The 72,089-nt window shown below is 37.2% G+C and overlaps 1 long non-coding RNA gene across 1 annotated transcript; it reads left to right on the top strand.

The window, feature by feature from the left end:
• The first annotated feature begins 19,612 nt into the window (after positions 1–19,612).
• On the top strand, positions 19,613–32,994 carry LOC116665276. The gene is made up of 3 exons (XR_004321811.1): positions 19,613–19,624; positions 21,076–21,081; positions 32,813–32,994. It is a non-coding gene; the product is annotated as an uncharacterized LOC116665276 (long non-coding RNA).
• The last annotated feature ends 39,095 nt before the right edge of the window (positions 32,995–72,089 follow it).

Here is a 72,089-nt window from a genome sequence, read left to right as displayed (position 1 = left end):
GAATCACTAGGTATGATTCTTCAGTATACCTCAAATTTCCTGCATATTCCCCCTTAAAACATTTAATTCATACCACCTACAGCATGAAAAGATGAACATATATGAAACAACGATTTTAGATCTTTGATGTTTTTCTGGGCATATCAAACGTGCAAACTCTGTTTTACCGACCCAAATAATTGGCTTGGCATTTCAGTTTCTCATGGTGACTGAGGAAATTTTCAGTCCAACTGTTTTTCAAGGATGTTTCTCATTATTGGAGGAAACATTGTATCTTGAATTGATCAGTTTGACTGCTTATTTCTGCCTAAGAATGTTCATATGTTTAAAGCAGAATAGAGTATGTTTATAAGAATATGTAAATATTGTTAACATTTTAACTAGAAAATACCTGTTTGGCAAAGTCAGATACTGAAAGCCACATCATAAGGTCAGAGGGGAGAAAGTAAATATTTGGGGGAATGGAGAAAAATATCATGCTGAAAATCTTCAATTTTAAAATTTGACTTTATTCACTGAACATAGTAACTAAATACAAAATTAAAGTACAAGATGTAGAGGAAGAGGACAAAATAGATGTCACTAATTTAATGAGTGATGAGCAATCTAATTTCAGGAACCTCTTTAGAGCATCTCCTCAATGTGGTCCTTCCTTTGTGTCAGTCCAGCACTTTGGTACCGGCCATGGTATTTACGGTCTCGCCAACCATGGGAAGAGAAACAGTGGGTTTTCTTAGTGAGAAAAAATGGCTGTTGAAGCAAAGGGGCCATGGAATAAAGAACTGCATAGCTTGTCTCGCGATCCAAATACTGCTACCTGGCCCTAGTCCCATCGTGAAATCGCAGGGTACATGTACATATGCATGTGTGTGCACGTGTGTGTATGGATTATTGGGCTTGCAGAAATGGATTATAAGTGAGTTCAGAGTGAGGCCAGGGGGATTAGGAAAGGCTTTGTTCTAGGTAAAAAAGGAGCTCTTTGAAATAAGTATTTAGTGAAAGTCTATGTTACGAGAATAGTATACAGAGAAATTCTATATTATTTGGGCTAAATATGGAATTATTAATTTAATTGGCAAAGGGAACATGTCAAAGGTATACTAGGAAAAGCTTCACTTTGTAATTTGAAAATTGACGCGAAAGAATTTTACTCCATAGCAAATGTATTCAAAAGCCTGATTATTATAGTCATGTACAGTATATTTTCTGTAGTTTCTGAAATTTCAGCTGAAATAATTTTCTTCCTTCAGTGATGCAGAAACAAATTACATGTTTAATTGTTGTTATAAGACATTTACTAATTTTAAGATATTTAATTATAAAAAGTTAAAGTGAAAGAATTTGGCTCAAATAAATTCTTACTTCCTGCAGCAAAGATACATGTAACCCCCAAACTACTGCTTTCATAGCAGTGAGGAAAAAAGATGAAATTGTAAACTATAAAAATTCTAAATCAATGTAATATGACATTCTTTCTGCCTTTTTTTGTTTTCTTTTTCCTTTCTAGCTAGTCATTCTCAGGCCCTTTCAATTATTTTTCCATGAGCTCATGGTCTTTCCCACACCTAATTCCTTAAATAATGGTGTTCTGAAGCTTTCACTCAGGACTCTTTCCTTTTAAATCACATCCCACATCCTTGCTTTATATCCCTATGGACCGCCATTCACATTGACTTCCAGTCTTTCCTCGGTAGTTCATATTTCCTTTATCAACTTCAGGACAGTGCTTCTGACTTCTTACCTTTCATCTTCGCCTGGGCACCTCACTCACTCAGTGCATCTAAAAACTCATTACACCCCCAAGACTGTTTCTCTTCATGTCGTCTGTAGTTTGACCGATGGTCCCCTGTTGATCCACATGCCTATGCTATAAACTGAAGAGTTGTTTTACTCTCCAGCCCTTGTCCTAAACTTTTACATATGATTAATTACTAATTTTAGTTGACTCTGTTTCTTTAACCTCTCCTATATTTTCCCCTACTCCAATACTCCTACACTTATTGCCTTAGTTTAGACATGTTCCATCTATGCCAGAAAATAGAAAAAAATTAGACATGGTCTTATTTCTAGAACACCCTCATAAAACTCAGAGAATACAAATTAAAAAAAAAAAACTGCACTGAAAGTGGAATACTTAAGGGTGAAAAGTAAAGAAACTCTCGATGTTGTATTCTTCTAGACTATCACCATTATGCTAGACAAATCTGTCATTATCTCTAGCCTGAAAAGTCTTTGAGAAGCCTGGGAGCAATGAGACTTGTTCAGCATTTCTTAATCATAACTTACTATGATTAAGCAATGATCTGTGAGAGTTGGATCATACACACATTCCCTGGCCTCATGGATACTGTTGCATGTGACTCTGAAGACTGTATTTTCATTGTTTAAAATTCTGTGGTCTTTGTGAAAATGTTCTTCCTTGCCTATATGCCTTATTGATTTGTTTCCCATTTAAATTAAAACACTAAGCAATTGCTTTTGTTAGCAGGAGAAAATGCCTATTAAAGATTCAATTTAGCTTTGACTAGATTGATAAGATACTGATAACTTTAAAGGCAAAATAGGATACGATGGTGGATATCTTTGTTTTTCTCCTCTCTTTAATACTTTAATACTTTATTAGATTTCATTAAATTATTATAAAACTGCACTAAGTGAATTTTAGAGTTATGTTTCTAATACCGAGTACTAGTACTGAGCCAAAATAATATTTTCAAGTAGAAAATTTAATAGTGGCCATAAATGATTCCTACTCTTCAGCTCACTGAGGACTCCAGTAGGAGATTCTTAAAAACAAATTTTTTTTTTGGTCAAAATAACAGAGTTCAGATTCACCTCTTATTTCCTTTGAAAAATGGTGTCATATGAACATTCTTTTCTGAATGAAATTCAATAGAGTATCACTGTTTATACACGATGAAAGTTAACATAAGGATACAAAATATTGTTTTATGCACTCAAGATATATAGATTTAATTTCATTAACTCAATAGTGTTTATTTCAAGGAGTTGTTTTAAAGTTCTATTTAAAATATGATTTGGGGTAAATATTTCCCAAGTCTTCACAGTTAATGATAGATTAATTTTTATGTTATTTAATTTATTTGAAAAATTCTCTTGGTAATGTGTAAACTTTGAGATTACAATACGCACATGTACATACACTCATGTACAAACAGGGAGACTGAAATTGATTGTTAAAAGAATAGTCTGGGATTCCCGAACTAATACTCATCTTTATAGCATCATTGTTTAGATTTAAAAAAAAAAAAAAAAGGTGTCCTTTCCTAAAATTAGTTACCTCCTTATCTGTTAGGAAAATTGCAATAAAATTATGCACCTGCAGTGTGAGCATCATACACATGACAGTATAATGGCGCCTCCTTGGGTGTGCTGTGGTTGTGCACTGTAAAGTCTATGCCGTCATCGACAGTTGGAATTACCTGTTTTTACTCTGTAAACTTCACACAGTATTTGACTGATTTATACTCACTTTCTACCTTGTTACAGCTTTGCTTTGAGAATGTTTTCATATATGAGGGATTTGTGTTTTATTCTTTAGTGTGGCTGGTCTTTTCTACCCTGATTATCAAAGGCCATCAGTCAAATGCCTTTTTTTGTCACAAACAAAATTAAAACTCTAGATCCCCCACATTCCAAATATTGTCCTAGATAGAGCAGTCTGTGAGACTAAAATACAGTTTAAATTCTACTGAGAACAAACACAGGAAACCTTAAAGAAAAAGATCCAAATGGTTCTTTCTGAATGTGATTATGCTTTTAAGAGATTGCTTCTTTGCTTTGCACAATTTATATTTCAGTAGATATATTAGAAAGCATTTCACTGTTGCCTAAAAATCTAAATATTTCAGAGAGTTACAAAATCAGAATCATCCTTTAATCACTACTCTCAGGTCAAAAGGAATCAGTAATCATTACTATGTTATGGCCTGAAGTTCTACCCCAGTTAAGATACCTCCTACCACAATCCCATTTGAAATAGAGAAAAACAGTGAACTTTAATAGTCTTTTCTCATCCAAGCCAATGAACTCCTATGTGTGATAGGAAATAAACTAGCAAAAAAGCACTGTAGGTATTTGAATGTAATTATGCATGCAAAACATACTACCACTGTGATGAAGCCTTTTTAAATCTCTGTACTAAAAATCTTGCTTTCTATTTAAATCCCTATGAAATATAAAGTTATATCAAAAGTGTACCAGAAAGCAATTTAACTTAATTTGAGAAATATTTATATTAGAAGCAGGTTTTAAATACAATACCCTATGAGAGAATAGCTGAAAGGCACCACTAATCACTGTTCCCTTAAGCAAGTCCCTAACTCGGTCTTGGGCTAAGCGGAAAGCATGAGGCTAGCGATGGTCTACTCTAGTTCTGAATTTCTATGAATTAATTTACAGTCTTTTGTAATATCTAGCTAGCGGCTTTTGTTGGAGAAAATAATTAGACTGTTTACAAGGTTTCTTGCTTAAGAAGATATTGGGCAGTTGTTCCTGTTTACCTTGGGCAAATAGTCACAGAGATAGAATCACTGAATTGTAGGATTTTATAGCTGGAAGGGTTTTTAGAGCTCATTAGCCCAATGTCTTTGTTAGAGCAAGCAAATAGCTAGATATGAGTGGAGAAAGGAGGACACAGGCCAAATGGCAGGAATTGGGCAAAAAGAGGGGCACAGGCCAAATGCAGGAAACTGTACATCATGTGAACAATGGGGGTCCTTGAGCAGACAGAGAAAAGCAGGAACCTTGGGACTGAAAAAAAATTGCACACTTTGGGGTGACCAGTGGCCTGGAGGAAGACCAAGAAAGGTGGGAAAAGGCAGTAATCTACAGTGTCTGAATGTAACCTTTTGTTCATTGTGCTCTCAAATTAGCCTTGCAAATTAGAAGCACCCATCATGCACCAACACCATGACACTTCCAATTCAGACTAAATAAGGACAAAAATCCCTTCTCCCTTCAGGAAGGTGGATTTGGGATGAAAATCAAGGAAAACGACCCCAAAATCTTCCCTCCCCAGTGAATATTCTGCCCATTCATTTTTACACCCATTGTAACCGACTCACCAAAGAAACTCAGGGCAACTGCTCACCTCAGCCTGCCCGCTCTCTGTGAGTGTACTATCCATCCCTTAATAAATCCCCACTTTACTTTCTTAACCTCTGCATATTGTCTCTGAATTCCTTCTGCAAAGAGACTAGAGCATGATCACCAATAACACCCTCATTTTAGAGACAAAGAATAAAGGCTGGAGTGTTTGAGTGCTCTGCCTCATTCCAGTAGGATCTCATGTCTCAACTTCAGGAACATTTTCCTTAAAAGAGTGATGCGTGGGTGATGGCTTTTGCCATACTAAACAAGAATAAGTAAGTGGCATCACCCCAATCAGTTTTGTCTCTTTCTGCTTGGATCAAGAGAAAAAAAAAATCCCACAAAGATATTCCTATCTTTTTAGGAGCTTAAGAAGAAAAATGAAGATGTTATATTAAATTATGTCTAACAACCATTTCCATTGTCTCAAAAACTTGTGGTGTGAAGGAGAAAATCCCTCTCTACAAGTAAAGTTCAAAGAAGAACTTTAACATTACCATGTGCAAAGGAGATTGAAACTCTGGACTAGAAACCATGATCTTTTTAAGTCTGTGGAGATTATGTTTTTCAACATTCACAAAGTCAAAGTCGTCTTGAGATCCTAACAGTGTATCCCATTCCCTGCTTCCACTTATCCCACCATTTAGTTGTGAGATAAACACAGTCGTTCACATCTATCCTTATCTTGGTTAATGCCCAAGATAAAAGTCCCTGCAGTAATTTCTCCCACCCACTAACTCTGTCCTCTCTGGTAATGTGCCTCCTCTCTCCTTAAGAAATTGCTCCTCCCTGTCTCCTGAATATTTCTATTAAGTCCTTTGCTACCCTTAACCTTCAAACATCGCTCTAAACGGGACCTTCATCTACTTTCTCTAATGCACCCTGGATCTCTCTCACGCTCACTAATTTTTTCTTAATCTGCCCATCCGCAGCCTAAATAGAATGGCTGGAGGTGGGTTCAGAGTCTTAGTTGCTCCCTTTGCTGCTTCCAGATCAGTATGTCACCACCTTGATGAGAAAACAAACCTTGTCACTAAGGGGCTTGAACAATCCAACTGCTCTGTCCTCTGCCTCTCAGTCACGGCAGTGTAGGCATTACCCCTTCAAAACTGATGCAAAGTTCTCTTAGGAGAGGATTGGAAACTAGAGAGAAGAAGAAGATCAAGGGAAAGGGAGCAACGTTAAAGGTAGGCCCCGTAAGGATGCAACTTCTGCACAGATCTCATTTCTGCAGCTCCTTGGACATCAAGACAGCAGCCCTGGTTTCCTACAGGACTGAGCTAAACACACTCTTCTTTGGGGACCTTGCTTCTGTCTCATCCAGAAAGCTTGTTTTTACTTGGCTAAACCAGCCTTTGCTAGAATTAGAAAAGTGGGGTTATGATTGTACTCTACGTAGGGTTTTTACATTGAACTTTGCCTCAGACCCATATTTACTAGTAATGCCAGTGTTCTGCATTCAACCTCTTCCCCTGTTACTCAGTAGGGGTGTTCTGTTCTCTTTTTTTCTCGTCGTGTTTTTGATTTAGTGTATTTAGTTCTCAGGACCTTGTCTGTCAATTCTGTTTCCCCAGTATCATAAAATGTTTTTTATTTATCCACATGCACGTATATTCAGCTCTTTTCCATATTATGAAAGAACTTTTCCTTGACCTCATGCTACTCTGTAACTACTGCGCCACTGATGCTAAACTGCTTAGAATTGTCTCTGCTCAGTGGCACCTATTACCAACCTCCAATACAGACTTTTTCAGTGTTGCTGTTTTTATTTGGTTATTTTTTAAACAAGCAGAAAACATAGGTTACAATGCAACAAACACAAAATGCAAAAAGCCAAATCTAACAAGTGTTAATTCTTGCTGTTTCCCTCATATATGTTTTTCTAGAAAATAAATCCCTACAGAGATTCTCTTTGGCTTCTCACTGATTGCATTTCCCTTTCTCTTTTATTCTAATCTCAGTGCTCATCCCTACCGTAGGTTTATCTTTTGACATGAAGTTTGATTTACAAACTAATCAATATCTCTTATTCTTGAATAACCTACGGTATCTTAGGTTGTTGCGTTACTTCTGATCCCTTTTCCCTGCTTTCATGTCATTCCTGTCTTGCATTTTAGTTCATGCTTTTTAACCGTCTCCAAATTAGTCAAAATATCATGTAAGAATTTTAAACAATGTTTTCCAGCGCCTACTTGAGTTGTCATTATCATGCATATAGCAGCTGTTTTTAAACTGTGTTCTGTGGATCCCACTGGGATCATGATCATACACGTGTATTAGGTGCTGAAGTGGGTGTGAGAGAGGCCAGATAGGCAGTGTTCCAACTTTCATCTCAACTCTAAACACCACCTCTTTCTGGCTATAGGTTTTATTCCCAATTCTCTTTTATTATATGTTACTTGTATCTCAACTGAAAAAAACACACATTTTTGTATAGAGTTTGGACAAATATATATACACCCTGTAACCACTACCCTGTAAAGGATGAAACCACCATTCAGAACCTGAAACACACACACACACATACACACCCCCCTCACACACACACATACACAAACACACACACACACACACAGAGCTGAACTTACTGCTTTCTTCAGGTTGGGGAGCTAGGCTGGTCAGATCAATAATTAGCTTCACTGAAGTTCAGAGACATGAGTGATTTAACATTACTGCAGATGTGTGGTTACTTGAATGAGACTTGGTGATTGGTTAGAACTCAGGAGCATCTTCAGTGGAACAAGTCTCTCCCTGATGGGCTGCCTGTCAGAAGTAAAGGGCTTTTCTGTTTGGTTATACAATACATACATTGGCTACTTGGATATATTCTTTTATGAAGTGCCTATTGAGGTCTTTTGCCCTGCACATCTGTAGCTTAGGAGAGCACAAAGGACTCAAGGGAAAATTTTAAGGAAAATTTTGGGATTTGTTCTCAATGGATCCTTCCTCTACGTTTCCCTCTCCCCTAAACCCCACCTTCAAATCAAACTTCTGTTCCTTGTACCCAGTGATGCCACAGCTCTCTGTTTGGCTTCTATTTTCCTGGGCCATATTTGGAAATATTCTCAGGGAGAAATCCCAGATGAATATGAGCTCATATTATGTGCTTCCCATCTTTCAAAATTCATAGTCCCGTATTGGTTGCTGTCCACTGCCTACAACAGTTGTTTTATATATTTTTGTACAGTTATAATGGAAGTTTATGGGGAAGGATGAGTCTGACATTGGCTACTTGATTGTGCCTGGAACCAGTGGTCCTCAAGTATTTCTTATTGTTTTATTTATTATCATTTTATATTTTTAGTTCTGTGTTCTTCAGTTTTTTCTCTTAATGGTTATCCTTGAGAGTACAACATTCATCGTTAACTTATTAACGCTGAATACAAATTGGTATTTTTTCACCTTATGATAGTACTTAGAACTTCAAAATTGAAAGTCCATTTATTGCCCTCTCATCTTTTATGTTATTGTGTGTTTTTTTTTAATTTTAATACAGGTACTTGGGATTGAACCCAGGACCTCCTGTGTGCTAACCATGTGCTCTACCACTGAGCTATATCCCACCTCATCTTTTATATTATCGTTGCCATACATTTTAATTCTACACACATACACATACACATACACATACACATACACATACACATACACATACATGCATACCCACACACATACACATTTGATTCTGCAAGGCTTGTTATTGGTCTCTACATAGTAAATGATCTTTTATACTCTCACATATTTACTCTTTCTAGTATTCTTTCTTTTTTTTCTGCAATTCTTCTCTTTGATTTAAGATTATTTTCTTTCTACTGAAAAATTCCCTTTGACGTTTCTTTAATTTCTTTGTTTCTTTCATTTTTGATTGCCTTATTTTGTGAAGGGTAGTTTCACAGAGTGTAGCATTTTAGGTTGGCAGTGGGTTTTTGTGGGTTTTTTGGCATGTTGAAGAGTCATTATATTGTCTACTGGCTTCCATTTTTTTCTGTTGCTACCAGTCTTGATTTTGCTCTGGTTTGTTGTTACCTAGCAGCTTATAGGTTTTAATCTTAGAAAAAAAATGTTTAGTATTTTTACTGTGTTGCATACAAGTAGGATTTTCTTTTTATTTATCCTGCTTAGGGCTCCCAACCCTTCTTGAATCTCTGGCCTAATTCCTTCTGTTCATTTTAAAGAATTCTGATCCACTGTCTCTTCAAATAATGCTTCTCCCTTCAAGCTTTCTCCCTTACTTCTCGAACTCCAACTACCATGTATGACTTTTTCCTGGTGGTCATTTCACTGTGTCTCATATATTCTTTATTTCCTCCTATATTTTCCATTAATTTACTTTACATGTTTCAGTGTAAATATTTTTGTTTTCTATTGACATACCCTCAAGTTCACTAACTCTTTTTTTCAGCTGTGTCTGATCAGCTGTGATAAATTCATGCGTTGAGTTTTAAAGTCCTGTCAACTTCATTTTAAACTTTTAGATTTTCTACTTTATTCTGCTTCACAATCTTCAGTTCTCTGGTGAATTATTTAAGCTTATTATGTTTTTTTTTTTTTGTTAACATATTAACCACAGTTATCTCAGTGTCTGTGTCTGGTAACTTCAATGTCTGGATTATCTGAATTTGTTCCTATTTATTATCTGTTTTTTCTCTTTGTTCTGTTCCTTAGTGTCACTGGTAATTGTTAAATTGAATGCTAGACGTGCATTTAAGATATTCTGGTTGCCTCAGCACCTCCTGAGTAATTTTAAGGAGTTTTAACAACCTAACTAGAAGATTCTTGACTCCTAACTTTGCAATATATGCTTATAAAGTAACACAAATATCAGAAAGTCTTTTTATGTATTAACGCCTTTCCCTTATATATTGCATTATATGTATACACTAATACATTATTATTATGTGTTAAATTTGTTTCTGGAGACAGAAGTATTTTTCCCCTTATGAAAAACTACCTCCTATTACATGTTATTTATCACATTCCTTATGAAAGCTAATTATAGCCCCCAAAATACCCAAACAAACAAAAATTTAAATTTAGGAAGTAGGAACTAATACTTCACATATACTTCATACATTTTTACAAGGTTATCAGTTTATACTGCAGACCTATTTTCCCCATTTCCTTTCTTCCTATGATTCTTTCACTGTCCCAGGGCCATCATGTACAAATACAAAGAAGGTTAGCAATATCTTTTCACTTTTCAGATTCCTCCAAATCGTATAACATTGTGAGTTTGGGCTCCATTCTATGTCTACTGTATTCAATGAATCAGAAAATTTGACTTTTAAATTAGACTTTTCTTTCTCTGGCTAGTGTCAGTCTTATTCTTGTCATAAGAGAACATATTCTTTCAAAGCCAGATTTCCCACACAAAAAAAAAAAAAAAAAAAAGAGATAGATTGACTTCGCCGACAAATGCATCCTGGTAACATACATGCCTGAGGAAATCACGTAAGAAACAGTTATGAAAGGAATAATGGGCTTGTCGGCCCGCTTAGAGTTTAAAAAATGGTATTTGATGCACTCTCACATTAATATGACCACTAAATATCTAACCCTCAAGTGGTGTTTGCTAAAGATGCTTCGCAGACGGGCTTGACATCAGAAAGAATATCTAGACAACAGCAAACCAGAGGGGTGTATGCATGGTAAGCAGGTCATCTCAGGCGTAAGGACTGGGGATATAATTGTTTCAATTCAGAACATTCCAGGGGCTCTGCTTGCCTCTTCCAGTTCTCCCCATCTTGACTAGTGCAGATCTAGGGTCAAATCGTAATGAAGAATCTGCAAAGAAACAGGCCTCCAGAACTGACTTTCTCCTTGCTACATCGAATTTCAATTATCTAACCACTGTGGCAGTGCGATTTCCCAACTAACATTTCACGGAGAATGCCAGGGGACTACAAGGGAGAGGAGGATCCTCTATCACAGACAAAGAAAGATGAAAGGAGTTCAGCACCTATAATCCCTTGAGAGGAGGACTGAAGATCTGGCTGTCAACTTAAATACCACCTGAGAGCACAGAAAATAAATGACAGGAAGTCAGAAGGTGCATCAGACATGCCGTCCTTGAGCACAAAAATGAAGGCTGGTGTTGAGAAAGGCCAGCTCACACACAAGACGGCGGAAATAAGATTTGAGACCCTGGAGCACCAGAGCAGATTTAAAATAGCTGAGTTTCCAGAATAATTGACTATGAAGTTCTTACAGCTCCTTCTGTTCGTATTGCCTTTTCCTGCTTTTTCTTTAGAGGAAAGGCATGTAGTTTAAGCCCTACAGGATCTCTCTTAGCACACCGCAGTTCTTAAAATTATGAAATGTGACGTCAGACAGACCAGGGTTCAAGTCCAAGCTGCCATGTGCTAGCTCAATGAACTGTGTCGATGTGCTCAACCATCCCAAATCTCAGCGTCTTCATGTGCAAGTTCCCACCCCACGGGAATACTACATCTGTGGGCAATAGGCAGAACAAAGCCTTGCGGGTAACTCTACAGACACATTTAAGAGATATTTGAAAAATCAACTTTGTGCTTTTTTTAATTCTTATTCTTTTATAGAGTATATTGAATTTACAGTGTTAGTTTCAGGTATACAGCAAAGTGATTCAGTTATACATATACCTACATATACATATTTTCTTTTTGGATTATTTTTCATTATATGTTATTATAAGAAATTGAATATAGGTCCCTGTGCTATACAGTATGTCCTTGTTGTTTATCTATCTGTATATCCGTCTATCTATCTATCTCTCTATAGTAATGTATATCTGTTAATCCCAAACTCCTAATTTATCCCTCCCCAGCCCTTTCCCCTTTGGTAACCATAGTTTGTTTTCTATTTTTGGTCTGTTTTTGGCTTGTAAATAAAATTTGTATCATTTTCTTTAGATTCATATGATATTCACCTTTCTGTGTCTGATTTACTTCACTTAGTATGATGATCTCTAGGTCCATCCATGTTGCTGCAAATGGCATCATTTTATTCTTTTCTATGGCTGAATAATATTCCACTGTATATACATATATATACCTTCTTTATCCAGTCATCTGTCAATGGGCATTTAGGTTGTTTCCATGTCTTTACCTTTGTGCTTTTGGGATTGAGATTATGAAACATGGGCTGGCTGACCTGGAGGAGCCATCTGTCATGCCTTGGTTAGCAGACAGCATTTGTTCCATGACCATGGAGACAGGATTGAAGGCAGCACATTTGAATTGATCCACATACATATAACAAGATACTAGTGTGAGCCCTTTAAGCAGGAGAACCATTAATATGCACTTTAAAATGCATATTTTCTTCAGAACATGTATTAAACATGATAACATAATTATCACCTTCAACAAAGATTTGTTGGCACCTGCTATATTCAGGGCAATGTGTTAGGTACTGGGAACTCAGCCCTCTTTAAGGTCAGCCAAGAGCTGAACACAGTTAGCACTGAATTACAACCATACCTCCTCCCTACACATATACACAAAGAATTGTTGTTACTAAATTATGTTTAGGTGTGATAACATCAGCTTTTATTGATAGTGTTATTAAAAAAATCCCTAAGGAATTTGTTGAATTGTGAGAATGCTGTTGACTAAATCAAGCCCCGGGATAAAATTCTGCTTGACCCTAGTTTAAAGAATAGTTGTCATTATCTTAAGCAATTGATTTGTTTTTATCTAATGGATATTGTGACTCTTATCTAGTGGATATTGTGACTCAAGGATTCCTTGTTTGCAATTGTTTATGGAAAAGCAGTAAACTATGGCCTAATCATGGTAAACATGTAGATCAAAATAATATTCATTTTAACATCTTGCTATAACTTACAATTTTTTAAATCTCCTAAAATATTTTCTGAAACACCGCAAGGCACAAATAGGTACATAATTAACATTCTGAGCCATTTCCGCAACGTCGCCTAAGAGAGAGGGTGGCTGGTCCTCTCACTGAGCTAAATGAAGTGGTGTCTACAGATGAGAACCAAACTGGAGAAAGCATTTTGTGCCTCTCATATTCTTCTGTGCTTTCTCTTACCTCAATGTGACACCAGGATTCCTTAGAAAAATTGAGTAGAATAAAGAGGGAAATTGTGCTGGCAGCCAGAGTAATTCTGGAAAATTCTGGAGGTCCATGCTGGGCTTTCAGATGGACAGCTCTAGAAATGAACACATCCCATGGGTGTCAGGTAGTGGAAGAACCAGGGACAGGATAACAGAAGACCTAGTCACATGCCTTCAGGCACAACATCTGATTCTCTCCCAACTATAAAACTGTGTCCCAGTTATCATTCCCTGAATTGCATTTGTATATGATAAAGTCAAATTATTTAGCACAAAACAATTAGAGGTATAGGTGGCATCAGCACTTTCAAACTATGTTTCTGAAATATAGTTTCCTATGAGCTATTAAGGAGTCATCCTCAAATTTTAAAAAATAGTTTTATGATCAAATATATTTAGAATATTTTAGGCTGATCAAAGACTTTGTGAAACATGTTTGCTTTGTTTTGCTGTAAAATTTCCTAATGTACTTTATAAATATTTGAGAGGGAGATATAGTGGAATGAGTCGTTTTCCCTAATTACTTACCCACAGAACACATTTTTTCTTGACTAAGAGTTACTAAGTATCTTAGGAGTCTAGGGTTCTGTGGAATACAGTTTGAAAAATCATTGTTTCTGGTAAGAACAGTAGAGTTCCTTGAAGTTTTAGTGAACCACAGAAAATGCATATTTCTGACTAGAAATTAAAATGCAGTAAGAACGTTTTAAAATTTAAAATCATTAAACAATAAAGTTGGACTAAATATTCTATGACACATTTCTTCCTAAATTTAAAAGTTATTTTGAAAACAAATTTTGCATCTCTAGCAAAACAATCAGTACCACTTTAACATGAGACTTCTTCCTAGAAATACACACAATCTCATACACACACACACACACACACACACACACACACAAAACAAGTATCAGCACTCAACCATGTACAGATTACTTTAAAATCTTAAAAAATACGAGGTTTGATAAGACTCAGGCCCAGGAAATAGTATTAATTACAATTAAGTAGATTAAATAAAGTAATTCAATGTAAAATAAGGTTTAAATTCAGAGAACAATAAAAATGCAAATGACAATTTTGAAAATACAAACAACATTCAAAATTTCTTTTTAAATTTTATTTTATTGTCCGTGTACATAAGAGCCTATATGACTGTGATATTTAAATAATAATGGACAGAAACTCCTAGGGCAAGGCTTCTGATTCGAGATGTCAAACTGAACTCATTTATTTTCCTCTTCTTCCTCCCAGAACCACAGTAAAATGATCATAAACTAATATAAAGTGGTTTATATGCCAATAACCGTGAGACAATAGAAGCGGGTATCAGAAGAGGCAGTGGCCAAAAAATTTCTAGTAAACATTTTATAATAGGCAGAATAATGGCGTAATAATGTCCACACTAACCCCCAGAACATGCACATATGTTACCTTACATGGCAAACGGTACTTTGCTGATATGAGTAAGGTTACAGATCTTGAGACTGAGAAACCATTCTGGATTATTCAGGTAGGCCTAATCTAATCACATGAGTCCTTAAAAGCAAAGAACATTTCTTGGCTTTGGGTAGTGAGGGGCAGTGGGGAGGGGGCTGTGGAGAGGGAGAGGTGAGGTTGCTGGCTTTAACGATGTAGGAAAGGGGTCATGAGCCAACAAATGCAAGCATCCTCTAGAAGCTGGAAAAAGCAAGGAAATGGATTCTCCTCCAGAGGTTCCAGAAAGGAGGGAAACCCTACTGACACCTTGATTTTAGTCCTGTGAGACATGTGTTGGACTTCTGGCCTCTAGAACTGTAAAGTAATAAATTTGTGTTGTTTTCAAGTACTGTAGTCAGGGTAATTTGTCATAACCACAATAATATATAAATATACAAATAATGGAGGGATATTGGTCGAAGAAAGCTACGATCCAGCATTTGCCAACATGGAACAGTGACCAAAGAAAGAAAAAAAAAGAATGATGAAGTTTTAGAGGATGGATGAAATATAAAACTCTGTGAAGTTCCAAAGAAGAGGTTACAGGAAACATGAGACACGAGGCATCAAAGAAATAATATAAGAGGTTCTCAGAATTAAATGAGGACATGAGTGTTCAGATTAAAAGGGTCCATCAGTTGCTCAGCACATTGACTGACTGAATGAAGACCTACTACCAGATACATTGCTGTAAAATCATCACTGAGTAATTTGAGGAGTAAGAAATGATGCTAAATATCTTAGAGAAGGAAATAAATGACCTTTAGAAAGTAGAGAAAATAAGGTTGTCCAGGATAAGTAGCATCAAATATTGAAACTCAATGGAGAAATACAAAGTTTTGAGGGAAATTATCTTCATGAATTTTGTACCAAGGTCAAATTATCAATCAAATGTGGTGACACAGAAACCTCAGACTGAAGAGAAACAAGTTTTCTCATGCACAGTTTCTCAGGAAGTGCAGGAAAATGGAGCAGTGACCCAAGAAACAAAAGATGCAGGACAGTGGCACCAACTCAGAAGGCAGAAGTAGCCCCTGGACTACAGCTCAGCCACAGGCTGGCAGAGCAACAGACCCACCAGCCCAGCCTCACCTGGAGGAAGAATGCTTCCCAAAGGTAGGGCTTTGGGAAAGAAGGGGTTAGGTCCCAAACCCAACCGCGCCGCATCACCGCCATTGCTCCATCTCATACAAGCCATCATCATCTCATGTCTGAACTAGTACAGTTGCCTCCTAAATTCCCCCTGCTTCTTCAGTGATCCAGCAGGACCCTGTGGGGCCTTCCTGGACAGACCCCTCCCCCATATCCTCTGCTGTAGCTCCTCTCCCAAGTACTCAGATAACAGTATCTCATGTAAATTTCCTGAGTTTTTCAGATGCTAAAAACCACCACCAAAGGGAAGAAAGTAACTACTTGATGATCTTGAGCATGTGGCCCCCAGACCTTCTGGCGCATGAGGGTTGACAGTGTTAACTGCCTGTTACCTCCACATCAACCAGTCAGAATTGTGCACGAGCTGATCATGTATATGCGATCTGCCTCCCTTACCTGGCCTTTAAATATGCTTTGCTGAAACCCTTCAGGGAGTTTGGGGTTTTTCTGGGCATGAGCCACCTCATCCTCCTTGCTTGGCCCTGTAATAAATGTTTCTCTGCTCCAAACTCTGACATTTTGGTTTGTTTAGCCTCACAGTGCATCAGGCACACGAACTTGTGTTCAGCAATAGCAATACTTCTATATATTCTAAATATGGCATCCAGAGCTATCTTTTTAACACATAAAGCTGAACATGTTACTCGTTTGCTCAAAACCTGATGGTTTCCCACCTTACTTAGAGCAGAATTCCACTCCATGTGATACTGAAATAGCCTGGCGGCTGGCTGACACCCACTCCAATTTTATTTCTTGTCATTATTCCCTTTCTCACTTTTTTCCCACTGCAGCGTCCTCCTGGAGGTTCATCAAACATGACAAGCACTTCTCACCTCAGGATCTTCACACTCACTTTTTTATTAATTCTGTATACTGACGTGTTCAGTCCTCACTTTGTTCAGGACTCTGTTCAAGGGTCCCCTCTTCAGAGAGACCTCTAATCACGCTGGAATAGCACCCCTGCTCCCCTCTGTTACCCTGTCTAACTTTATCTTTTTCCTTCATTGCATTTCATTACTACCTGAGATTAAAATCCATATTCATTTGATTTTGTATACTTTTCAGCTCCTTGTTATAATCTGAGCTCCCTCAGGACAGAGGTTGACTTTGGTTTGCCTATAAGTCCTATCACCAAGAACAATACAAGACATGCATTAAAGGCTTAAATAAGTTTTAGGAAATTTGAGGATGTGACAAAACCAGTAAAGTATAAATAAGGAATCTTCCCCATCATAGGGTCCAGAGGTCATATAATCCTAGCATCCTCCCTACACATAAATAAAACGTACACATAGTGATGCAAATGTGGCTTATTAATTTCTAACTTTTAGAATAAATTATATAATAAATTACAAACCAAGTGTGATTACAAAAAGGAATGCTAATATCATCTCACTTGCCAATGTAAAAGTGGGTCCAGTTTCAAGAAAAATATAGAGTTTGGACAGAACTGGAGGGAAGCATGAGAACAGAAATTTTCCATCCTAAAAATGTACAGGCAAAAAAGATCATATGTTGATGGTTCAACAAGAAATGATGAGTATGTTGCTTGAAGTTGAAGAACTGAGTAAAAACAAACGCCCCGAATTGAAAACAGTGTTGTGGTTCTGCTTTGAGGAGGCAGGGCGGGGAAGGTGGAGGGTGTTTACGTAGGTTAGATCTCCCTTCTATCCCTGCGGGGATTGCTTTTAAAAGGTGCAAGTCTGGCCCGGATGCCCAAGGTTCTGATTTTAGTACACGTGATGTGGAGCCCAGTGATACGCCGTTTGTTTTGGGGGTGAGGATCATCTTGCACTTATTTCTGCATGTGCTTTAAATCGACATTGAGCAAAGTGGGCTTTTTGACATATAGTCTATGACTGTTAACGCATCTGCAGGAGTAGGGGAGAGGTGACCAAAAAAGGGTGGCTCTGCGGAGTGGTTGGGACTGATGGGACTGTTTGCATCCTGATTTGGGTGGTGGTTTCAGAAATACTTCATTACAAGGCGCATCAGAACAAATTCTCAGGCCGATGGTTTGCAGGCTGCACCTGGCTCGACAACTTTCTTATAGTCCTTTATTGTGTCCTTGCTGTGCCCAATCCAAGTGCCTCGCCCACTAACCCTTCGTGGCAGAGGCTCCCCACCTCTTGCCTGGTCTTGCTCATTTACTTCCTGTGCACTAATACGCACCGCAGACTCCATTAGATTCAAGGATCGGCCCCGCGGCTGTGTCCGGTCCATGCTTGCCTCTCTCCACATTCCCCTTTCCTTCTCATAGAATGCCCCAAATTCTACTCATTCATTCAGCTCACAATCCATGCCTGTGAATTTTCTCAAAGGAGTCAACTTATGTCTTTTTCTTAAATTTCTCATATTCTACTCTATTGATTCCCATAGTTCAGTTCTTAATGGTTCTCTAACTCAGTTGTAAGTTTTCGTTTTATCCATCTAAAATGGATGGACAGCTCTAAGAATGCCTTTCTTGTTCATCTTTGGACCTTCTAGGTACAGTGGATGAATACCCAGGAAGTGGTCAAAACTTATGATAGATTGAACAAGGCGGATGTACTTCAAGGTCACCCCTAGGGTGGGATACATCTGAGAAAGCAAGGAGTTCAGAAGGGAACAATAGAAATGTAGTAAATAGTGCAGTGTTTGTTCTTTAAGGGAGACACTAGAAAAAGCATTTTTGAAGTCAGATGCCTGGGAATTGATAGAGAGATGCATAGTCAGGGAAATGTCTTTTAAGCGGTGGCTGAATTCATATGGAATCTGGAAACACACGTAACCCAGTGTACTTTTTTCGACATGGGCAGGCTTCCAACTGTCATCACTTAACCCCGCAGTGTTTGGAAAAACATCTAATAAGAGCCATGGCTCATGAATTCCCTTCCTGCTAGTTTTCAAAAGGTAGATTGGGGAATAAGAAAGGCCTCGGGAAACTTGGAGAATTGAGTGGTACCTCTTGGTATGTTACAGAACACAGTCAGAGAAGTGAGATGAGGCAGAGGGCGAGTAACTGATAACTCTGAGCCATCCAACACAAATCGGCCAGTGACCCACAGCGACTCTGCATTAGCTTTCCCCTCTGTAAGAGGAGAAAATAGGACTGGATAACAAACAAGCTTGCTTTAAATTCTGACACACCATGACTCTAGCCCAGTCTTGTTGATTCTTGGAGTTTCTGGCTAAATCACAAGCAGAATACAAAACAAAACAATTTCTATTTCTCAGATCGTCTTTGTGGAATCTCCACAGCACTTCAGATTTAAGCCTAGAACACGATATACATTCAGAAGAATCCCATGTCTTTATATGGGGTCAACGGATTCTTCATTTGAATCTTGTCCAAGTGTGTCTGACTTTGTTTAGGAATTATCTTTGATTTCCTTCAGTAGCGTTGTAAATTCTCCCAGCCATCTCCAAGAAGGACATGGATTTTGTTGTAAAAGGCTGAACGTTCTTACTGGCCTTGAACCAAGGTGTCATTTGTGTTCTAGGAACACAAGAGGGCAAGAAAATTGCAGCCTCACAATTAGAAAGTGGGAGAAAAGATGGTGGAGGTGGGGCCAGGTCATCAGTCACCTGCCAAGGAAGAGGCATGAGTACCAGACCAGCGTGGGCTGTACACACGGTAGGTGTGGGACAGGGAGACACGGAAACCAAGGCACACTCAGGGCATCTCCTCAAACCCAAATGGCATAATGAGCTCAGGAAAGCAACATTTTCTTAAAAAGCCAAGCTTATGAATCTCTACTTGATGTAGAAGGCATTTTAGAGACTTTCTATATACCGATTCAGGCATGTTTACCCATGTGCAATAGTGTTGGTTGTACCTGGAGGTAGAACATCTTTACATCTTATTTCTTTCACCCTCAAAATGAAAGGCTAACTGAATGGAGGTCTGTAAGTAATGAGCTCTCAACTTCAGTCACACAAGACAAACGCCACATACACTACTGCCTGCTTTTCCTTGCCCACACTGCAATGGACAGACCCGCAGCCAGCCTAAATGAAGCACGGTTTCCCTCTAAATAGTAATAGATTTTCTGCTATGTTTATCATTCATTGAATAGAAAATATTTTATGGCTTTAAGAATTAATAAAATTGAATTTAGTAGCAAAGCATGCTCTAGTTTCAAATAAAGTATAGATGCATTCTGTTTTGTGCAAACCTAATCTCAAAAATTCACATTTACAGTGAACAAGTGAAGGCATTTTTCACTTTGCATAAGGATTTTCCAAGGGGACAAGCAAGGTGTGGCCTCACCAGACAGGGGGCTGGGGACTTAGTCTCCTTGTAGGGCTAAAGGATGATCATACTTCCCCTCTCCGAGGGGGTCCTTAGTAACAAAAACTGCTAGTATGAAGCTGAACCACACATAGGATCTATGCAAAACTCCATGATGGTGTCAGAGGGAACCAGACAAAGTAGAGAGTGGCCGTGGAACACTGCTGACCACTGCCAGGTACCTAATTACAAAAGATGTTCCCTGCTTCTCTGTTCCTTATTCTGGCTCCTATGTTGGAGAATGAGACCTCAGAAAGGAAAGGGGAGGAAGATCCCAGAAACTGATAGCTCTGCCATACACTGCACGAACTGAGCATGCTGCTGTGAAGAAGACTACCCAACCGAGAGCCCCAGATTCAAGAGGCAGGTACAGATGCCAACTCTTGCAATCCATCTCTACCCTCCATCCTCATCAATGTCAAATTCTGCTTAAGATGGCCAAATACTTTGATTATTGTTTAAAGTCCCCTCCAGAAGGAAGAAAGGAAGAGGTATATATATCCCTCAGAAAAGAGAGTATGAGAGATGGAGGGTGAAGGAGAAGGGAGGTCTTCGGGAGGAAGACTGAAGGGTGGGGTGGTGGGATGAGTACGGCAGAGTGGCAGTGCTATGAATCAGAATGCTGAAATCAAACTGCCTGGCTTTGAATCCACCACTATGAACTACTTGACATTGAGCACCTGCATATAACATTTCTGTTCCCAAAGACTCCTCATGTCATAAAATGGGGCTACTGTTTTCCCCTCCACTCAGACTTACGGTGAGGATTTATTCCATTCAAAAATGGCGAGCACTTAAAATGGTCCCAGCTTCTAAGAAGTACTTCCTACACGGTAATTTTTATTATCATCACCCATGAAAAGAAAAAGATAACATCAGAAGAAAGATGAGATAAGGAGTCATCTCAAACCCTGGGGCGAGACCAGGAGGTACAATTCATTCGTAATTACGCAGGAGAGCAAGAGGAAGGTGGGGGATGGGAGGGAAGGCCTTCCCTTTCAGAACAAGGTGAACTAGACATGTAAACTCTTTCTGCTTTTGGGGCCAAAGTGTGTTGTCTTCTGTCTGTCGGTGAAAGGAAGTAGAACAGAACACATTAAATACAGTAAGCTCCAAATTGGACTGTGATGTTCTGAATCATCTGTCACCTTGAGGGAGCTTTTTTCTTGTGGGGAGGGGATTTGAGCCCTATTGCTCTATTGCTGAAGACACCAGAGGATCCCGTCCCACTCACTTGTTTGAAAAATGAGAAATAACTAAAACTTTGGGTTTTATTGAGGCTGAAACCTTAGAATAATGATAACAGTTTCTACCCAAGATGGTTGTAAATCATGTCTAAAAACATTCTTGTGTAACTTAACCTTTGCAGTGGGGTAGGACTCCCTGTTAAAGCTCTGAGAAAAATGAGAGACAACGCCGTTGAGCTGCTGACTCCTTTCTGTTAGTGAGCACTTAGAAGGGGGGTGTTCGTCATTTCCTGGGGGTGAGGGAAGGAGGAACACATCTTTGCTGTTAGTGTTGAAGCTGAATGAGTATGAAAATGTTCTTGGATCCAAAAGTCTGGGTGTTGAAAGGTAGCAGGTAAAGCTGATTCATTAAGAAGATAAACGATGTAAGCTGGTCAAAAATATTTTGTTTAATGTGATCCTTTTTTTTTTTTTTTTGAGCTGTCTTATTTTTAATTCTTTTTTGGGGAGTAGGGGAGATCATTAGGTTTATTTATTTATTTATTTTGTTTTTACTATAGTTTCTGGGGATTGAACCCAGGACTTTGTGCATGCTAAGCATGTGCTCTACCACTGAGCTATACCCTCCCCACAAAAAAATATTAATATAAGTGTTCTAACATGAAATGTGAAGATTATATCAAGAGGAATGCGGACTCTTAGAAGCACAGCTCTGGGCATGACTCTCACACATGCTGATGAGGATGAAGTAGTTCCTCAAGAAGGAAAAGGGGCACCTCAGTGGCCACAGAATCCTTCCAGATTCACTTTCCTAACTCTGGCACCCTAATTCTAAACGGTCTGCTGATGATATAGAAAAGGTACATTTCCACGTACAAGTGCGACTCTGAGTTTTCACTTACAGGGGCACTTCTCTGAGGGCTGGGTTCCGGTGGAGGCTCAGCTTTACACACAGAAATAACAGGCAGAGCGGGGAGGGTACAGCTCAGGGGCAGAATGTGTGCTTAGCATGCACAAAGCCCAGGGTTCAATACCCAGTACCTCCAGTAAAATAAACAAACAAACAAGTTATCCCCTCACAAAAATAAATAAATAAAAGTAAAAGAAATAGCAGGCAGGCCATTAAATGTGGCATCTCAGACAACCTCTAGATTTCCCAAATGCATATTCAAAACTAGACACTTAAAAATGTGTTAAGAGGATACATTTCATGTCACGCATTTTTAACCACAATAAAAGAAGCCTAGGAAGGACCACTTTCCTCCCTGTACCCCAGCTCTGCTCCCCTCTTGAGTATATTTCCTTCTTCATAGGATTTCTCTCACCTCTTCCTCTCAAATTTAAAATGATTAGTTTTTGTATCCCAGGAAATTTATGTTTATTTTTATAGCCACACTGATCAATGTATAATGTTTAAAAGGATTCAAGGTCATTTGTCTGAACTTAACTTCCAGGGGTAATGCTCTGCTATCTGTTATGTATTTAGTAATATAATATATTGAAATACTTTATATTCTTGTCACAGAGCAAAACTTCAAACATGTTCCTTGTGACCAGACTCTGTGGGGTTTTTTAGTACTCTGTTTTTACTTAAATATGAAACTGACATTCAGCTTGCGTCAGGTTAAATGATTATTTGCTATTTAAAGAAATAAGCATTCTTAAATAAATAACATGCATGCAAAAACAGAAGAAAGGAAATTGATTTCAAAGTAGAATTGTCATACATTCCCCCTTTTTAAGGTGTCTGTAGCTCAGCTTTTTCTTAATATTAGTCAAAAGATGAAAGTGTAAGTGTTTTATTTAGCAGATCAGGCACTGAGGCAAGAAAGAAAAAAAAAAACCGTGTTTTCTGCCTTCCCCTCCATACTCTTGACTTCACTAATTTGAGGCTTCTGTGAATTTCCATGAGCTTTGGTACTAATTGTGATGCTCTGTGAACTGTTCCCCTAAGGGGTGAGGGACAGGACAGTTTGGCATGTTAGCTGTCTTCCACTTTTCCTTCCTTTAGCAATGCATCTGCTGTCAGGCGTGGAGGGGGCTTGAGGAGGAGGGTGAGTCCACATGTTCCTTAGCTAACTGCCCTGTATTAGGTTGCCAGGGCTACCAGAACAATCAGTAAAAGCCTCTGTTCTGACTTTGGTAAGAGCTTGCCAACTTGATGTATTCTGACTACATTTACAATGTTTCAATCCCAGTAAGTGCACGGGTTCTCATCAGTGACTGGGACTGAAACAAAGCAAACCTGGAGACCCAATTCCCTTACTGGTTATAGCCTCACAGGAAGTTCTTTCAGTGAGGGGTCGTGTTTAGGGGCTGGGTAGCATTGAACTCCGACTGGAAGTTTCTGGAAAACCTGCTTTCTAGTTTGAAGCCAGCCTCTAAGTAGCTGAGATACCTTGGGCAAATCTTTGTTGGTTAGAAAAAAGAGCATAAGGCCATCTTGAAGTCCTCCTCCAGCTATGAAAGTGTATGACTCCTGATTAATTTTTTTCATTGCATGATAAAGATGTGTTATTACTAAGAAATCAAAAGTCCCCTAAAATGCATTTTACTGAGTATTTTTTTTAAGTTTGAATCCACTATTTCTCCACCCCTGCCTTTGAAGAATGGTGTTATCTGTTACCTTAGTTCATTTGTAATATCTGTGGTCTACTTTATCTGCTCTATTGAGCCGGGAGACTAGAATATTCTCCAGCTATTTCAGTTCTGGGCTTCCTTGCTGGGGTTTGGAAACAGAGGGCCAGTTGGGACAAACTGTGCCAGGAACTTTGGCCACAAGCTACTTGTCCGCTAAACTCCCAACAAAGAGCACACGTTGACTTCACAGCTGATGTGTATTGAAGGTCACTCTGAAACTGCCCTTGCCGGGAACTGATGCACAGATAAAAGATCCTGTGGGTAGTGAACTCTCCCCAGAGCCATCCCATCACGGGGACAGGCTGCTTTTATAACACCCACATACCTTATATTTTATGCTACAGATGGCATTTTAAGCTTCCACTTCGGAAGAGTCATTGTCAAGCTCAGAGGTCAGATGCACCGAATAAAACAGGTATCAGGTTAATAGGAACTAGTATTTGAAATAACTTTCCCACTTTAGGAAATTCTGTGAGCCCTGTAGGAGCCCGTAACAGGTCCAATGGAAAGACCTCTTTAAACCACCGAAAGCTCATTTACACACTCCTCGTAACAGATCCTTTATTTCGAGGCTTCTCTGAGCAATTGCTTTCTTTGTACTAAGTTTCAGAGCATACAATATTAAAGCAATTTACAAGGTCTAACATTTTTTGAAGAAATTCAATTGCAGAAATCTCTCGGCTGACCTCATGGTCAGTATTCTGCTTGAAAAAAGCAGGAGGCTTATCAATGAGATGTGAGTGTTCTGCTTCCTTTAGGAGATAAAGAAACAGAGCTGTTTGTCCTCATTTTATCCAGGCACCCAGATCCCATCTACGGATTTTCCGATGACAGAGGAGAACAGTTTCATAAAAACAGCCAGATGATTTTCAATCTTAACTTCACTTCTCCTTCCCTATAGCTCTCTCATTAACATGTTTGAACTTGCCTTTCTTCTTCATATCATGGGCTTTGTGTATTTTCTGGGTGAAACTTAAAAGTTGATGAATATTCAGCAAGTAAGTGTCTTCTTTTACACATAAAAGTCCTTTTCCAGGGGTGGGTGTATCTCAGTGGTAGAGTGCATGCTTAGCAAGCATGGGGTCCTGGGTTCGATTCCCCAGTACCTCCATTAAAAGAAAAAAAAAGAAGAAAGAAAGAAGTTCTTTTCTGTAAGAGTCTATCCCATAACATTCTGCCCTAACCCTGTACCACAGCCTACACAAAACCTTCAAAAAGGACAAAATGAAGACACTCTGAAACAGTTCATGACACTCTGCCAGGGTTGTATTATTTTCTGTCTGCTTTGTTCTAGTTCATTTTTAATTTCATTCCATTCCTGAATGTGTTCCTGCCCACTCCTGTCCTCAAGACTTCATTTTTGATCTTCCTTTCCCTGGGTTTGACACTACATGATTCTCATTTTTGGCTCAGCTTCATATTTCTGGGAATTGTGTTTTTTTCTCAAGGTAACTTTTTGTGGAACAACTGATTCCAGCTTTAGTCCGTTGGGTCCAGAGTCTTGGTCATGGTTTCTTTGGCCCAGAAATTAACTCTGTCTTCCTGGCATGTTGAGAAGAGAGACTTAGCAGTAGTTTTGTGTAGAAGGATGTTCCCTGTGTGCTGTATATTCTGGGTGCCCACCCTCCCAATCTTTCTCATGTCTCTTCTTCACTTCGATCAGCCACCTTTGAGGGCTGCATTGACGCAGAGCATAATGAGAATCTTCCTGGAACCCAGGCTTTATCTCCAGGCTAGACAATCAGAGGAAAGGTTGCTTTGTACCTGGACACCTAAGGCATTATTGTAGCGGATACTGCTGGCTGTTGGTAGCTCAGCATTGATTTCCTCTCTGAAAGTGTGCCTCTGGCTGAAGGAAGCTGTCTTACCCAGATTATGCTTCTGCCCCAGGGACATCCAGAATCCTAGGACTGGTTGATTTTGGGTTCCAAGGCCCAGGCTCCTTGCCTTGAATTGGAACAACTTTAAGGGCCCATCCCAGCTTCAAATCACCCCTTAGTCTCTGCTGTTGCTGCCTCACATCTCAGCTTCTCCCTCAGTCTCATCCTGTTGTTTTTTTTTTGTTTTGTTTTGTTTTCTTTTTGCTCTCTTGTAGGTATTTTTCCCTCTGATGAACACTCTCTAATAAAAAGCTGCACACAAATCTCTTCCTTGGAATCAGTTCCTAAGACAATGGTGATCTTTTCTTGCCATTTAATGTTCATTGGGGCTCCAAGGCTGTGTTTTTGAAAACACCCATCTCAACAGGTCACGGCATCTAATGTAAATTCACATGTCATTGTCATTATAGCGGCTTCGGTATCATCACAGACATGGGCATCACATGTTGATAAGCAAACATGACAGGAGAACAGCCATACTGACATGCTTTAAATAATATTATGACTATAACAGAATATATAAATAGCTGCCTAGTGCCTTGAATGTTGAAGTTACTCAGTACAAATCATTGCATTGTGAATGGGTCTCACGAGACAGCCTTGTAAACCATAAGACTCCTCAGTTTTCCATAAAAACACATGAAGAAGAAAATGCTTAACAAATTGATAGGGTAAGTGCAAGAAGCAAGACACAAGTTGGGCCTCTTACAGCTAAGTATAGCGAGTTAGCTTTTTTCCCCATTTTTTCTCTTCTCTTTTCTCTGACTCATTTTTAAACTTCACACCATATTTGGAGACTACACATGTGCATTTGGGGCAAGGGGAAGGATTTGGGTAGAGAAGAGTTTCAAGATAATAGTTCAGCGCTCTCTTAGTTTTATAAATTTTAAAGTAGAATATTAACATTTCACAACCCCATCACACACACCAAGTTAAAGCTGCCTTCTAATTATGCCTACGGATGACTTGTCTCTTTCAGTTTCTCTATCTGTAAAATGGAGATAACAATATTTACCCTCCTCATAAGGGTGTTGAGACGATGAATTTCCTAATGTGCATGATGTGCTTTGAAGACGAAAAGCTTCATATAAATGCTGGGTGCTATTATTGTGCATAAATTTATGATGTATCACAGGTGCCCAATTCCGAAGAACACGTTAAAGCTAAAATTCATTATGAATAATCTTTGAGGTTGTAAACCTGAAGTAAATATTAAGGTAAGAGAAACCTCCTAAACATTAAACACAGATAGGAGTGATTTTGTTTAGATTTTTCTTGTTTGTAGTTTGATTATATCTTACCATTAGACAGAGAGCTATATAAGCATAAATTAACTTTTAAAAATGTGAAGCTCTGCTTTCAAAGCTTCGTCCATTCTTGTTAAAATTTTCAATTATAAAAGTTTAATAAAAAAATGCTGTCTTTCATTTATTTTGTGACTTTGGGAATTGATTGATACAGCATTAAGATTTCACTCCAACTCATCCACAAAAAAATTTTAGTCAAAAGGCATATGGTTATAATATTCTTGATTCTTAAATGCTTCCCTCATTGCCAAAAAAAGGTGTATTTTTGTTCAATATACTCCTTCTGCCTCTGGAAAAACAAAGCCTATTACTGTAAAGGAGGCCTTGCTGAAATTCTCTTGGGTTCATAATCAAAGTCACTCTCATGTGTTTTCTGACTTTATGCTCTAGTAATGTATTTCAACACAGATGACATAAGCCTTTTTGCTTAACTTGTGACATGTGGCATTTTGTTCCCAGGCAGCTATCTGTTTGAAATGTTGTCTGCTTCTCCTTGTCTGTGAGCACAAACCCCGAGGGACCTGGGCTCACTAGCCAAAGCATGGGCTCAGCAAGAATGTCAGTGTCCAACACCTTCCTGGTTTATTCCACCATCACTGTGCTGGAGCTGGGGCTCGGGCTCGCCTGTCATCCACCCTGGCACGGTCGGGCAGTCTTGAGAGAAGAAAGATGTATATCTTTTTCAACTTTCATTTTCAGCTGTTTTAAATGCAAGTATTCAGAAAAGTGGGGTGGCCTGTTCTAGATACGGTGAAGCAAAGTCACACTGAAGACTGCTGCAAAGGCCGCCTGACCCTCTCCGATTGCTTCCTTTCATGTCTCTGAGGAATTGCCATCCTTTATAACCAATCTCTAGTCGGGAGGATGTTCAGGCCAGTGATGCATATACCTGACTCACAGTGAAAAATATGGTTCTCCCTCTTAAGAGTAGCATAAATTTGTTCTGAGTGTGAGGGCTGCCAGCACAGGAGACAAAGCTGTTTACTGCAATAGAGCTTCATTGGCTTGAGAGCTGACACATGTCTAGAGAGGATGGAATTAACTCCCTGCTCATCGGAAGCATCAATTCTCTATTATAAAGTCCTTTAAAGAAGTTCAAATGAAGTTATTGTAAAAATTAAAGGCTTTTTTAGATAAGTAAAACATTGGTTTGGCCAGGGTCAAGCATTAATGACCTGCTTCTGGCAAGATCAGAGGAGGGCATTCATTCTCTTATTCATTCAATTTTTTTTTTAATTTTTTGAGACAGTCCACTATGTCAAGACTGTGATCCATGAAAGGATACAAAGAAGAACAGGATAAAATCCCTGCTTTCCCAAATATGATGTCTAGTGGAAGGAATCAAACAACTGAGGGGACAGAGAAATCTTGTTCTTCTCTACAGTGTAGGCTACCCCATGTCTCTTCTAGGATGGGTTATCTGGGAGCAGGTGCAGAAAAAGAGGAAGGAAGGAAGGAGAGAAGGAAAAGATAGAAGAGGATAACTTTTCTCAAAGTCCAAAAGAACAAGATGCTTTTTTTTAATAGAGTTATAGTCAGTTTACAATGTTGTGTCAATTAAGATGCTTTTTTATATAGACATTTCATTTTCATTGAGAAGATGAGAACTAATTTAAATGAATCGTATATTCTTTCTTTATCCCAGTAGGGTAAAATGTTATTCTTGGTTTTCAAAAATATCAAAAATGAATAGAATGAAACCAATTTTATTATCAAGTACCTAGGAGTACAACCAATTTTGGAAGAAAACTTACTTATCAGCGATTACATCATCGGCGGGTTTCTTACGTATTTTTATTTTAAAAATGGAAGCGTGGAAAGGAAGGGGCCATGAATATCTATGACATATTTGTTTTATAGCCTATGAATACATAGAGCACGATGAAGAGTTCATTAAGAGCATCTCACCATCACATTGCTTGCACCACTGCCCACTTCCCCCACATCAGGAGGTCTGGGCCCCACAAGCCATCCCTCCTCTGCCTTCTCTGCCTTCTCCCTATCCATTCCCACTCCTACACCACCCCCAGCCCCTCAGCCAGGTCCCAGCTCTGGTGGCACAGAGATGTGTGTGAGGAGCTTTTTAAAAAATGTCATACTTGAGTCCAACCCAAATTTTAGATTCAGTTTATCTAGTGAGGGGCTCAGGAACTGGTGTATTTTAAATCTCCAGTTGATTCTAGAATGGAGCCAAGTTTGAAAACCCCTGCCCTAAACTCTCACTGCTCCTCTGGGACTCACCGTCTGTTATCACAAAATCTGCTATGTACTTACCGACTTCTTTGAACATTTTCTTCTTCTCACTCTACAGAAACCAGGCTGTCTCCTGAGGCTTCCTCTGAAGCCTCCTGCTCCCTCCTCAGACCTCCAGCTCCTCCTCCCCTTTTCACATTCAGCTGATGACCTGACTAGCTTATTTCTCTGCTTAAAGAACAATGACAACCAGAGGGAAATCCTTCACTATCCCATCACCCCTCTTCTCTACCGTCCCCCTGTATCTGTGCCTATCACTGTCTTCCCTGCAGGTAAGATAATCAACCTGGCCATGCTGGCACAAAAGGCCAGCCCTTCAGCTTCTTCTCTAGCCTCTCACCTACTCAAGGACTTTGAGTTAACTCTTCTGTCTTCTCTGTCACTGAAACTTTCCCTCTCTGATAAATTTGCATTGGTAGGGTTGATACTCAAATCATCTCAATGTAAGGCATGAGCGCTGATCAATCGTTACAGCAGTGACTGGAACTTCTTGTGTTCCGATAAGTGTCGTGTGTCTTGCCCATCATAGAATCAGCATGTTTTCATGTGACTCATCTTAATAAACGCCTTCCCTTGATTGCACAGACCCATCCTCCTTCCCTGCTGCTTTTTGTTGTGCAACTTCTCGCATTGTTGTCTTTACTTATTGTTTGGCCTCATCCTGCTGACTTCTGCGCTTCCTCCAATCAGGCATCTCCTCACTGCTCCAGTAAAATGTCTTATTCAGGTCACCAGTGTTCTCCACACTGCCCAGTGGGGGCTCAGTTCTCCATCTTCATCTCACTTAACACCTCAGCAGCATTTGCTATCACCCTCTGTTCCTTGAAAAACTTGCATAGTGCAATTAGGATGAAGTTGATACTTGTGCACTTATGTGAAATTTCAGTTGATGTGTCATAGTCATTGTTTCATAATAATGATTAACATGACTTGTTCAAAACTTAAAAGAAAATATTTGAAGATCCCTGCAAAAATATCAAACCATGAAATGATGCTTTCCTTATGAAATCATCTTAGTTAAGGCACAACTTTTTGATTTCCATTACTGAAACAAATAAAATGCATCCAAAAATATGACTGTCAGACGGAGACTGTGTAAAATGACCAGAAAATTTCTTGTCTTTGTGTTTGGAGAGCCATGAAATGTCTGATTGTCTAGACAGATGAAAATAAAAATTTGAGTTTGTCTCAAGTAGGACAAAATATGAAATGAATCTTCCATAATTCAACTTAGGACCTATTAAACTTTTTTCCCCCAAATGGAAGTAGTTTGACATTCTAAACATCAGGGACAGAATACATTAAATTATGAGTGGTTTGCTGAAAGAATATATTATAGAAACCTATGCCTTGAAAGGCTGAAAGGATTCAAGAAATCAACATTATTAGCTATAAAAAACAACCAAAGTTATTTTTGTAATGGTATCTCTAATTAGTTCCTAGTATTGCAGATCTAGCCAGGCAAGCTGTGCAAAGTCGTCATATTTTAAGTTTCTACCATGGCTGAAATGGAAAACCAGGTCCTGAATAACAAGGAGATAGACTGAACTCTAGGAGACTTACGTAACCCAGATGTGACCGGCCCTAGCAGGCAGCTTCTCTTCTCTCTGCTCCCATCCTAAAGGTGGCTTTGCACTTCAAAACAATTCTAAAACCAGATTCAACTTGATATGCATTCAAAAGAGGCAGTTATTTTCCTCGAGGTCAACAAGGACATGAGGAGTAGAAATCTCTTTATAGCTCACACAGCAGAACTTAATAAAGTCTTTTAAAAGTCTCCGTTGTTTCCCAGAAAACGGCTTTCCCTTGCCATCACCTCATTTCTTCTCTGTCTCTCCCTCCTCAACCAAAGGTTTTCGAAGCTCTTTGCTGGTTCTGCTGTCTCCCTTAACTTTGAGAACAAATGCCCAGTGGCAACCAAACAATGGCTCCTGGCCGCCTAGGATTCCTCAAGCACCTGTTGCCCTCTTTAAGTGACTCTTCAAGGTTCTAGAAATGATTCTCTATTTATCCTCTAATATTGCACCAGCTTAATATTTTTAGTTAAATCACTAACTTTTTTTTTTAGTGGTTTTTGTTTGTTTGTTTTTATTGAAGTATTGTCAGTTTACAATGTTGTGTCAATTTCTGGTGTACAGCATAATGCTTCAGTCATACACATACATACGTATATTCCTTTTCTGATTCTGTGACTTTGTGACTATTACAGTTGACCCTTGAGCAGCACCAGTTTGAACTACCTGGGTCCACTTATATGCAGATTTTTTTCATAGTAAATACTATAGTACTACACAGTCTGCGTTAGTTCAATCTGCAGATGTGGAACCTGGGATGTGATGGATCCATGGACACTGAGGGAGGATTATAAGTCATACACAGATTTTCAACTGAGCAGAGGGTCAGCGCTTCTAACCCCAAATTGTTCCACAGTCAAATGTAATTTAAATTCCTGGCCCTATAGTTTTCTCATTTACAAAATGGAAATATAACTAATACCTATCTCAGGGATTGTAGTGAGACATAGGTAAGACAGTACATGTAAAGCCCTTAGCATGAAACCTGGGACAAAGGAGGATCTCGATACATGTGTGCTGTTGTCAGCTAAGATTACTAGTGCTGTCATGACAGAGAGATGTGATACATGGTAATGGGCGTGTGTATGTGTGAGGGGGTCCCCTGTGCATTATTGATTTTCAAATAAAAATGAACAAATATCCAACAATGAAATAAGAAATTGTGGTACATCTATTATTGGGTGCAGCCATTAAGACCAATGATCTTTCTTGGGGTAATATTGACTTTTTTCAAAAAATTAATACACTGTATTTTTTAGAGCAGTTTTAGGTGCACGGCAAAATTGGGCAGAAAGTGCAGAGTTCCCATGTGCTGCAATCCCCACATTGCACAATCTCCCCCACCATCCACATCTCACACCACAGTGGTACATTTGATTATTACTTCTCTGATGCTCTTCTTTTCTTTATATAGATCTGAGTTTCTACCTATTATCATTTTCCTCTCTTTAAAGAACTTCTGACATTTCTTGCAAGTCAGAGCTACTGGCAAAATATTTCCTCAATTTTTATTTGAGAAAATCTTTATTTCTCCTTCACTTTTGAAGGATAATTTTGTACGGAACAGAATTCTGCATTGGTAGTGTTCTTCTTGCAACACTTTAAATATCTCACTCCATTCTCTTGCATGTATGCTTTCTGATAAGTCAGATATAATTCTTATTTTTGCTCTTCTATAGGTAAGGTGCTATTTTCCTCTGGCTTCTTTCAAGATTTTTTTCTTTGTCTTTGATTTTCTGATGTTTGAATATGATGTACTGGGCCATAGTTTTTTTAAAAAATTATTTTATTGAAGCATAGTCAGCTTATAATGTTGTGTCAATTTCTGGTGTACAGTATAATATTTTAGTCATATATAAACATACATATATTCCTTTTCATATTCTTTTTCATTATAGGTTACTACAAGATATTGAATATAGTTCCCTGTGCTATAAAGTAGAAACTTGTTTTTTAATTATTTTATACATAGTAGTTAGTATATGGAAATATCAAACTCCTAGTTTATGCATTCCAGTCCCCTTCCCCTCTGGTAACCATAGTTTGTTTTCTGTGTCTGTTTCTGTTTGTAAATAAGATTATTTGTCACTTTTTTATTTAGATTCCACATATAAGTGATATCATATGGCATTTTTCTCTCTTTCTAGCTTACTTTACTTAATGTGACAATCTCTGGGTCCATCCATGTTGCTGCAGAAGACATTATTTTATTATGACTGAATAGTATTCCATTGTATAAATATACAACAACTTTTTTATCCAGTCATCCGTCTGGACATTAAGAATAATGATCTTGATTAATATTTATTAGTATGAGAAAATATTCTCAAATATCAAGTGAAAAGAGCCATAGAAAAAGATGTACACAGGTCTTACAAAGGAATGAACATTGGACAAATACCAAAATGTTAATAGTTTTGTACATTTTTTTTACTTCTTTATACTTCTAAGCATTTAAAAATTTCTATAATGAATATTACATGCTATGAATATAATTATGGAAACAATGGACTTGTGTTTGAGAATAGAATGAGAACTTGGGGACTGAGAAAACTCGTGGTCCTTCATTGTCATTTAACACAAGAATGACCCGAAAATGAAGAATGTCTGAGGCCTGTCAAGGGTCACAAGGGTTGAGCAGCTGTGTAGTTTGGAATAGGAGGGATGATGATTGTGCTTAATTCCTGGCTATTGGAGGCTTTACAAATAAATACCCAACTAAATATTTTAGAAGTGATCCTAGAGATGTTGATTTCACATCTATTTCATATCATAGCTAATGAACAGAAGCTGCTGAAGGCAGAGGCACCAAGTGTTTGATGATGACGTCATATCACAAAACTGATGGTCCACAAACACCTGCCGCAGCAAAGCCCGGGTGCCCTCTCCTCTGCCCTTGGCAGGCAGGCAGTGTGCGATCCAAGACTGAGGGTAGGATGTGTCCACAGCATGTTCAGGCCATGTGGGGACTTCTGGAGCCCCTTATGGATCGGCCGTAGAGGAAGGATGTGTAGGAAGAGGAGGTAGATATATAAACGTGGCCTAAAGCAAAAACTCCCTAATGCAAGTGCAGAGGCAATTTTAAACAAGGGGCCCTGTGCCTGTCACTTAGGTTTATTCTTATATCCACCTGATAAAAGAAATTTTCACACAGTGAGATATGGAGAAGTCTTTCTGGCTTATACATGAGTTAACTGGAATTTTGTGCTAACTGAAACAGCCTATTTGTGGCCTGTCAAACATACATTGTCTATCTGCTTTAATTATTAAAGAAAAGGGCACATTGACCAGAAGTAAAGAATGCCTATGTTAAAACAAAGGTTAAATGCCCCCATTCCCAGGTTGACAATCCTGGTCCTCCCTTGATGATAAGGTCCCTTCTCAGGCGTCAAGGCCATACTGACTCACTTTGTACCTACTGGTCTGTCCTTTTTTGAAACCTGAAAGAAATGTATCCCTGACTTGTTTCATGTTCTTTCTTCTGACAAGATACAAAACTGTGCTGGAAACCCTGCTTCTCCTGAGCAGTGCCTCAGAGTAATCTGGGAAGCGGGCTTCCATGCTAGTCCTCAGTTTAGCTCAAATAAAACTCTTTCCTATTCTTATTATTGATTATTGATTATTGATTATTTATGTCGACGCAGCACTACTCTTACCTGGAGAATACTCACACGCATGCATGCACATATGTACAAATAAACATGCTCTCTCTCTTTACCAGAGAATTCTGATCTGAGTCCTGAGTAAACTGTGTTGTGAGAAAGAGTGGAAAGAACTATTTTTACTAAAAAGATATTCAGGGTGCAAAATGTAATTTAAAAGGGGTTGAGAGGTATTCTCCCCATTTTTGTGACAGATGCAGAATTAACTGCTTCAGAGTCCTGAGGACTCCTGAGAACAAAGCATCAGTTTGGCATTGGTGAAGGCCTCAGGGTATCGGCAATGGAGTTCCCTAGGGGGATGCAAAGTAACAAGTGGAAAGGAAACATCAGCAAGCACGACGCTACCTGGAAAAGTGCACGAGAGACAGTGGAGCTGGTAGAATCAGCATTCTTCTCTAGGTCCTGGAAATGTGACAAGGCATTCATGTACTGTGTCCTGTGCGAGGTGCTAGGAGACAGCACAGGTGAAGCAAGTTCTCAGCCCCTGCCTCTCCAAGAGGTGAAATCAAGTAAAGAAGTTGGGCATCAAACAGATGATTACACAAAGGCTTCCTTAATTCCAATTTCATTAAGTGCTCAAGAGAAGTACAAGGGCTATGTATACGATGGAGAAAACGAATCCAGTGGGAGGCTCAACTATAGAAGACTGAATGGGAGACACGTCTCCAAGGAAACCAGAGCGAGAAGACCAAACAAAGCCTCCCAACATTGTACTGGTAGATGAGTGGGTTTGATTGTGAGTATGCGTGATTTTCCCACTATGAATTGAGGGTTTATTCTTACAACATCAGGAGAGGAAAAAAGAAGTGACATATAATGATCACTCTGCCAGTGATCTTAAATTTAACCTCAAGTTCAGATAGTTTGACACTGTTCATGCTTATAGCTATGTTATAAGCTGTTCATGTTTATAACTATGTGTCCTTAGCTATAAAACCTAAGAGGGACATTTAGGACCCAGTAATGGGAGATACTTAACTAGATTCAAAATCCTTATCCTAACAAGTAAAAATTATAGACTGGTCATAAGTCTTAAAACAACTTTAGTAAGTCATATTGCAGTGGATACGTTCTATCTTTTCATATATTATTGAGTAGATACATTCAGTTTTCTGAAATTGTAATTAGTAAATTTACACCAACTATAATTCACATACTATGGTTATTCTAATTTATATCTGTTCTGTTCTCTCAAACTGTGAAATGTTAGAAATGAAAGTGATCTTTGAAACCCAGTCGAACCTTACATTTTGTTGGGAGCAGAAGGCCAGATAGTTAAGTGATTTGACAGCGTCTAGAGAGCAGTTAAGACTCTGCATTGCTCCATTCTGGAATGGTATTAGCTTTCGTGTGTTTTCTCTATTTTCTTCATTAACGTGTTCTGGGGAGCTTTTTTTTTTTTTTTTTTTAACTTTCTGGTTTCACCACCCCTTTTGCCTCATTCTTTTCTCTTTTTTTTTTTTCCACAATTATTTTACAACTCTTTTTCCACCTTATAATTTCTTTCTGATTTTATCATTGCACGTTTACTTATTATATGAATGAGAGAGAATGCAATTACAGAAGAACAGTTGGCAATGAATTATTTCATGTAAACAGCAACAGCAAAATACAAAAACTGAAGGAAAGTGAGAAAATACAGAAAACTAAAACGTCCTGATCCTTGACCACATGAAGATCTTACAGCAGGAAAGCATATCCTTATTCTTATATTATAATCAGAACCATTACATCTTTTGTTCTACTGAAAATGTTAGGAAGAAATGAAGTTGTATTCAAGTACAAAAAAACTATTAAAACTAAATATTTTTATTAATAATATAAATTACATGTGAAAATCTAAAAATTAAAACTATCTTTATATGCTTTTTAAGTTATTTTTCTTATATTAGAAATTATTAATTTCCATTAAATAGAAAATTCAATCTTAATAAATATTGAACTTTAAAATTATTCAAGTAAATATAAAATTTAATATAAAATTTTAACTATTTTAATAAAATAATTTTCATTTGAAATGCTCAATGTCCCTCTACTTGTAAGACAGGAATCATTGTCAAGGCACATGTTCTATCTAGACCTATACTTAGACAAATCTAAGAGTTTAATTCTTTAAGAGAGCAGAATGTTCTCCAGGTGCCTCATGCAGTGTTGCTAATACTATGCTAATCTGTGAGTGCCTGCAGAACTACACTTTGGAACAGAAAGAGAACAAAAAACGACTCTTACCACAACTGGGAAATGAAACATTGTAGTACAAGAAGCTGTTGAGTTCTTACTGAGGTAACATTTTTCCCACCTACCCAAACACTCTGCTGCTTAGATCCTTCCAGCACTCTGAGATAGCACTACTCACAGAGTTGTGACATTTCATTTTGAGGACAGAATGCAAGGGTGTGGAAAAATGTTTTCTTAGATTCTGAACAGTTTAATCAGAGGAATGAATATTTATGATCTCAGGTATGATCTGCCATATTAAGTGCAGAAGACTGCAGGGCAGAAGTGTATGTTTGTTCTTTAACTATGTGTATGTGTGTGTGGTTATCTGTGTGATCTGTGGGGTTCCCTGGACCACAGAGTTCACATCAGGGGAACATTTTGCCTTAGTCATAACGTAGCACTGCTGACTTAGTCTATTTTCTTTAAATGAATACTGACAACAAATGTTGGTTGGATTTACCCAGTAGAAATATGTTCATAAACTATAATCAGTAGCATTCTTTTAACATTTGAAAATGTCAACTATATATACATATATATATATATATATATATATATATATATATATATATATATATATATAAAATTCATTATAGAAAGTTCCACTTATATAAACAAATATAAATCTGTGTAAATACATATGAACAAATTTTAATAATTTGGATTAGGTTTGGCTGAAATTGAGAGAAAAGCCACAATAACAGTGGTTTAAGTAAGATCAAGTTAATTTATCTCTCACACAAACAAAATGCCAGGTTGATTTGGCTGCTGTGCTCCATCAAGTCTCCAGAAACCCAGGATCTTCCCAGCTCACCACCCTGCCACTGTAACATGTGGCCATTGACCCCACAGTCCCAGATGATGGTATCTGTACTCCAGAGAGCAAGATGAAGGGAACTCTGAAAAGGAAAAAAGGCAGTGGTGCCAACTGTATCTTAAGGAAGTTTTCCAACAGCTCTCATGTGACCCTTCTGTTCAAATCCTATTGGTCAGAGTTAGTCACATTGTTACCAAAGGCAAGTTCATGTACCTGCCTCACCATAAGGCCAAACAAACTGAAACATTGAAGTTTGGAGCAGAGAAAGGTTTATAGCAGGGCCAAACAAGGAGGGTGGGATGGCTTATGCCTAAGAAAACCCCAAACTCCCTGAAAGATTGCAACAAAATATATTTAAAGGCCAGGTAAGGGAGCAGGGGTTGCCAGGTACGTGATCAGCTTGTGCAAAATCTTCTGATTGGTTGATGTTCAGGGAACAGGGCAGTCAACGCTTTCAACCCCCAGGCGCCAGAAAGTCTGGGGGCTATGTGCCCTTGATCATCAAGTAGTCAATTTCTTCCCTTTGGTGGTGGTTTTAAGCATCTGAAAAACTCAGGAAATATGCATGAGATACTATTATCTGGGTGCTTCAGAGAGGAGCTACAGCAGAGGATATGGGGGAAGGGTCTGACCCTGGAAGGCCCCCAGGGTCCTGCTTGGTTACAGCATGGCCACATCTAACTACAAGGAAAGATTCATTCTGAGCAACAAGAATCTTTCCTAACATAGAAGACAGGAAAAACAACTACTGAGGGATAATTATCACCTTTGCCACACTTATTTTACATATATATAGTTCTTTTTTAAATTGAAGTATAATCAGTCACAATGTGTCAATTTCTGGTGTACAGCATAATGTTTCACTCATACATATACATACATGTATTTGTTTTAATATTCTGTTTCATTACAGATTACTACAAGATACTGAATATAGTTCGCTGTGCTATACAGAAGAAATTTTTTTTTATATATTTTATATATAGTAGTTAGTGTTTACAAATCTCAAACTCCCAATTTATCCCTTCCTACTCCCTTTCCCTCAGGTAACCATAAGTTTGTTGACTATGTCTGTGAGTCTATTTCTGTTTTGTAGATAAGTTCATTAGTATCGTCTTTTTCCTTTCTTCCTTTTTTTTTTTTTTTTTTTAGATTCCGCATATGAGTGATATCATATGGTATTTTTCTTTCTCTTTCTGGCTTATTTCACTTAGAATGACATTCTCCATATCCATTCATGTTGCTGCAAATGGCATTATCTTATTCTTTTTATGGCTGAGTAGTATTCCATTATATAAATATACTACAGCATATTTATCCAGTCATCTGTCAAAAGACATTTAGGTTGTTTCCATGTCTTGGCTATTGTATATAGTGCTGCTATGAGCATTGGGGTGCATGCATTTTTTTTGAATTTGAGTTCCCTTTGGATATATGTCCAGGAGTGTGATTGCTGGATCTTAGCGTAAGTCTATCTTTAGTTTTTTGAGGAATCTCCATACTGTTTTCTATAGTTGCTGCACCAAACTGCATTCCCACCAACAGTGTAGGAGGGTTCCCTTTTCTCCACACCCTCTCGAGCAGTGATTATTGATAACATATAATACATAATACTGCAGAATAGTTTGTATTCATAATTCCTATTCTCTAGGATACTTATAAAACCCTTTGTTAAAAATGTCTGAAATCTGTATTTTCTATTTTACCTTCGCATGCTTACTCCACTTTGTGTACTTTCCTAACTGCATGCCCATGACAATTTATTTTGGATCAGTCAGTGAATTCAGCATTGATTAATACACTGATTGTAAAAAAGTTAATTTCTATATTTGCAGTTGTGTAAGGCCACTCTTAAGTATCCCAGATGCACTTCTACTGTTCTGTTCCATTTTGTGAAAGCATTAAAATTTTGGAAGTATGATAATGTTATGCCTTCTGCAAAGAACATACCTGCTAATACTTTCTGACATTGTAGTGGCAGTGATTTTAGAATGTTTTATGGCTTGATTTTAGGACATAAAACATAAAGTCTGGTTTGATTATTGCCTGAAAGATTTTACCATCATTAAATGTCCTTTACTCAAATTTAGTTCTCATGATTCATTAATAAACACCTCCATCCCCCACAAGCACAGCCGTATCAACTAGGGTTAAAATTATTGTTGTTCGATTTGGGGGGGATTTTCTACTATTTTTGTTAACATTTATTACATTTAATTATGTATGGGTATTGCTGATGAATTTTGTGTCTTTTTTTCTGGATTCTAAATCAGGTATCAGAGAAGTGTGTGACTAACACAGTGCTTAGAACATAGGAGCTCAAGAAATATGTATTTAATTTACTAATTAATGATTTATACTGCATGAACATTAACTACAAACTAATTATATTCCACTTGACAAACGAGAAGTTTTTATTTCAAACACCTTCATCAGTTTTTATCAAACCAGGAAGAATCAAATAAGACAATCTGACTGAATTGCTGTAACCATTAACTATACTTGAAAATAAGAATCAGTCAACTCTCTACTCCAACCTCTACTCAAGATGGTAAAAGAATTCAGCTAAAGCAGGGAAAGTATAAGTTTCTGACAGACATTTTGGGTAAACATAAGAATTTAAATTCAGTGGAAGCAAAAATGATAATCCCTAAAAATATTTAACAGAGTAATATAAATCGATCCTTTTGAAGTAGATTTTATTGCTTTGGAGCATCTCAAGAAGCTAGGAAGTGCCTTCCAGCTCTGTGGTTCTACTGAGGGCCTACAGAAACATAGCTTTGTGTCCAGTCCTCACTAGGATAGCTGGGGTAAGAGGCCCACTAAATGTCTGGGGGCTGTGATTTGGCAGTTAACAAGTTATGTCAGTTACCAAGATCATTTTTCCTGTGGGGAGTGATAAAAATACTTCCACTTAACCATTCTGTTGTCCATTTCACACTCGGTCCTATCCGCTGTCCTCAAACTCCTGCCTGCAAACCGTAACTCACCATGGAGTCTCCACACTAAAGTGCATCTACGTCCATGAATAAAGTTTAAAGTAGATCTTTATTTTTGCCTCATTTCCTTGGTTTATGAAGCCTGGGTTTTCCGTTGTTCAAGTACAGGGAGTTTATGGTTATATAAATAAGCATGTATAAAGGAATGTGTTGATTAAATTTAGACTGAGAAATATAGGATGAGTCAAGAAATTTACACATTAACTGCTCCGGCATACACTTTTATTATATAGATTTAGGGGATAAGTGGAATAAAGTGTGGGGATAACTCATTTTTTCAACTGCTGTAAAATTTTCCCAAAGCTAAATGTTTATTTTTGTTTTTTATTTCCTTGAGAAATTAAAAGTAAGATGATCAGATTTCCTCTCCCCAATTTACTCAGCATTCCTACATATTTACCACTTATTAAGAGTTAATGATATAAAAATAAGTCTAAAAAGTTTTTATTAAATATCAGTTCTACCCAAACTATCACATTTTTCAGTAATTTAATTTTATGTATCCTAGTTTATAATTAGAAATTTGATTTGTTTGAAATAATGAGAAAATGATTTGCTTCTCTTTGCTCCTAAAAGCTTCTTGGAAAAATTACTAATATTCTGCAAATGTAACAGTTGCTATGAAACAAGTTTTTGATTTTAACAAGAACAACACATAGAATTCTTTAATCTTCAAATGGGTTTCAAAGCATTTGTTGATTAATATTAGTTTTTGAGGACAATACCTATTAAAGGTGGTTGCTGGTATATTAGAGAATATTTATGTATGTGTGTTTACTCATTAAAGGCATAGAATTTTTCAAAGTTTTGATTTATTAATATAGTGTGTATTTAAGACAATTTAAGTACTTACTATAAAATTTTGTCCATCTTGTCAATTTTAATGTTTTCGCTTAGAGAGGTTTTTACTTTAAACTTCTTAGAATTATGACTTAAAGGCTTTCTGGGTTATCTGGTATTCAGTGAAGGAGCTAGAACAAAAGTGGGCTCAGTCATCCTCAAAGTCATATGAGTATTAGAATTATTATAAAAGCAAAAGTCAATTATAAGCGTGATTGATTGATAACAAGGTAACATAAAGCAAGTTAGCTGAAAAGATTAGCAATCAACTTTTCAAGAGACTTATAAAGAAAGTCCCAGGCACATAACTTATAATCAATGTCAAAATTTATCCAAATCTGTCAGTTGAGTTTTCTGTTATGCTCTCAAAACAGTTGAGGAAGGCAATTAATTAAAAAAAAATGGCAGAACAGTGCCACTACCTTGTTAATTGTCAACACCTTTGAGTAGAGGCTCCCATGTTCAGAAGACAGGGATATGGTAACCACCCCCATCTTGTGACTTGGTCCCACACAACTACATGACCATCTTCACCCACACCAAAAGGTCTTCCTGATCTTGAATTTGAGAGGTAAAGAGAACTACACCAAAAATGCTACAATGAATCTAAATGAACAAAAGCAAAGAGTCTGGAATGTGTCCAAAACAAGGAGATCAGTTTAAATAACCCTATCAGAGCATTACAAAGGAGATGCTGTTAGGTTCATGGGCTTCATTTAGAAAAACCATGTTGCTGTCATAAGAGGAGAGTTTATTAGAGAAATTCATCAAATATTCATTTACTCAATATAATAGAGTTTTTAAGTGGAGTTGACAAACTGTATGAAACTTTGAGACTTTATTTTTTTCCAAGAGAAAAGTTTAAATAAGTAAGAAATCTGTATAAATGTGACAAAAGGATTGTTAGAATAACAAAAAAGTGAGTTTACGGAATGTCTGAAGATGTGTCTGTGAAGGTTGTTATGAAATTGAAACACAATTCTCCAGGAGCAAACCTTGGGGAATTTCTAACTGGGAGATCGCTTGACAGGAGATGCTGCTCTTTCCTCTCTACATCTTTTCTCTCTCTTCCCCTTCTCCTTTCTTTCTTCTCCTTGCTCTTGTCTTCCTCCCACAGAAGTTCTCAACTGCTGATGAAGTAGTTGCTCTCTCGTCAATCTGTGAGTTAGTCATTTTAACTGTCGTATGGAAGCAAGTCTTCTTATTGAATATTCATTAGATGAAATATTTTAAGAATTTGTGAGTTTGTATAGAAACATAGAAACTGTTTGTTATACTGCTAAGAGCAAAAAAATTAAATTTTAACTAAACTTCTGTGGTCTATGAGAATAGTGACTATTTTAGCTGAGTAATAAAATGTCTGATACATGTGGCCAGACTATGCTTATTGGTGTCATACATTATGTGTCTTATTGTTCATGTTGATGAACGATGCAGGAATTCAGTTTCACCTGAGATGCAGTCTGCATCCATCCTGGGGAAGTAGCGTGAACACCATCCTGCCCCACAGCCAGGGAAGAACAGAGGCAAAACAGGTAATCAGACAACAGATATTCAAGTGCTGGACCAGGAAGGAGAAGCCTCCCCAGTAAGAAGCAATAGGGGTAGGGATTTTACAATGGAAATGATGTTTTTAGGAATATAATTGAAAACAAATACCTACATTCTAAAGGACCTTTGTATAATTGCAGATTTAGAGACAGATCATTTTCTGCCAATAATAACAGAGGCTTTGAAAGAGGAAAACAGCATCTCAGTGCACACTGGCAGGCAAGGTGTGATACACAGAGGAGGAAATTAGGCTGAACGGAGATATTTCTCTGTCCCATTTGACCAAAGATTTTCTGGGAAGGAGTCGGAAATTAATATCAGAACTTTACCATTCTTTATTGCAAGTTGTACGTTTTTAAGTTGGCTTAATTATACGCTTTGCTATTCCATTTTTAAATTGCAAGTGATTTCTTCATTGTCTTTCTAAAGGACCAAATTTGAAGAATCTCTGAAAGTAGATTCTAGGTAGGCATCTAGCCTGGATTACATTTTACCTATGATAGTACAGTTTCTGTTTTTCTTTAATTGGTAAAACCATGTGATCAACTCTTTTGAAGATATTGACTTGCACCTTGTGCAGCATGAGAGAATTGAAGTTATATATGGATATGAACATGGGATGCTAGTAATCAAGGGAAAACTATAAATAATTCTGTTAGTGGGATGAGGTTTGGGACTGATTTCCTTTCCTTTTTATAAGATTTATGTTATTGTTACTCTGTTAACATTTATTTGCATATTATTATTTCAGAAAAAGTAAAAATTTATAACAGTATTAGCTATGAAATGTTTTTATTTAGTTACCACAATAACTTCTTATTAATGTCTATTGTCACCTAACATTGTGAATTTTAACTACTCTTTTGTGTTCTGTAGTGTCAATGCCTATCAGCCAATGACCACTAGAAATACACCTGCAGGATTTGGGATTTAAAGGTTGAGTAATTTGGGGGAAAGTCTAAGAAAGTGAGGCTGGATTTGGATGCTGTTGGGAAGCTGGGGTGGTTCTATGATTGCATACCTCAATACATCTTATCTGTAAGATCTTATGTTTATTTTATATTTGATATTTATTTATTTATTTATTTATTTATTTATTTATTTATTTATTTATTTATACATAGATATGGTTTATTGGGATAAAGCTACAATTTATAAAGAAGCAGCAGTCGTTCACATTAGCTGGAAATGGGGAATATTTTATATATGGCTGGTAGCAGAGACTAAAGGAGATCATTTTTTTGTCTCATTGTATAATGATTTCTGAGTAACCTTGCCTAAGTGTGGTCTTCTGTGAGACTATTTATCTCAGACATGAGAACAAAGTAGAGGAGCTGTGAACATCACACAAGGTGTAGACGTCAGGAGTTACTTTTTTTCCTCAGTGGCAATGTCATACTCTAAGGCATTGCCATCATGTCTGTTTTCACAAGCTTTAATATTTGGGAGCTTTGGCTGTATTTGGCCAATGAGTAAGATACCTAGAAAATAAGCTCTAAAAATAAAATGAGCAAAAGACATATTTGTTAGCCAATTATACTCCTAAGGAGTTTCTATTTCCACTGGGAAAAAGCCTATTCCTTGTCGTTGCTGGGAATGGTTTCTCCTTCCTGTTCGAGTATCAGAATAGCTGTTCCATCTTTGTTTTTCTCCAGTTGAGGGACACGAGCCTCACTGAGTTGGGAGGAGTCAGTTCCTCTGGATTAAGAATATGCGGCTGTTTCAGTGGGTTGTACCAAGGAGAAGGAAAACACCAGTGAGATAAACACACAGGAGCAGAAGGTCTGTGATTGGGAGAGTGCAAAGCCAGCCAGACCAGAGGTCAGGGCTGCGAGGACTGGAAGTCAAGACCCTGTGAGCTAGCGGGACCCAGGGATGAGTCAAAACAAGAAACAAGGATGAGGTACATGGGGGCAGAGTCCAAGAAGGGACCTTCACCTGTGGAGCACACTGCCTCTGGTGAACAGTTTGCTCCTCCATGTCATTTTGAAGGTGAATGCCATCTGCTAAAAGTGGCCGTGTCTCCAGATAGTCAACTGACCCCCAAAATACAAAGGACAGAGAATGTAAAAACACATACAGATTCAAGAGTAATTTTAACAGGAAACACATCGACCCCCATTAAAGGTGTTCACTTGAAACTGGTATGATTACCATGCTATTTTTAAGAGACCCTTTTACAAAGCCTCAAACAACACAACCACAAAAACAACAGCACTTCGGAAACAAAACGGAAGTTACATACTGAGAGCTGAGACTACGTATGAAGTGCTTTGCAGTTGGTGCCTGACACCCAGAAATAAAAGCCTTGGTTCCAGGCAATAAAAGCTGACTATCCAGGCTTGATCTTTTCCTACCCAGATTATTCTCAAGGGGCTTCTTAACCTCCCTCTAGCCCATCCTCCACTTAGCATTCAGGGTGACTCTTTGCTAAATAAGACTTGGTTCATGTGTTGTCCCAACTTGAAGCCTTCAATAACTCCCTAGACTCCTATTTTCTATGGGAGAGCAGCTCTCTAATTGTTTTCCATGGTTATTTTTAAGAGAGGTTAAAAGACACTCCATCTTTTTAATGTCCTTTGGGCAAATAAGCTGGAAGACATTGGTTCTGCAATGTTAAAGAGGCTTCTGTACCACAGGATTTTTCAAAGCTGTGATTCAAATACGGGACTTAGCATTCGTGAGTTCCTTCTTCACATGCTAGACATGTTAAGACCACAGAGGACCTGGTGTACCAAAGAACGCTGTCAGAAATGTCTCTAAGAAGTCCAGACTCGTTGACCTTGGGTTTGAGGACACTCATGATCCAGTTCCTGGATCTCCACGTCCCCAAACCTGCCCATTCTACACAATTTTCCTTTGACTTCCTCCAGCTGTCTTACTCACTCTGGCCATTTCCTTTATGCCTCCTCCATACATCTCTTCTTTAGTACCATTAACAGCCATTTTATTATATACCTGCCCCCTTCTCCCGAAGATGGGCTCCTTGAGGGCAGACTCCTGTCGTGTGTTACTGCATTTCTGTTACAGTGCCTGGCAAGTAGTAGGTGCCTGTTGAGTATTTGCTGAATGAATTCTGCTTTAAACAAAGGGTTGCTCCTTCCACATGTCTGCCTTTTCACTTGGACCTTTTTTGGTACTATTGCATGGACAGTTGCTTTTAGAAAGAGAAAAGGAAGTAAATTTTAAGAAAGTATTCTTATCTCCTTTATTGTATTATAAACCACTAAGTCATAAGTACTGCTCCACTTTGTGGTGGTTTCTCTCTGAAGGCTTATAGTTAGTCATTTTGGTTAAAAATGGCCTCGTGGATAAAGGTCTGGCATGATAACAGCTTTGAGAGTGAAAAGCTAAAATGCTGCCAAAAAAATATAGCCACAGGAACTGAGTTCTGCTTTTTATTTTTTTGCTATTGTTGTTTCAAGGTTAAACACTAGACTGATGAAAAATGTATAGAATTACAAAATTTCAAAAGATTTGAAACGACTTTAAAGGTCATTTGGCTCATCTCTTTCTTGAATCCCAATGTTTCTGCTACTAAGTTGATGTTCATTTTCTGTTTAGACACTGCAGTTACACTGGAATGGAATTAAGCTCAATCTCGTGATAAATTTGACTGGTGTAAGAGGTATTTCTATTGATCTGAAAAAATGTATAGACATTATACACACACACACACACAAACACACACACACACAAACACACACACACACAAACACACACACACACATTTTGCCAGACCATTATATGTATATCTTTCCCTATAATTCTAATGTGTCCCTAAGAGGCCATCTGGAAAAATGTCCCATTTCTTTGTCACATAGCACCTCTTCAAATAGTTACTATTGTTGCTTCCCCATGCATGTTCTCTTCTCTAAAAATAATCAGCCCAAATCCTTCAACTCTCTTACATATGCCCCTTGTTTAGCTGTCTCTTGCCTCCTATGCTTTCTTACCTAAATAATTACAGTATTTTGTAACTATTAAAAGAATAGAATACAAAAAATGGACCCTAAATCCCATATGTACCATGATTAGCACTTAAAACTTAGAACTACTTTTAGTCTAGGTATAATAATCCAATTAAAGTTGCTTTTAGATAATGACATCATACTATGGAGAATTTTAAGATTGTATGGTCATCTAAAACCTCTGTAGCCTTCATTGAATGCATGCAACTTGCCAGACCATGTGCTTCATTATGTAGTCATAAATTTTGAGCTTTGTAACCATGTGTGGAGATATACATTTATTCTTTTAAAATTTATTTTTTGTAACATTTTCTCCCCGCCTCTTGTTATAGTCTATCATGGCTTGGTTTTCTATTATACATTTACTGAGCATCTAAAATGTATAAGACCCCGTGTTAGGCAGTAAAGACTCAAAATCTGATAGAATGTATTCTCTGCCTTCCAGAAATTAGAAGCCTTTGAGAGAAGACAGACAGTAATGTTAGTAATTACAGGGTAACATGGAGGTAACTGTAACCAAGTTATTGGTAAAAATGTTAACATTGAGAAGGATCATGGGAGCAGGCTAGTAATAATTTTCCTCAAGAGTCGACTCTACATACATGTTTGCAAACGTGTTTTAAAATACACTTTTCTTGCTGGAACTAAATAGATAGATGCCCTGAGGTCACTGGTTAATTTGGGCTAAATCACAAGGGAATGTTAACTAAATCAAGCCTGGATAACATAGTAGATGAAATTTTATGTGTAGCTACCTCACCCAATCCATTGTGATTACTTTTAATTCTTCTTGCCTAAGTTTACAATTATCTTCCTATTAACTAGGAACAAGTGACCCAAACCTCCTTGACAGTGAGCTTCTATGCATCATTAAATAACCATGCCTTATCATTATGTTTCCAATAGACTGAACATACCCAGTTCCATGAACCTTTCTTCAAGCACTTTACTTAATGAAGCTTTCCATTTTATTTATGACACTAAAATCAGTTTTCTATTGTAATGACAAAATATAATCTGAAAATAATGCTTTTAATGAGACCTGATAAATGCCAAATGGAGTGAAACAATGATTTTATTTAGGTAAATATGGGATTTTTTCCTTCAACAGCCATGTTTAGCTAGATTGCTTTCTAGAACTTCATCCCTAGGATTTATTCATCTTGACAACCTTTTTTTTTGGTGCTTCCCTCCACTTCTCTACATCACCATAGGGAAGAGGGAGGGAAAGGGGAGTCAGAGAAGGACTTACCATTAGCCTTTCATTATCTCAATTTAACAATTGTAGACCATTTCTTCAACCTATTGAGCTAGTCACATTTTCATAATTTTCTTTCTTTGCTGGAAGTTAAATGAAAGATTTTGCTAAGTTACATATTAACAGAAACCTGGGGAATATGTATAGATGAATGCTGATTGTTCTAATTCTAGAAGAGAGAGAGATTAGTCTGATTTTATTCATGAGACTACACTGAGCCTAGTGCAATTCAGGAGGTCCTCAAGACTGTGCTCAGGTTCAATAATTCACTAAAAAGAACCACAGAGCTCAGAAAAGCTATTGTGCTCACGGTTACAATTTATTGCAATGAAAGGATACAGATTAAAATCAGTAAAGGGAATCAGCAAATGGATGCACAGGGCAGGAATTAGGAGAGAACAGGTGTGAAGCTTCCAGTTGCCTTCTCTTGGTGTTGTCATGTTTACAGTGCTTATTTCTCCCACAAAAGATGTTTGACAATTATGCATAGAGTACTGCCAACCAGGGAAACTTACCTGAGACTTGAAGTCCAGGGTTTTTATTAGAGCTGGTCACATAGACATGACTGTCTGTATTCTGATTGTAGTCTTCAGCCCCTACTGAGGTCAAGCTCATACCACATGGCCCAAGATTTTCATCATAAATCACATTACTAGCATCAACTGTCTGGTTGGCCCAAGATCTCCAAGTAAACAAAGATGCTCTTAGCAGGATATTCCAAGGGCCAGAGGTTATCTCCCAGGGCCCAGTCAAGTGCCAAACCATTCTTTGGGAAGAATTAATCCTTTATTCCACAGATGGATTCTGAATTTAGTGTTTAAAACATTTGGGAGAGAATAAATTTGTTGGTGGAAATAATGAGGCGTCAGACTGTCAGATACCAAATCACAGAACTTAACCACCAAAGATAAGATGACAACAGAGCCAACAAGATTATCAAAATGGTTTTGACCAGGAAGCACTGTTTGCAGAGAGAAGTTGTTCAGGGGACACTAGAACATAAATGAATAGACACTCTTCAGAGATCCTACCTGATCTTCACAACTTGAAAAACTGCTTCCGGCACATAGGTCTTGATTGAGTTGGACAGAGAGTCATGACTTCTCGCTAGTTTCCAGAGCTTAGTCAATAACAGAATCACTTCCTTTCATAAAGGAAGAGATTGGAAGGAGGAACAGTATAGTAATCTTCCTTCAAATCTTGCTCAAATATACCCATGGCCATCTTCCAGAAAGTGCTATAATGGAGAAAGAGAAACATCTAGGAGGGATTGTTCACTGGGCTCTGGATCTGAGATAACACCGATTTCTGGGATCCAGACAGCACTGTTGTCCATCAGTGCTTCTGCCTAATCCAAGATTAATGCTACATCAAGGAGTTGACTTGCCTCGTTTCTGTTATGTTATCTCTGCTAATAATCCTGTGTGTTGTTCTTGGGTCATTCTTACTCCCAAGATCCATCTTCTGCAGGTGTGGAACATTCTTTGGACAAAGCACTCTCTCCTCTATTAATACTTTCTTGTTGCTTGTTTTGTATTTTGATGTTCTCTTTTTTTAATTGAAATATATTTGACATACACCATTGTGTGTATTTGAAGTATACAATATATTGATTTGATACAATTATATCTTGTAATATGATTGCCATTGTAGCAATAGTTAGCATCTCTGTTACATCACACAATTATCATTCTTGTGTGTGGTGGGAATAATTAAAATCTAGTCTCTTAGCAAGTTTGGTGATTATAATATAGTGTCGTTGTCTATATGCACTGTACTGTGCATTAGCTCTCTAGGACTTACTTATCTACTTGTTGCAAGTTTATACTCTCAAATAGTATCCCTCCTACTCCTGAAACCTCCAGCCACTAGAAACCACCATTTTACTCTCTGTTTTTACAAATTTGCTTTTTTTACATTCCACGTGTGTTATATCATACAGTATTTGCCTTTCTCTGTCTGTCTCATTTCACTTAGCATAATACCTTCAAGGTCCATTCATGTTGTTGTCAATGGCAGTATTTCTTTTTTTCTGATGGCTAAATAATGTTCCATTATCTGTATATACAACGTCTTCTGTGTCTGTTCATATGTTGATGGGCACTCTTTACTTGGATCTTACTTAATTTTCTTCCCAAAGGGATTCCTTACCTCTTTTAGTTCATCAAGGGCTTCCACTTTTGTTTTCCCATGTTGTGATAGAATTTTAAGTCTATATTATTCAAAAGAATTTTTTAAAATTTTATGGATTTGAGAAAGAAAAGAGAGGCTGCATTCGGTTTAACGTTTTGAAACAGAATTCATGATCTTTTTTTCTACATACCTCCAAAGGTTGCAACTCTTTGCAATCTAAATATTAAGAATTAGGGGAAGACTCATAATTCACCCTTTTGTTTTTAAAATAGAAATTATTTCTCTTTATATAAAAGTAATATGTGCTCAGTGCAAAAATATTGGGAAAAAATGACAGAAATCAACAATAATCTCACCACTTAAATATTATCATTTTTGTGTTAATTCCTTTTTCTCCTCTTACATATAAAACAAATATTGTGTGGCTATCTACATATAAGAGAGATAGAAGATCAGATTTCAGATGTCTGAATCTGAATCAGGTTAGTTTAACATCTCGCAGACAGAAAACCTATAAAAACATATTGAATGGATGAATAGAAGTTTGCATGGATGGATGAATGGATGCTGGGAACTGACCCAGGAGCTGAGGGCAATGGGATAGATACAACAATGGAATTGAAATCAACATCTTGATAAAATCTGGGAAAAACCATGGGTGGAATCTGTAGACACTATTGACTAGTAATTACCAGAAATGGACATATCTATCATTATTTAAGGATATGTGAGCAAAGAGAAAACATTTTCTGCAACACAAGTGAGAATTTCATCTGAATCACTGGTATTGTATCCCTTACCTTACAAACATGCTTTAGGAAGTCTATCTTTAAAATTCCTTGCATAGCTCCTCTTCTACTTCCTTTACATAAGCAAACATCTCAAAAGTGATAACCATTCGCAATAAGTCCATTTCAACTCCACTCATTCAAACTTCTGAAATTCGAATCCTTCTCCTACCACTGCTTTTGTCGAGGTCAACAATCATCTCTGGTGTGAACGAAAAACACTGCAAACAATATCAGTAAACAAAGAATGCTGAAACCATCAAGTCATCAGCGGCTGCCGCCACCCCCCCAGTGAGGACAGGCCTGCAGCCAGGCCTCTGCAGCCACTCACAGTGGTGCACCCTGAGGGGACTCAGAATAAGAAAGGACAGGATACTCACCCTAGATAGCTAGGTGCTTGTCAAAGGAATGAATTCAATGAGCCCAAATGTTTGCTTCCTCCCAAACATAGAAAAGCAGTAAATTCTTTAACTTGAGATGCCTGGTTTTCTTTAGATAACAAGTAATCTTTTATTATTCCAACTACCTGGTCTTTGTTGTAAATCTCCTATATATCCTGGCTCATCCTCTGCCTCTTCTGAGCAGTTCCTCAGAGTGATCTGAGAGGCTGTCATCCCGGCTCGAGTCCTCCCGCCAAATAAAGCAGAACTTTCAACTTTTAGGCTGAGGGTTCATTTCAGTCAACACTGGCAAGATTACCACTGCCAAATCCAACAAAAGCATTTCTGTTTTCAATATGTTCTGCCTTTTAGGAACATGTAAGTTGATCAAAGCAGCCTTTTTCAATTACATACTTCTCTTAGCTTTGACTCTTCCTTAAAAACTGTTGGTATTATAACTATAATTTAATTAAATTCGTATGTTAGTTTTAGAGATTTATACAGTTCTAAATTTTAAAATACTTTTTTTTGCTATATTAGTGGCTATGATAAATTATAGCAGTTTGTCAGGTCTTCATTATTAAAATATTGATATCCCAAGTTAGCAAATTGGTTGCTTATTTTGGCAATGCAGGAACAAGTGTGTGAATATTATTTATGTGGAAAAATTTGTCAACATGTGAAAAAGTAAAGAGACACTAGGAGATACTGGTTTCCCTTTTCAAGGAAATGTCAAATAGTTGTTATTTACTTGATTTTTAATATCATCTTTCTAAAAGTGAAAGATCATGTATGAAGTTAAAATTTATAGCTATGTTAACTGAACTTTTAGTAAATAATGATCAAATTTAGATACCAACTGATGCAGGAAAAATGGATGTGGGGTGTGAGGAGGGTCATGTCCTAGGCTTCATTCAACTGAGCCCCTGGGACGTGCCCCGCCAAGTGTGGGTCCTTTGCTTCGCGCAGGGAAGAATTCAAGAGCTAGCCACAATTGAGTAAAGGTAGATTTATCCAGAGAGGTACACTGAAAGGCGAGAGAAAGGCTATGAGGTGTGGGATTGGGTGCTCAGATTAAAAGTAGGTACACACTCTATAGACAGAGTGTGGGTCATCTCCGAAGAGGGAGAGAAAGAGGGGATGGTGGCAGAGAGGCACTGTGTTGCCAGTTTTTATGGGCTCAGTGGCTTCATATGCTAATAAGTGGAAGGACCAGGCTAACTAGCCTGGGGAAGGGGCTGGGATTCCCAGGAAGTGGGCCATTTTCCGCTCTTTGACCTTTTGTGGCTAGCCTTGGGGCTGTCATGGGCCTGTGGGCATGTTATTCACCATGTTAATATATTACAATGAGTGTATAATGAAGCTCAAGATCTGCTAGAAGTCAAATCTCCCACGTCCGGAGCCTCAAGGCCTACTGGGGGTTGAATCTTCCACCATTTTGATGTTAATTGCTGTGTTAGTCCTTGAATGGCTGTGCCCTGCCCTCTTCCTGTCTCACAACAACTTATTTTTTTTTTTTTTAAATCAAAACAAGAGCAACTATCCCTAATGCTTTGAGGCTTTTTCTGATTTTTTTGAGGCAGTACTTAATTGTGTCTTTATCTTTAGTTTGCGTTTTCACTCAGATCATTCCCACAGTGATATGACTTTAAAGAGGATCCTCTGCATCTACCTCCTTTCTAACAGGTGAATATGGCTTCTTTCTCTCAAGGATCGTACTTGCTTGCTTCTATTTTCTTTTTTTCATGGGAAATTTTTTTTTCACATAAAGAAATAAAGCAACGCATTGGTTGGTTTAGCATATTCCCTAAGCTTGTCTGCCAGTACCAATTTAGGTAGCAGGTTTAGATTTTATTTTGAAGCTTGGAGCAATATTTAATACCCTACTAGTTTCTATAATAAATAAAAAGGGAAAGTTAGAACTCTTCTAAGTTTGTTCCTTTTAGTTGTTACATTTGTTACAATGCCAGTAACAAGTTTGTAATTTGCTTTTTCAGTATTCTGTTTTTACTCTTTTTTTTTTTTTTTTAGGCTACCTCATTCTCTATCAGCTCTTTTTCAAAGTTTTCCTCCCCCTTTGTCCTTCAAAATGCTTTGTTCCATGTACTTGTCCTAGATGTAATTTGCATCTCATTCCAAGCCTCTTTTTTTGCAGTCGCACCCACTCTGCTGTGTCTGGTTTGCAGAGTCCCCATCAACATTTCAAGTTCCAGTCTCTTTAATTTCAAAATCCTTACTGCATAACTCTCCCTGCATTGACCAGTCACCTAAGTGAGAATGTTTATAATGCAGGTAAAATCATCATACTCCTTACAGGTCCTTTTTAATGACGCCACAATTTTCCTGGTTAGTCAAGCTAGAAAACTGAGTAGTACCCACAACTATGTACTCATCTCCTCCAATGTCCACGAAATTGTGTCTCATCCAATTCACCTTCTATTCGTTTATTTTCCAATCTGTCCAGTTTTTTCCACTATCACAGTGACTACCTAGGTTTAAATCAGTACCGTCTCTCACTTGGATTGTGGCAGTGACATCTAAATTGATCTGGCTTTCCTCTGATCTATTACCTACCCTCTGATTATGTCATGTCCCAACTTAAAACCTATGCATGATTCTATGTTGCACTTAAAGTAACCCCTTATCAAGGCCAAAGATTTCTTTCATGTTGCCCTCTTGCTCTTCAGCGTCTTCCCCTTGGTGTCCCTAGCCTTGCGTGTCTTGACAAGCCAGACTGAACCACTTTAAAATCTCCAAGTATGCCATGTTTTTTCTCACCTCTAGGTGAGAACAATCACGTGCTTCTTTTTTTTTTTCAAATTGAAGTACAGTCAGTTACAATGTAGCAGTCTCTAGTATACAGCACAATGTCTCAGTTATGCACATATATACATATATTCGTCTTCATATTCTTTTTCATTACAAGATATTAAATATAGTTCCCTGTGCTAATACACAAGAAATTTGTTTTTTTAATCTGTTTTTATGTATAGTAGTCAACATTTGCAAATCTCAAACTCCCAAATTTGTCCCTTCTCCTAGTAACCTATAAGGTTGTTTACTGTGTCTGTAAGTCTGTTTCTGTTTTATAGATTAGTTCATTAGTGTCCTCTTTTTTCCTTTCTTTCTTTTTTTACATTCCATATATGAGTGATATCACATGGTATTTTTCTTTCTCTTTCTGGCTTACTTCACTTAAAATGATGGTCTCTAGGTCCATCCATGTTGCTGCAAATGGCATTATTTTATTACTTTTTATGGCTGAGCAGTATTCCACTGTATAAATATACCACAACTTCTTTAACCAGTCATCTGTCAGTGAACTTTTGGGTTGCTTCCATGTCTTGGCTATTGTATATAGTACTGCTATGAACATTGGGGTGCATGTATCTTTATTCTTAGAACATTCTTCCCCCATCCCAGTTTGCACTAAATTTTATGCCTTCTTCAAGGTTCAGTTATCATGTTACTTCCTACAGAAAACCTTCCATAAAACCACCTCCCAGGTTACCCTGCCTGAGTCTAAACCAGTGTCTACCATTTAGTTTCCATGGGCAAATTAACCTCTCTGTCCTTGGATTTCTCATCTGTAACACATAAGAGGATATATCTTAGGTTTGTTTTAGTGGGTTAACTGATATAATGCATACAGAGACCTTAGAACAGAACTTAGAAATCAGTTAAGTGTTAATTATTTTATTATTTTCATGATTGTAATTGCCTCTTACCCTTTCTGTGTCTTGTACTTAGTCCTAGCAGAGAATCTTATGATTTGTTATTTAATGCCTTCCATGTAAGAGCAGTAACTAAAAATATTTACAGTGTATGAATGGGCAAATAGATGTAGAAAGAGAAAGGGTAAAAGTTCTGGAAAATATCTCTTCATTTTACTAATCTTATTATTAGTTTTTTACCATGAAAGCTCCAAGGTCATATCACTAATACAAATTGAAGATGAATTTTGTAATGAGCCAGGTTTAGGACTTAAAAATAAGTTCACTTATCTTTGCTTCTGACCTTTGATATTTGGGATCGCTTTTAAATTCTACACCTTAGTTTTATGTCTTAGCAAATTATAAATCATCTGAAAATTACCCCTATTTTTGAATGTATTATGAAATATTTAAGGCATAGTTTAATTCCTCCCTTAGAAGCAACTTCCCTAACCACAGATATCAAGATATAATAGGCAAAATGTTTTAATGTTTCTTCTGTAGTTCCTAAAATCTCCTGAAATCTTTTCTTTTTATTGGACTGTATATCTGCATAGAAAAGAGCTATTGCTTTCACCACATTTTCAAAGGCTAGATTTGCAAATACTAACTACTATATATAAAATAGATAAACAATAAGGTTCTGCTGTATAGCACAGGGAAATATATTCAACATCTTATAGTAACCTATAATGAAAAGAATATGAAAAGGAATATATATATGTATATGCATGACTGAACTATTATTCCTTACACTGGAATTGACACAAAATTGTAAACTGACTATACTTCAATAGAAAGAAAGAAAGAAAGAAAGAAAAGAAAGAAAGAAAGGAAGGAAGGAAGGAAGGAAGGAAGAAAAAAGATCCAGTATGTTAGAAAGATGAATGATTTAGAGTTTAGGGAAAGACAATCCCTTTTGCTAGTCAGTTACTTTGTTGTTGTTTTATTTTGTTTGTTTGTTTGAAGTTATTAATGATTGAAATATTTTCATTTACAGTCTTGGTAAACTCAAATACAAGCCCCCAAATCCTAAAGTTAGAAACTAAACAACAATCTGATGAATTTCAGAACCAAGGCAGGCTATATCAGGAGAATTCATACCTTAAGATAATATAACAAGAGAGAAAAATGAGACTAATGACCATCAGTAAGATAAATGAGAAAGAAATGGCAGATTTGAAAAAGAACTAAATGCACCTGGAAATAAAAAATAAAATTTTTAAGTTAAAAACTCTCTGGGTTGAGTTAAAGAGCAAATTAGTCTCAGATGAAAAAGCACAAATGAACTACAATATATACCTGAGAAGATCACTCAAGATGAAGCATGGAGTAGAAAAAGGATACAAAAAAACAGAAACAAGAGATACAGATACTAGAATCAAAATGTTCAACTTGAGAAGGAATGCAATTAGAGAAGAATGGGGAAATTAGAAGGAATGGATAAGAATTTTCCAGAATGTTAATGAAAGACTTTTATGTTCAAATTAAAGAAAGACACATAAACTGAAGCATGATGAATAAGGAGAAATCCCCAGCTAGACATATAGACAAATTGTAGTGGAAATGCAACACACACACACACACACATACACACACACACATACAGAGAAAGAAAATCTTAGAGAAGGTGTCTAAATGTATCAGTCAGTTCTTGCCTCTGTCTCAGATGTGTGTGTGTGTATGTATATGTGTGTGTGTGTGTGTGTGTGTGTGTGTGTGTGTGTATCTGTGTCAGTCCCTTCACTGGCCATAAACTGGAGTTTCAGAAATTAACACAGCTTGAAAATGTAATATTTGAGAAGCAAACCACACAAAGTATCCACAATTTACCACATTATGTTGCAAGCCTTTTATTTAAAATCTCAGATGTTATGTATTTGCTTTCAAATATCTTAGAGAACACGCTGACTTTTTGGCAAATTGTCTATCTCTGAGCTCCTGTGGAATATATTAACATAAAAGACTTAGATATATTACTGCTAAAAGGGAGTCTTATTTTGCTATTTCCCTAGGTCTAATCTGATAAAATGTATAGATACTTTCTTTTGTTTTGTTTTGCTCTTCAAGTGATTCAATCCATGCTTAGTTATGAATGGTCCCTTCTCAAATACTGGTGCTGACTGATGGTTTCCAGGGCAGCTGGATTTTATTTGTGATTGGACATATTTCTGTCAAAGACAAGTAAAGAATTGCTGTAAAATACACTTCACTCTTTCAGATCTTAAAGCTTTGTAAAATAAAAACAAATTATTTAGTCACTTTTGCTTTTTAATTCTTTTATTAGAAATTCAGTAACAGTAGTCTAATCTCCTGAAGCTCATCAAATTATGTTATAATTATAAAAGGATCTTTCATAGTCTAACAGTAATTCTTCAATAGCAAGGGACTGCTATACTCCGTTTCTCCTATCATGATACATGTTTATTAAATGCTTTATTAATTTTGCACACTATTCCTGAAAATAAAATTAAAACTCCATTAATGCTTTAAGCCCTTATCAATGTAAACATTAAAATATAAAATATTTATAAGTTAACAAGGTGAGGAGTTCCGTGGTTTCTTTCCCCAGTGAAACAACCATATCTGGTAAAAATATCAATCAGTCAATCCGTCTGTCTAGATAACTGGAAATTACCCTTTAGGAACGCAGCAAATGAAGGTACAGCTATGAAAAGGAATCTACTAAATCTCAGCGAGGATAGTGAGAATGTGTGGTATTTGAGCCACAACCCAGCTCACTGTGATGGAAGCTTTGTTCCGAATGGGTGGATCCAAGAAGCTGGGGCTCCCGCTGTCCACAGCTCCCAGTTGTTAGAGCAGGCAGACAGCTAGATATGAGCAGATAAAGAGGGACCTGGGCCAAATGGCAAGAATTGGGCTAAAAGGAGGGGCATGGACCAAATGCAGGAAACCATACATCATGTAAACAACAGGGGTCCTTGGGCAGACAGAGAAAAACAGAAACCTCTGGACTGATAAGCAGTCATACATTTTGGGATGACAAGTGTCCTGGAGGCTGACAAAGAAAGGTGCAAAAAGGCAGGGATCTCCATTGTCCAAATGTAACCTTTTGCTCATTATGCCCTCATTTCAATAAAATCAGCCTTGCAGATTAGAAGCACCCGTCACGCACCAACACCATGACACATCCTATCCAGACTAAATAAGGACAAAAAACTCTCTTCTTCTCGGGAAGGTGGAGCTGGGATGAAAATCAGAGAATACAACTCCAAAGCCTTCCCTCCCCAGTGAATATTCTGCCCATTCATTTTACACCCTATGTAACCAACTTGCCAAAGGAACTCGGGGCAGCTGCTCACCTGAGCCTGCCCAGTCCCCCCCTGAGAGTGCACCATCCATCCCTTAATAAATCCCCACTTTACTTTCTCAACCTTTGCGTCTTGTCTCTGAAGTCTTTCTGCAATGAGACAAGGACATAATCACTGGTAACACAGTCAAGAATCACAGTATGTACCCAGGAGGGGGAGGCCACCAAATTTCTCATCCTCACCTCCCCCACAAGCTTCTTGTCACAGAAGACCCATTCCAGGCAACAGCAGCTGAAGATCTTTTCTGGGGCTTTTTTCCCACAGAGTGGAAACCTCAACCCCAGTATGGGAGTCAAATAGCATCAGGCCCTAAGCACTGACTCCTGCTCTCTTGTAGGACAGAGATTCCAGCCTAGAAGACACAAAGATCCATGGCACTGCCCTCACCCAGCATCCTCCTCGTAATGCAGGGATGTCACTCTCAGAGAAGTGGTCCACTGTCTTTATCTCTGGCTCCTAAGTGGCACAGAAGTTTCACCAGGGACAGAGACAGACCATAAAACAGGGAGGTCTGAAGATCTCCTTGACTTTCAAACAGTGTGGGAAAGGTCAAACCTAAAGGCACCCTTGTAAGTGAAATTCTGGTGATAAATAATTGAGAGGAAGCTGGTAGCTTCCTGAGTGTAACAAGCTAAGATGTAGACCAGCCACACATTCACCAGAGAAAATCAGGGACAGGAGAGCCCCTAGGGGTTGGAACAAACCTCAAAGACTGGCATCAAGCAAAGGAACCCAAATTTAATTGGTAAGACTGTAGATTGGTTTTTGCCCAGAGCATTGTTGAAAACAACAGAGAAATCAACTAGCAAATAGGGGAAGCTAACACCTGGCTGTGGTACCTACAGAGGCAAACAGCTTGACAGATCAGGGGAAGAGACAAAGAGAGCCCTGCTCGAGCTACAGCCATGCCAGGGTGACCATGAACTTGAGGAGCAAGTCAGAGGCTACACACTGCAAAGGAGATAGACTTCTATGAAATACTGCAGCCAAGTCATTAAACAAGCAAGCAAGCAAGGCTTAAAGAGGAAGTGGGGAGGGGAAATCATTATCCAGAGTTGTTACATTAGTTTATCCAAAATGTCCAGTTTTCAGCCAAGAAAAAATTGAGACATACAAATAAACAGGATAGCATAACCCACACCCAGGGAGAAAAAGCAAGGAATTGCCTTTGAGAAGACCCAGATGTCAAAAATATCTGACAGATATCAAAGTAGCTATTATGAACATGTTAGAAAAACTAAAAATTATACTGAAAGAAGGAAAAGGAAGGCATGATGACAATGTCTCAAAATAGAGAATATTAATGAAGAGATAGAAACTATAAAAACAGAATCAAACATAAAAATTCTGGAGATGTCAAAAAAAATGGAAAGATATCCCATGCTCCTGGATTGGAAGAATCAATATTGTTAAAATGGTCACACTGCCCAAGGCAATCTACAGATTTAATGCAATCCCTATCAAATTACCCAGGACATATTTCAGCAGAACTAGAACAAATCATAATAAAAATTTATATGGAACCACAAAAGACCTAGAATTGCCAAAGCAATTGAAGAGAAAGAAAGAGGCTGGAGGAATAACTCTCCCAGACTTCAGGCAATACTATAGAGCTACAGTCATCAAGACAGCATGGTATTGGTACAAAAACAGACATATAGACCAATGGAACAGAATAGAGAGCCCAGAAATGAACCCACAAACTTTTGGCCAACTCACCTTTGACAAAGGAGGCAAGAATATACAGTCTCTTCACCAAATGGTGTTGGGAAAACTGGACAGCAGCATGTAAATCAGTGAAGCTAGAACACCCCCTTATACCATACACAAAAATAAACTCAAAATGGATCAAAGACTTAAACATAAGACAAGATACAATAAACCTCCTAGAGGAAAATATAGGCAAAACATTATCTGACATACATCTCAAAAATGCTCTCCTAGGGCAGTCTACCCAAGCAATAGAAATAAAAGCATGAATAAACAAATGGGACCTAATGAAACTTACAAGCTTCTGCACAGCAAAGGAAACCATAAGTAAAGCAAAAATACAACCTACAGAATGGGAGAAGATTTTTGCAAACAATGAAACCAACAAAGGCTTGATCTCCAGAACATATGAGCAGCTCATACGACATAATAAGAAAAAAAACAAACAACCCAATCCAAAAATGGGCAGAAGACCTAAACAAGCAATTCTACAAGGAAGACATACAAACGATCAATAGGCACATGAAAGAAAGCTCAGTATCACTAATTATCAGAGAAATGCAAATCAAAACTACGATGAGGTATCACCTCACACCAGTCAGAATGGCCATCATTCAAAAGTTCACAAATGACAAATGCTGGAGAGGTTGTGGAGAAAAGGGAACCCTCCTACACTGCTGGTGGGAAGGCAGTTTGGTGCAGCCACTGTGGAAAACAGTATGGAGATTCCTCAAAAGACTAGGAATAGACTTACCATATGACCCAGGAATCCTGCTCCTGGGCATATATCCAGAAGGAACCCTACTTCAAAAAGACACCTGCACCCCAATGTTCATAGCAGCACTATTTACAATAGCCAAGACATGGAGACATCCTAAATGTCCATCAATAGATAACTGGATAAAGAAGAAGTGGTATATTTATACAATGAAATACTATTCAGCTATAAAAACTGACAACATAACGCCATTTGTAGCAACATGGATGTTCCTCGAAAATGTCATTCTAAGTGAAATAAGCCAGAAAGAGAAAGAAAAATACCATATGAGATCACTTATATGCAGAATCTAAAAAAAAGGAGAACATAAATACAAAACAGAAACAGACTCATAGATATAGAATATAAACTTGTGGTTGCCAAGGGGGTGGGGGGTGGGAAGGGACAGACTGGGATTTCAAAATTTGTAGATAGTGACAGGCATATGTAGAATGGGTAAACAAGATTATACTGTATAGCACAGGGAAATATATACAAGATCTTGTGGTAGCTCACAGCGAAAAAAAAAATGTGACAATGAATATATGTATGCTCATGTATAACTGACAAATTGTGCTCTACATTGGAATTTGACACAACATTGTAAAATGACTATAACCAATAAAATGTTAAAAAAAAATTCTGGAGATTAAGAGTACAGAAATTGACATAAAAAATAATCTCTCTCTGTCTGTCTTCTCTGTATTGCACAAAGGGAGTTAAAATATCATTTTATTTACCTTTGAGCCTTCCTATCCAATAATTAGCAACAGTAGTTCAATAATTTCTAACTTAAAAAAATTTATTCAATTATCTACTCAACCCAAAGTTTACATTCTGGAGTGTTAACTCAAATAGTGCATATGTATTTTAATAATTCATATATGCATATTTATAATAATTGAAAGATCACCATTTTGCTTTAACTAGAAAGAACAAAAGTCAAATAAACAAGATGGATAAGCCTAGGATTTGAACTTGGATAACTCTAAAGTAAAGAGCATGCATTCATTCTATAAAACAGGTTTTTCAGTACATTGAATGTAATGTTCTATTTCCTGCTGAGAGAATCATTTCACTCCCCTTCTCATACTGAAAACCTGAAGTTAAGAAATCGTATTTTACAGAATTGTGAAAGAATCTTCATTTTAGCAAAGTAATACAAAATGAAAAAAAATCAGCTGTGTGTCCTGAAAATTGTCCCTTAATGTTGAACTGACAATGAACAGAGTTTATAGGTAAGTGATCAATCAACCAATTTAGGGAACACATACGATATTAAAAGTATTGCCTCAAGTGGTCCAGGAAACATAAACAAGCATAACCCTAAGTCTCTCCAAGGAGTCTGCATATTTATTGTAAGATGACTTAGAAATACATGATTTCTAAGTAAGCGTAACTCTTTTATTGAAAATGGCGTGAACTCCGTAGAAGCATAAACAAGAAAGAACTGTATCTTTCTCCCACTATGACCTTCAGGTCATATACTGTCAGATCACCTTTTCTTGCATTTGGAGAAACTGAAAAGTTTTATTTTCAGGCATTAAAAAGTCTAGTCTACTTGAGCCACCAAAACTCACATACTCATGCCAACAGTGATGGGGTCGGTGATGATGCAGCTTCTTTACTTGTTGACGTTGTGGATGACTCCGAGTAACCTCTTTCTGCATTTATGCCTCTGATTCCTGAGAACACACATGGGCTTCTCCTAAGAAGCCTTTCATGCTCAGCTACAGGAACAGCATAGACCAGATATTTGAATATCTGTGGGTTAGCAAACGTCCAGCCAGGATAGAAGACACCTGTCTCTCCAGTCTTTTGGATTACCCTCCAACTTGGATTGATGAGTGAAAAAGCTGACAGAACTCTCTAGTCCTATAAATTTCATTCAAAACCTTCATGGTAAATCTCTAGCCTTGCCTTACAAAGGCTAGTTACAGATGCGAAAGAAAGTGGTCAACAGACCACCTTGGCTACCTCTTAGTAAATCTCCTTGGATGTGTCTAGGAACTCTGTTTAGGATTTAGTATATGTATGATCCATCACCCTTTGCTTTGCAATTTCAGCTACAGCTTTGGTATAACACAGATCGTGCCAATCCATATCCTATTATGGTAAATGTAAGTGAATAAAGGATCCAGTGTCCTTAAGCTACATCATGGGGCCTGATTTGCCTCAAAGATTAATGAAACATAAATCTCATGGCACCTCATTTGCCTCCAAGGTCCTGTGCCTCCTTCTGTGTTCATAATTTTGTATTCTTTCCCTTAAAGTGCTCTCTCCCAAATGTATAAGCTTTCAGCACCCCAAAAGTTGGATTTGCTCCTGAGAGCACATGATTAGTTGAAGATCTGTTAAGTTCTCAACATTGAGAGATGGCAGAGTCATTACTGGGGCTTTCCAGGAAGGCTTTATAAAGGAGAATTTAAAGATTTCTCATTTTATCACAGAAAGAACAAACTGTCTTGGATGTTTAGGGAGACTTTCTGAAGGAATTAGTACAAATCTTATGTAGACTGAGAATTTTAGAGGACTCTTGGAAATAGCAGACTATCTCAAGAAAAAAATCTGTCTCTGCACTGTTGCCCATAAAATCTTACCATGAGATTAATGTTTTGCTTCTAGAATAGGGCATAATCATCTATTTCCATTCGTCATGAGTAATGCAGCACTATATATGCTACCTCTCGCTGTAAATCATTCAGGGATCTTATTCAATCTTTAATCCTAACTGACATTTTAGAAGTTTTTTGCAATACATAGAAGCCAAGAAATCCTCTTTTCATACTAAATTTAATCTTAATTTCATATACATTGAATATCCGTGAATCTTTTCCACATGTATTTTTGGTGATATCTCAACTTATTATCTTATTAATAACAGACTACCTTCTTCATTAACAGAGTGTTTTTCCTTCTAATTCTGTCCATTGTTCAGTTTCTATTTCTCTGTTCTAGCCTTATCTTTCTGTAACTTCAAAAGCCACTTTGGTCTTGGTTTTACTTTTGCATTTCTTTCTCCTTGGACATTGCTATTTGTTTTACTAATGCTTTTCAGGTAACTTTCAATTTGCTTTGAAAGGCTTTCTTTCATGTGAAACACCTCTTTCTATCAAAAAAATAATAATTTGTCACTCAGTCCTCGTTTAGTTCTTCGTTTGTGAACTACTGTTGCCTTGTAGTAAAATCTGAGCCAAATGGGGCTCTTTGGTGTATTTTGTATTCACAAGGGATGTAGCAAGCCTTACAATCATGAAATGGCCCATCCTGCAGTGCCAGGCTCTCACTGAAACCTACTGAAAATAAGATGACCTGCTTCTATGCACAGACCTCAATTTACACGGCTTTTCAGTGTCTTCTAAGACATTGCTCTTCACATCCATCAAAGAAATAGTGCTTTTTTCTGCTTTTCCTCTACCATTACTTTCAAAATGTCTTTTGATCATTTATGTCCTATCAACATCACCAACCATGAATTTGAAGTCTGGAGGCAGCCAGGACTGTAAGAAATACAAATAGATGAAGTTAAAAAAACAGACTGTCATAATCATTACTAAAATAGAATATTATTTTAACTGCATATTTGGAGAACCAGTAAGAATCATATCAACAACTTTGTGATGAAAAGATAGTTGTTCATTCATTAATGTGCGTTAAAACAATGAAACGTTTCTTGTGGTTTCTCTCGCTAACAAATTCTGCCTCTAAAATAAAGTTTTGTGCCTTGCACTTTATAGAATATGTATGTAGATAAATACATATGTATGCATATGCTTGTAACAATAAAATATAGTAGTTATGCATTAAACAAGACATTCATTTTTTCCCTCAGATTAAAAAAATAAAAACAAAACTAACCAAAAATCCTTTTACACTAACTTCAAGGAACAGACTCATTTAGAAGCTTGGTATTTGGTCATCCAGGAATCTGTTTAATCATGACTTTCTTATGAAGATCTGAGGATGTAAAATATGTATATTTTTATCCAAAATACATTAACTTTTTCTGGACTCTATTGTATAGTCTCACATTTGAAGAGTACACCCAGCGTCTGAAGGCTGATGTCAAACCCGTGTCAAGGCAGAGATGATGAAAGTGTTACTGCTTTCTAAGGGCACATGAGCAACAGCAGACACCTTGGGGGAACACGTTCTCAAATCTAATGTGGAATTTTAATTTTGTCAATGCCCCCACTCCAATTCATACAATCACAGTACACTTTGACAGTCTTAGAGTTCTTTTCCATAGAAAATAACTAAAAACTGGTATCTTTAGAGAGCATAATGAAGTGTTTTCTAATCACAGACTTGTGATGTGTTCTCGATATGTCATTCCTCTAATTGAATGCCTTAAAATAGCAATTGCAATGCTCTAAATCTAATGTATTCATATGACAATAATGGAATTAGAGGATGAATACACAGATAAAAATCTCTTCTCGAAGTGAAGAATAATTATTCACGCTGGAAAACTATCAGAAACAATTTGGGGCTTTTCTAATAACATACAAGGTAATTTATTATTTTCAGTGTAGTTGCAAATATTTACTACTTACTAATTCCTATAGAATTCAATGCAGCCTACAAGTAAGATTAGTGGGGAATATGAATGTTACATTAAAAAATCACATTAGAGTTTACCTTAGGTTAAAAGGAACTTAGCAATAACATAGTTTAATCTTTTCATTTATGAGTTAACCAAATCCCAAAGAGGTTAAAACACAAGTAAAAAAGTATATTAATAATCTGTAGCATTGGTACGATTAGACGCTAGCTCACCTAACCCCATGCCCAGAGTGCCTTCCATATTTTCACCAAGGACTTATCTATCACACAGGCAAAACTGAGAGCAGAGCTTGGTCATTTAAACAACAAATGAAGTCTTGGTCATAAAGAAAGGCAACTCTCATTTAATTTTTCTCTATTCCTACAGTAAGCTCTTTATTTCAAGAAAAGAAAAAAGTAGAACATACTGTTTATCAAAACGTACAATCTACCATAACTTGCCCTATTTTGAGATTGTTAAATGTCTGTAAATTATAAAATTGCTATTTACATTAACCCTTCCACCAAACTGAAAGCAATATAAATGTCCAGTTACTGTGGATGATTTGTAATTTAGCTGTGTAGTGCAGCCACTTAAGCTGCTTGGATTTTGATATCCAAAGGCTTACCATTTTTGTTCCTGTGTACATACCTGCTAGAAATGCATACACACGTGCATCAAAAATGTGCAGGAACTTCCTCAGAAACTTTATTCGTAATAGTCATTAGGTTGAAACAATCCAAACATCCAGTAATCTTAATATGGATAACATTTATTCATGAAATGGGATAGTACGTAACAATGAAAAATGAACAAACTTCTGTTATACCTAACAGCATTAAGGTATCTCACAAGCCCAGAGTTTCATGAAAGAAACCCAGATAGCAAAGGATACATACTGTATTTTCTATTTATACAAAGGGGAAATAAACTATCAAAACTAATCTCTTTTGTTAAAATTCACAATTGTGGTTACCTCTAGGGAGGAGAGAGTTGAAGTGCTTTGGAGGAGGTAAAAGAAAGGTTTCTGGGGTGCTGGTAATATTGTATTTCTTGATTGCGATGATATGATAATTATTTAAGTTAAACTTAAAACTAGTGTACTTTTCTATATGCATGTTGTATTTCAATAAGCATCTTTAAAATGCTGTGGAAGAATGTATAGTGATGATGAGAAATAAAAATGACATTTTTTCAATTACTAAAATAATTTTAATCATTAAAACATAAAGATCTTAATCATATGCTAAAATATTGACATATTAATAAACATGTTAACCATAGTTATCACTGGGTAACAGAATTATAGATGAGTTTAATTTTCCTCTTTTTACTTGCTCATTTTTTAATTAATTTATACATTAAATTTTTTGTTGACATATAGTTGATGTACAATATTATATAATTTACAGATGTACAACATAGTGATTCACAATTTTTAAAAGTTATACTCAATTTATAGTTACTATAAAATATTGGCTATATTCCCTGTGCTGTATAATATATCTGTGTATCTTATTTTATATAGAATAGTTTGTAACTCTTAAGCCCCTAATCCCTATATTGCCCCTCCCCACTCCTTCCCACTGATAACCACTAATTTGTTCTCTGCATCTGTAAATCTGTTTCTTTTTGATTATATTCACTAGTTTGCCTTATTTTTAAGATTTTATGTATAAGTGACAAAATATAGTATCTATCTCTCTGACTTATTTCATTTAAGCATAGTGTCTTCCAAGTCCATCCATATTGCTGTAAATGGAAAACTTCATTTTTTATGGCTGAGTAGTATTCCATTATATATACATATACACTACATCTTCTTTATCCATTCATCTGTTGATGGACACTTAGTTGCTTCCATATCTTAGAAAATGTAAATAATGGTGCTATGATGATTAGGGTACATGTATCTTTTCAAATTAGTGGATTTTTTTTACAGATATATACCCAGAGGTGGAATTGTTAGGTCATATGGTAGTTTTCTGTGAAAACTGCATTTTGTTTTCTACATTAGCTGCACCAGTTTACATTCCCACCATCAGTGTATGAGAGTTCCCTTTTCTCCACATCCTCACCAACATTAGTTATTTGTGTTCTTTTTGATGATAGCTATTCTGACAGGTGTGAGGTGATAGCTCACTGTGGTTTTGATTTGTATTTCCCTGTTGATTAGTTGAAAAGATGTTGAGTATCTTTTCATGTGCCTGTTGACAATTTGCATTTCCTCTTTGGAAAAATGTCTGTTCAATTCTTCTGCACAATTTTTTAATTACATTGTTTTTGTGATGTTGAGTAGTATGAGCTATTTATATCTGTTGAATATTAATCCCTTATTGGTCATTATCATTTGCAAATATTTTCTCCCATTCAATAAGCTGTATTTCATTTTGTTGATGGTTTCCTTTGCTTTGCAAAATCCTTTAAGTTTAATTAGGTTGCATTTGTTTATTTTTGCTTTTATTTCTTTTGCTTTAGGAGGAAGAGCCAAAAAAATATATTGCTGAGATTTATGTCAAAGAGTGTTCTGCTTAGGTTTTCCTCTAGGAGTTTTATGGTTCTGGTCTTACATTTAGGTCCCTATTCCATTCTGAGTTTATTTTTAAGTATGGTGTTAGATAATTTTCTAATTTCATTCTTTTATATGTAGCTGTCCAGTTTTCCCAGGTCCACTTATGGAAGAGACTGTCTTTTCTCCATTGTATATTCTTGCTTCTTTTGTCATAGATTAACTGACCATAAGTGTGTGGGTTTATTTCTGGACTCTCTATCCTGTTCAATTAAATTATCTGTCTGATTTTATGTCTGTATAACACTGTTTTGATTAGTGTAGCTTTATAGTATTGTCTGAAGTCAGGGAGCATAATACCTCCAGCTTTGTCCTTTTTTCTTAAAATTGCTTTGGCTATTCAGGGTCTTTTGCACTTCCACATAAATTTTAGGATTATTTGTTCTAGTTCTATGAAAAATATGGTTATTTTGATAGTAATTTCATTAAATCTGTAGATTGATTTGGGTAGTATGGACGTTTAACAATATTAACTCTTCCAATTCATGAACACAGGATGTCTTTCCATTTCTTTGTATCATCGTCAGTGTCTTTCATCAGTGTTTTCTAGATTTCAGAATATAGGTTTTTCACCTCCCTGGTTAAGTTTATTCCTTGGTGTTTTATTCTTTTTGATGTGGTTTTAAACAGGATTGTCTTCTTGCTTTCTCTTTCTGATAGTTCATTATTAGTGTATAGAATGCAACAGATTTCTGTACATTAATCTTGTATCCTATAACTTTACTGAATTCATTTGGGTCCCTTGGTTTTAAAGGATCGTTCAGTTAAATATCCAGCCCAAATGTAGTAAAAAATTTTATCTTTTTTCCCACTTAAGCAATGTTTTTAATAATTAATATTACAACAATGTTTTTTCAAAGAAATATAGAAATAGGCAAGGAGAGTTCAAAGATTATGTACCATAGCAAACAGCAGGATTTATAAAGTACAGTCATCCCAAATTCAACCTCAAGAAATCTCTTTCTGAAAACCCGCAGGATAGGAAGATTGGTAGAAGCAGAAATTAACACATTATGGTAAAATAAATTTAGAAACAAAGTATACAAACACATTTTTGACATTTTAATATACTGAAATAAAGCAATAAAAACATCATACCAAGATAACATTCATACCAGCTTACACATGCCCTCACCCAACACCAGGGGACCTGCTTTTTTAAACTTAGGGGATAAATGACATCTGAATCTACATTACAGCATTCTTCTCCACTATTGAAGTGTAAACGATTGACATGGGGAAATTCACCTCAGGTTACTGAAGTAGAAAGTTGAACATTTACCTAGCAGATTCACTTGGGATCTGAGCAAGCCAGACAGATAAGATGCTAGAAATGATAAAGACAATATTCATAATGTATAAACATTTTCTCTCTCCCTATCTCAATATTTCCTAAGTCCTTTCAAAGTAACCTATGTATTCTACAAATGCCAGGGCTTGCACATCCAAAGCAAAACGATATAGAGGCATCTTAGTTATCTAAACTGGGTGTCTGCAGTGGCACAAATCACCTTTCTATTCTAATTTTGCTGAGCATTTCCAACCACAGGTTGATGAGGAGCAAAATATAAACATGTCCAGATTAAATTAAACACAGCATTTAAGGAGTGACTGTTTATTAGTCTGCTAGTAGAAACTAGACCTAAAATAATTTTGTTTCTTACATGTCTGAATCGAAGAAATATACCAAGTTGTTAGGAACATGAGATCTGAAGTTTGACTCCCTGGATTCAAATCCTGGCTTTACATTACCTACAGACCTTAGTTATTTTGTAAGCACTTCCTGCCTCAGTTTACCCATCCATAAAATGGTGTGATAATATTAACACTGACCTCAGATAGTGGTTATATGGATAAAGCACATAGAATGGTATCTGGAACACAGTAAGCATTTAAAATTGTTATTATTAGCTACTACCTAATACTCACCCATGCTTTTCATCAAACAGTTGCTGCATCAGTTTTTGTATACAACAGTCAGTCAAAAGATTGATGGGAAATGATCTGGACCTAAGTTGGAGTCCTAGATCTGCAAATAAGAGGTTACATGACCTTGGCAAGCCACTATCTCTAGATTCTTGGCCTAGGAAGTGGACCTGATACCTGCCCCACCTACATCATTATGAAAATCAAGTGTGATTGTATTTACTGAATGTAAATTAAGAAAGTCCTATATAGATGTGAAGGCCTGCTATCTGTTCGTTTAATCAATTCTCTTCAAAATAGTTAAGACTACAGCCAGATCCTGCAGCTGATGCTCCACAACGTGTGCCAAAGAAACGTATTTTTTAAGAAAAAGTAAATAAATATCAGAATATCCATGGTTATTTTTGAGTATATAAGGGTTCATTTTCCTACCGATCAAGAAAAGGAAACCTAGTAGTGAAACAATTATTTAAGTGTAGATGGATTTCGCTAGAGTTCCCTCTCCATCCTCTCACGTTCACATTTTTTCTCCCACTGTTGATGTGCATGAGCTCCATGAGCAAATTGCCTAATGTCCCTTCCCTGCTTCTGTGGCTCATCAGTTTCTCTCCCCTGCACCTGCCTGGGTGTTTCTGCTGTTCTTCCTTCCCTGTCTGGACTGATTCTACATCAGAGAAAAACAAGAGATCATCTACACTGGGAATAATGAACACTGATCTTCCAATTCAGCCCTGAAACACCTACTACAGTGGACCGACTTAAAGAACATTCAGGTGTCAGAAAATCTAATCGTCACCCTGAAAACAACACCAAGCTATGTTTTGATGGAACCATGTCTTCAGCTGTTTGTATGCTGTCCTCTGTCACAGACTTTGAAACTAAAATCATACTTGGCTTTACTGCTTTGGACGCCACATATTTTTCTGAAAAGAAGAAAATAATTATACAAACATTTTAAAATGATAGGGGCTTTATATTAAAACATAGTGGGAAAAAAAAACTATGCTGGCAAACTGGAATACTTTGGTCTTCTCTCCTTTCACGCATTATCAAATTCATGTACAAATTTGACAGTTAAAAGAGAACGATTTGAAATATCCAGACAACTCCTTGTAGATTTTCGTATTGTTCTCTCACTTAATGCAGCTAAGGATTCTTAAGGACATTTTTGCTAATCCACCATATCCTGGTTGCCAAAAGACTTTCATAGCTCTGAGGGAGTCTCCAGTGTTTAAAAATTGATTATTATGCGATCTTCAAAAATAAGGGACCGGGGATTGTCAAGATGGTGGAGTAAAAGGACGCAATGCTCACTGTCTCCCAAGAATACAATAAAAACTATATCTGTGTACAGAACAGTTTGCACAAAATACTCACTGAACTTTAGCAGACTATCTCTTGCATCAGAAATAGAAGGAGAATCCTCACAAAACCGGATAAACAACAAGTTTATAATGTATAGCACAGGGAACTATGTTTAAAATCTTGTAGTCCATATAATGGAAAAGAATATGACAAGGAATATATGCATGTATATATATGACTGAAATATTATGCTGTACACCAGAAAGTGACACAACACTGTAAACTGACTATACTTCAATAAAAAAAGAATGTCTTACATCTCAACTAAAATCATAATTAAATACAAGAATGAAATACATTTTGAAGATCAAAAAAAAAAAAAAAAAATGAGGGACCAGACTTGCTTTCAGATGTATAAGGTGATTGGACAATGTCGAGAGGCTCTGTTTGGCTGAGTATGCCTCTCTAGTCCTCTGGTTAAATAGCCTTTCCTCTCACACTTTGGTGAGCCTGCTATGGACCCATTTATCAAGTCTGCTCACAGTTCCTCCAATGTTTGCTGTTCGCTGTCCTTTCCTGCCCCATCTCTCCATCTGCAGAATGTAACAGCTATCTTGAAGACTTAGATCAAAGGTGAATTCTTCCATAAAGACTTTCCTGATTCTATATGAGGAATGAATCTTTCCTTCCTGTGATTT

The sequence above is a fragment of the Camelus ferus genome, chromosome 8 (genome assembly GCF_009834535.1).
Source record: "Camelus ferus isolate YT-003-E chromosome 8, BCGSAC_Cfer_1.0, whole genome shotgun sequence".
Lineage (NCBI taxonomy): Eukaryota > Metazoa > Chordata > Mammalia > Artiodactyla > Camelidae > Camelus > Camelus ferus.
Note: the sequence above shows the minus strand (reverse complement) of the source record. Positions and strands in the feature narration are given on the sequence as shown.